The following is a 72089-nucleotide window of genomic DNA, read 5'->3' as shown; positions in this document are numbered from 1 at the left end:
CAACAATAAAAGATCTACCTACACCTAGGGGGTGTGTTATAGGAGGGATATTAACTAGATTACAGAGCATCTTAATCCTAATTAATCCTAATTAATCCTAGTTAATACCCCTATATAATCCACTATCTAATTAACTGCTAGCTTACTACCAAGTGCCTAATAAAAAGCAGGAGCTCTAGTAAGGAAGGTTTACTAATTATTTACCTTCTAGTAAGGGTAGCTAAAGCTCTATATATATAAGTCTAATCGTAGTAGATACAATCTAATAATCCATCTCCTAAATCATTCCTAACCTTAGTAATCTAAATTTCTATAAAAGGGTATATTATTATATATAACTCGTGTACTTGTTATATTATAACGCGCACTAGTGTTATTACTATTACTTATAATATATTGTCTTTAGCTATATCTTTATACTAATATACTTCTATAATATAGTTATTAAATAATAAGTTATTGTACTATAGTTATACTATATTAGTGTAATAGAAGTATAGAGAGGGTGTGCTAACGTGTTGTATTACGTACATGTGTAAGGGGTTAAGAATTAATTTGGAGTACACTAGATTATTATTATATAGATTTATATATATTACTATAATTATATTATTATTACTTGTTATAACTAACGCTAATAAGTTATATTAGCTTACGCTAATTTATACTATATCCTTTTATTCACCTACTCCTCCGTGTACTAGAGTACAATAGTTATATTAATAGAGTAAGATATAAATATCTAGGAATACACTCTTGCTAACCTATATTAGCTACACGTAGTTCACGTTTACTAAAACGCAGTTATTATACAACCTAGATTAGCATACAAGTTATGCTAGACTAGGAATTAACGTAGATTAACATAGCGACTATACCACTATTTAAGAGGATAATATTGCAAGTTACTAAATTTAGGGGTAATAACCTATCTGCTATACTATAGTATTCTAAAAGCAGGGTAATCTATCCTTTAGATACCCTATTAACTGTACGTTACACGTTAATATATTTTCCTAGGCTAGGCATAGAACTAATATATATTAGTTTAGGATAGAAAATAGGGCTATTATGTACGTTAGTTAACTACTGCAAGATATAGTAGTCCCTACTGTAGAAAGCCTAGTTATAGAAGAAGAGGCTCTTTATCTTTAATAGTATACTGTTAAAGTTAAGAATATCTTTATAGAAGCTTTTATTTAATTTAGTATTAATAAACTTATAATAGATATATTACGTGTAAGCGCAATATAATAGGACGTGTTAAACAAGTATATTATATAATTAAAGAATTACTACTTTCTATATAGATAAATCTAGCAGCGACTAGATAACCTATATAAGAAGAAATAGATTACCCTCCTATATAGTATCCTGTAGAGAACTACGCATCTATTATAATATAGCAAGTTTGTGTCTTAGATAGTATATCTTATAGTATAAAGCCCTTTAATAGCAGATAGTAATAAGCTAACTATACTATTAACAGGCCGTCTTACCTAGACTACACTAGTTAGACTAGCTTTCTTTTATATAGAATAGTAGCGATACAGTCTTATAGTAGCCTAGAAACCTTTCTTAGAATATCCTTAGTCTGCAAGGCTAACTAAGGCACAAGGAGGAGAAACTAATACTAAGCAAGGATTTAAGTAGAGCAGATTATCTACAAGTAGCCTAAGCTAGTGTGCCGTGGTGAGGGATGTATGGGAGAAAAACAAGGCTTAGCCTAAAAGGTTGGGCGGATTGAATGGTATAAAGGCATGAAGGATTAGAGGATAGGATAAGCACAACTCCTGCGGACTTCACTTTAACTCTATAATATTATCTTTTTACTTATGTTTCTGCATTAAACCTATATCCTCTACTATAGGATTACTACTATTAAACCTTGCCCCTCCTACTTCTCCTTATTTAAATAGGTTACTCTCCCTAACAGTTTAAATGGCGAAGCCTAAGGGGAACTCATCTTATCTTAGTAAAGGGGAGGGCCTAGCAGCATCTAACCAAGAGGACGTTTCTCTAAGTATAAGGAGGGCAGAGAAAAAAATCAAAAAATAGGTAGTGTTAATAATTAACATTGTTAAGGCCAAAATAGTAGGCCTATATTAGGACGTGGCTAACGCGCGTTAGTAGGAACAGAGTAACAACACTAAGAGGCTAACCAGAAAATATTAGAAACACCAGAATAACTAGAACAACCAGAACTAGAACGACTAGAACTAGAATTAGAACTAGAATAACTAGAACGACCAGAATAACTAGAACAACCAGAACTAGAACGACTAGAACTAGAATTAGAACTAGAATAACTAGAACGACCAGAATAACTAGAATAACTAGAACTAGAATAACTAGAACTAGAATAACTAGAACTAGAATAACTAGAACTAGAACGACTAGAACTATTAGAATAATTAGAACTACGAGAGGCATTAGCAATACTAGAAGTGCTAGAATACCTAGAATATTGCTACTAATAGAAAAGCTATAGCAAAGGCCACAGGATAGTGTGTGCTATTAGCAGGAAAATAGGGCTAGGCTAAAGTTACTAACACAATAAGAATCTACTAAAAATAAATATAAGTGCTAGCACTATTTAGGAAGGGTGTTAGGGATATAGCTACTAAGGAAGAGGAGATAGTCTATAAAAGTAAGAGACAGAAAAGGAGGGAAGTAACATAAGCAAGCAGATACTAACTTATCTAATAATTTTAATTAACATTACTAGTTTATACACCTCCTTTAACGTTTATAGAAGCCTACTACCTTAACTAAGCCTATCCTTTTTACTAGGAACAATACCTAGAGAAAGTAATATTACCCTAGGGTTAACTAAAATAGAAACCTCTAGACCCCTAAGAAGAGTCCTTGTCCCTATAAGGCCTAGGAAAACTAACTTTTAGTTCTAGGGAAGGGAGGTTACAGAGTTCCTAGATAACTATAACTACTAGGCAGAAAATAGGGGGCTAGATAAAGTAGATTAGCTAAAAATTCTGCTAGACTTCTATAATGCTATATGCAGAATATTTATAAAGAAGCTTAGACCCTACTAGAAGCAAGACTAGGAGGAGCTGCAGGAAGCTATAAAGGAGCACTAGAGGGACTAGGATATAGCCTAAAGGATAGGTACCTAAACCTTCCTAGATGCGTATATATAAGAAGCCTCTAGAAACTTCCTAGGTCTCTTAGACTACTATACTAATTTTGTAGTGTATAGTAATGCCTGCCTAGTATCTAAATAGCTACACAAAAGTAAAGTTAGATTCTTCTTCTTTAGAGGGTTACCCTAGGTAGATAAAGAGCTAGTCTTGCTTAGTATACTAGGAGGGCCTAATAGTAATAAGGTAGTAAGCTATAAGCTAGAGAAGATCTATACCTACGTTAAAAGAATCTATTAGCAAAGAGAAGGAATAAAACATATATTAGCTAGCTAAATAGAGGAAGATACTTAGTAGGCATATTAGATATTAGAATTAGCAAAAGCCACGCCTATAAAGGAGGAAATTATAGAGGCAGCAAAAGGCGTTAGAAAGGAGCAAGCTACCACCTAACTACTACTAAATATTAACCTAGAAATAGACTAGTTAATTAGGGCACTAGGAAAAATAAAGATAAGTTTAGCTAAGGCTAATAGGCTACAGGAACACTACGCGATAGGCCCGCTACTAAAAAGCCTAGTAAACTAGCTCTACTTTATTTTATATATAACTAACACTAGGATAGAGCAAGGAATACGTTAGAATACTATAGTAATTAGAGGGTTACTAATAAACTAGCTAAGAACCTAGGGCCCTATATAGATGTTAACTACTTAGCTAGGGCTATAGAGTTATAGGGGGTATAACAAGAAACTACCCACCTGCAATATATATAGATTAGAAACCTACCTAGTAAGGGACTGCCCCCCCTAGCTAGAACTTATAGCGCTAGGGTAGGTAAGCACTTCCTAGAATCTAGAAACAAGGACTAGGACATTTTACTACAGACTATTATATAAAAAACTAGGGCAGGTTACTAAGCTAGCACTATAGAACTATACTCTTTACTAGATAAAGAAAAAGTTGCGTAAATACTATAAAGTCTCTAAGGATATCCTTAGCTAGCTAGCGTTATAGGTTAAGCTAGAACTATTTAACAGAATAGATTTAAGAGGCTAGTAGTAGAGGTAGACTTAAGGACTAGACTACCTAGCGGTAAAAAGAGCAGGAGCTAACGCGATATCTTCCTAGAATTAAGGATTAGAACTAGTAGATACTTAAAAAGAATATAAGTAGTTCTTAAACTATTAAATGCTATAAACTAATAAGGAAGACCTAGTAGTAATAACGCTAGATTATGTAGACTTAAGATATATTGTCCTAGGATTAGTAGATAAGAATACACCTAGGATCCACGCCTCTATAAGGGAGAAAGAAAAGCGAAGGGACTAAGTCTTAGAAGAAGTAAGGACAGGATTAATCTAGAAGCGCGGGCGAGGAAGACTAGCATAAAACCTAGTAAACTAAGAAGAGGGAGTAAGTAAGGAGATAGAACTTAAAGAGACCCTAGAGATTCTATACCTAGCTTAGGCCTATACAGACCCCTTCGCGATAATCTAGCTACTAGATAATATAGGTAAAGGCTATGCAAACTTAGGGCCTAATTAGGACCTGCTAATAATAAGAAGAAAAGTGTAGTTTAAAGAAGTAAAGAATAAGGAGCTTAAGGGAATAATGCGCCTAAGCCTAAACTAAATAGTAGCTACTTTTCTTAGATAGGAAGTCTAGGGAATTATAGTAGCTAACCTACTAGGGCAAGATTATCTATAGGAATAAATTAAGATATTATTATAGGAACCCTAGACTTAAGTCCTGTAGGATAATAACCACTTTAGCAGGGTAAATATAGTAGAGCTAGGGGGCCTAGGAAGTACGCTAGTCCTAAATAGGTATCTAAAGGGTACGCTAATTTTACCCTTTAGATATATTAACTAATTAGAGAAGCTAGAGGTAAAGAACCCCGCGCTAGGTTAGAATAATATACGCGCGATACTAGAAGTACTTAATACTTAAGTAAGGCTCTAATTTAGATAAAACTTAGATAGGTATAGAAAAGATTTAGTTATATAAGAAGAAAAAGATAAGTCTTACGCTAACTAGGAATTAAATTAGATAACTCTCTACGTAGAACTACTAACCTACTAGACTAGTATAAGGGGGAACGCAGTAAACTACCTAATTAATATAGGGATATAAATAAATCTCTTAAGATTAAGTGCTACGCAGGCGTTATAGGTACCTATTAAGACACTAACCTAGACCCTAGGGTATACGCAGGGGGTAGTTATAGCTAATAGGAGGATAGACCTATTTATTAGAACTGCGTGGAATATGCTAGTATATATAGGGGAGGTAGAGACCCTAACTTATTTTAGGGTAATCACAAACCTAACCTGCTTAGCTATATTAGGAGGGCTATAGTGTACCTCTGCTAGGCTAGCTATTTAGTACAATATCTATAGGAGGGTTACCTACTAGGTGCTATCCTTAGATAGGGAAAGGAATGCAGTCTTTATAGCCTTAGATCTAAAGCTAGAAGATAGAGATAAAATAGAAGAGGAAGACAAGTTAGAAAACTAACAGCAGGACCCTTGCTTAGGAAAGAGATCCTGTAAAATTAATACCTAGGAGATAAATGCTGCATAGCAGAATATATAGTATATTTAAAATTTCTACAAGAGGTAGACTATATAGAGCTATAGGCGGGATTTAGTAAATATAGATAACTATTTACCTTAGAAGACAAAAAGATACTAGAAAAATAGGCAGCATAAACTATAGGATATAGTGTAGGGGCAAGCGAAGACCTATAGGCTATCTAAGAGCTAAACCTAATATTAGTAATATATAAGCTAAATTAAGGCGCACAACAAAAAGTAGCGTAAATAGTTGCTAAGGTAAGCACTAAGTACAAAAAAGTTAGCAAGAAAATCTAACTAGTAGACAACCTAAAAGAGAGGGATAAGGATATAGAGTTTAGAAGGGAGGACTAGAAAATAGTAGCTAAGGAAAACTAACTGCTAAAGCTTAGTATTTGCAAAAGAGTTAACCTTAGCCCTTTTAACTATCTTTTTAAGAAAAGATATGTATTATTTCTAAGAGGGTCTAGGCTAACCGCTAAGAGGATACAAGAACAGAAATTTAGTCTAGACTTATTAGCAGTAGAAAGGACTCTATTTCAAGAAATAATTCTTAATAGAGAAGTAGCTATTGCCTTTAACTTTAGAGAAAGTAGACGCATTACTTAAGACGTTAGCCCGCCTTACTAAATAAAGATAATCCCGCATAAGGCATAGCAAATACGCAGTTTCCTAGTAGCTAAGGTAGTAGAAGAAGAATTTGTTTAGATATTAGAAGAGCGTCTAGATTAAGGAACACTTAAGAGGTGTAATAGTCTATACTAGAACCTATATTTCTTAGTAGTAAAGAAAGATAGGAAGCACTAACTAGTCTAAAATACTGTCTATATAAATAAGGTTAGCTAGAGGGGCGTAAACCTACCTCTAACTATAGATAAATTCTCTAAGAAATTTGCTAGGTGCAAGATATTATCCCTAATAGATATGTTTTTAGGATATAACTAGATTACCCTATACCTAGATAGTAGAGATATAACTACTATACACACCCCTATTAGCCTGCTATAATCCTGCACTATAGTACAAGGAGCAACAAACTTAGTAGTAGCCTTTTAGAGAATTATAATAAAAATACTACGTAACTATTCCCCTTATACAATACTATTTATAGATAATATAATAGTAGGGGGGCCTAAGACTAACTATAGGGGCAAAGAGGCGCTTCCTAGGGTCTAGAGATTTGTGCTTAAGCATATGCAGCAGCTTAACTAAGTCCTAGTGGATATTAAGCAAGTGGGGGGTATAGTTTTAAGAAAGAAATATTATTAGGGTATAGCTTATCTTAGCGTTATAGGCTATAAGGTTAGCTTTAAAGGAAGATACCCTAACTATATAAAGGTAGAAAAGATTGTAAAATAGCTAGAATATAGAAATGTAAAGGAAGTCTAGATATTTATTAGGATCTGTGTCTACTACTAGATATAGGTTCCTAGCTTTGCTATCTAAGCAAAGCTATTATTTATACTCCTACAAGGCAACACTAGGTAGATATAGGAAGAACTATAGAGGGTAGTAATAAAAGAGCTTAAGCATTTTATTACTACAGCACTAGCCCTAATAACTATTAATTACAAGACTAGAGGGACTGTCTACCTTGTAGTAGACGCTAGTAGAGAAGGCGCAGGAGCTTCCCTGGAACAAATAGGGCCAGATAGAAGGCGACATCTATGCTAGTTTAAAAGTACTGTATAGTTAAAGTCTAAAGCAAAGTAGCACTCTACTAAGCTAGAGTATAGAGTAGTGCTATAGGCCCTAAAAAGGTTTAGAGTCTAGCTCTATAGAACACTATTTGTTATTAAGACAGACGCTTAAACCTTAATTACTTAGCTTAATTAGTCCTTAAGTAAAATACTAGGAGGAGTAATAAATAGGTAGCTTGCTGCTATTTTAGCATAGGACTTTGAAATTTAACATGTTCTAGGCAAGAGGAATATAGTTGTAGATGCTGTATTATAATATCTAAAAGAGGATAGATAGGAACCCCTAGAGGAAACTAGAGACAACGTTAAAGACTTTATTAAGTATATAATTACTAACGTTAAGTTATATAATCTAATAAAGGATAAAGTACTATATCCTAAATATAGCGCTAAATTAGAAGGAATAGCCTAGTTTCTAGTTAGGTTTAAAATCCTAGACATTCTATAGAAGGAGTTAAGGGCATAGAAGAAACAAGCATTAAACTTCTTTATAAGAGATAGGTTCCTCTTCTACAAGATATCTTAAAATATAGTAGTAAGACAAGTAGTTAATAATAAAGATGTTAGGATTACTGCTATATAGGAAATACATTGCCTTATTAGTTATTATAGGGTAAATACTATCTACTTAATAATAGCTTAGCAATATTAGCAGGAAAGGATATATAAGATAGTAAGGCTTACTCTATATATATATTATAAGTTTTAGAAAAGAAGTAGCAAGAAGAAGGTTAATATACTTACTAACACCTACTCCTATACGCTATAGGAGATAGTAGCTATTAACGTAGTCTACATACCTTATAATTCTAGGAAACAATTCCTAGTAATAGCCTAGGACTATTTAAGCAGGTGGCCTAAAGCATAAGTATTACTAAATAATAGATTAAAAACCATCGCTAAATTCATATACAAAGATATCCTATATAGATAGAGCATAGCGCAAAGGATTATAGTTAATAGGGGGCCTAACTTCTAAAAGGTTATTTATAATTTAGCTACTATCTATAGTATACGTAGGGTTTAGATCTCTGCCTATAACCCTTAGGCTAATAGAAAAATTAAAGGAGGGCATAAACCAATTGTTAACGCACTTGCAAAGCTCTAGGGGAGCTAGGTCTCTAATCTACTAATAGTACTCCTAGCTAACTAAATATCTATTTAAGAAAATACTAGATACTCCACATACTAGCTAGTTACTAGTTAGAACCTAGTGCTCCTAATTAAACTAGCTCTTCTAACATAGCAGACGCTTCCCTTTAGGCAGATAATAGATAGGGCTTAGCTACTAGTAGTAAGGGCTACCTAGGTTAACCTAAGAGATTAGTTTCTTAAAGATGCAGTGTTAAGAATTAAGAGGCTATGCTTATAGAAGAAAGAATATTAGGACAACCACAAGGAAATTTAAAGAGAGGAAATTAGCCCTAGCTTATTAGTACTACTGTGGGATTTAGTCCGCTAGACAGATATATCTAAAGATAGGAAACTTAGTAACAAATAGCTAGGTCTATACCTAGTGGCGCAGAGCTTTCTAGAGTTAGGGACGTATTAGCTAAAAGATTTAGATAGAACTAAGTTTGCATATACAACACTAGGCTAGAGGATAAGGATCTTCTACTAGAGAAGCTAGGATAAGGTAAACTAGGAAGACTAAGGACTTATAAAGTTGTAGGATAGGGCACTATAGGAAAATAGGCATATCTTCTAAGCGCCGCCTGCGTAGTTTAATAAGTTAGGTATAGAGGGAAGAGAAGAAAATAAGGAAGTTAAATTAGAGAATTAGGACTAGGAAATCCTGCAACTAGATATAGGTAGCCCTACTCTTAAGATTAGACCTAGGACGCTCTTAGACAAAGAACAAGCAGAAAAGTAATATTTTAACATCTTAGATTCTAGAAAAAGTAATTAAGAGGAGGATAATTAATAATTAAGAGTTAATAGTATTAATACCTTAGTGTTAAAACTTAGGAAAAGATGCGCCATAGGACGGGCGCAAGATTAGTAGGGGGAAGGTAGGAAGCGCGCTAGTCCCAAATAGGTATCTAAAGGGTGCGCTAATTTAACCCTTTAGATATACGACGCTCTAATTAGCCACACTAACTGCCTGTGAAGGGCTTAGGCTTATGCCTAAGCCTGGGTCTAATACAAGACGGACTAAGTCTAACACCACTACTAAGCGAACACACTAGACACCTATAAAAAGGCGTAGAGGGCTTACCTCTCCTTTAAGATACTAAATACTATTATTAACGCTTATTATATTCTCCCTTAAGGCTAGTCTATAATATGTTAGTATCTTCTTCTAAATATACTATAATAGTAATAAGAGATAGACGCGCTAGATGTTTAGAATAATTAGGTGCAACCTAATATAGTAGAAAGGCTAATATAATAGGTCTATAGATTAATAGAATAATAAGCTTAAGACTCTGCTATAATAGCTATGCTACGTTAATAGAACAAGGAAATACGTAATTAGATTCTATCCTAACCTTCCTCTAAGCCTGCTAGGTTTAATAATATACTGCCTCTGCCCCCTCCTACCTTATATTACAAACCCTTCCTAGTTAGCTTACTATATAATAGCACTAAGGTAAACTTCTCCTCCTAGTAAATAACTATAGAGTTTAAACTACGTGTAGACAAGGTCTTTATTAGGGATAAGGAGGCAAGGTTTATATATATTTAGTCCTAGTTATTACCTATAGTCTAGCGCGCTATAGCACTATACTTTAAGGATAGTGCACGCAAGCGTTAGGATATAAGCAGGTTTCTTAACTACCTAGCATTCTATTATAGTAACTATTATAGGCAGGAGCGCGTCTAAGTTACGTTAGAATACTTATATTAGGGCTAAAATTAGCCTTTTATAGAGTTCTTTGTAAATTTTATGCAGCTCCTTATATAGTTAGGAGGTTTATACTAGGATAATAAATAGAAGCTTTTATAACTTTAGCAATCTCTTAATAGCTATATACGCTTAGTTTCCCTTAATAGGGTAGTCTCTAGGATAAACTATAATATAGCTATAGAGGAATACAAGATAATTATAGTAGATATTAAAATAGCCTCTCTAGAACTAGGTTTTCTTTAGGCTAGTAAGTCTAAGGAACCCTAGTAGAGGTCTGCCTTAGATTAGGATAGCAATACAAATATAGTAGAAGTAGTAGCCTTATTAAGTGCACCTACTAAACTACTAATATTACGTCCTAACTAGATCCTACAGGACCTGTTTAATACACAGAAACTAGCAAAGGTCTACACCTAGTGTAGATAGGGCAGTTATTTTATACGTGTATGCCCTAATACCCTATTACTACAACTAGTAGGTGTTAAGATAGTTGCAGTATTAGCAAGCGGCACTAATTTAGGAAACTAGCCGCCCCTAACCTTAGGCTAAGTTAGGGGTATAAGGAGGACACTGTAATAGAGGAATTATTAATAGTAGAGGCTATTAAGTGTCCCCTAGATATTAAGGCTAGGTTAAATAATCCTCCTTTCTTTATTCCCCTCCTCCTAGGTAGAGTAGAGAACGTGCAAGCAATAGTTAATTTAGGGTGCTAGTGTTTTAGTGCGGTTAAGGAAAAGTTAGCAAGATAGATTAGTAGGAACTTTATTAATATTCCCCCGCGACCCTTGTAACATACCTAGGGAATTGCTAAGAGTACAAGAATTTTATAGTTAGTAGTATTAGACTATAATTTAGATAGTTAGTAGTCTTAGCTTTTGGCTTATATAGTACCTAGTCTTTCCTATTAACTAATACTAGGCAGACTATAGCTTTGCAGAGAGGGCGTTATTATAGATATTCTACAAGGTAAATTAATAATTAGGAAGGCGGGAAATATAGTAGTACAAGAAAGCAGGAGATGTCTATATCCTACCTATATCTCTATTATCTTAGGTTTAGTTATAGCAGGGTTACTAAATTAAGGACCCTAATAGGAAGACACACAGGTACAAATTTTTGTAATAAATATACTAGATATTTTATAGGTAATATATAACTTACGCCTAATAAAATATCTAGGAAGTATTAATAAGGGAAGTCCTATTAATATACACACTATCTATATTACTAATAGCATAGTTCCCTATAAGCCTAAGTATAAAACTAGAAAGACAAAGTTGCTACTAGAACTGCAAGAGTTTAAGGACCTGTTTAACAAAGAGTTAGTAAGCAGTTTGCTACCCTATTAGGGCAGTATAGATTACTATATTTAGTTAATAACTCTCCTAGATAGAACCTAGCCTAACCCCCTATAGGGTCCCCTGTACCCTATATCTTGTAATTAATTACTAGAACTAAGAACATAACTTACTAGATTAATAGATAAGGGCTAGATCTAAGTAAGCTCTTCTATAGCTAGAGCTCTAGTGTTGCTAGTAAAGAAGCTATTAGGCAGTTAGCGCCTTTGTGTAGATTACTAGATGCTTAATAGTATAACAATATTAGACTAATACCTACTACTACTTATTAAGGAAACTTTATATATACTATCTAGCGTAAATTAGTTTATAAAAGTAGATATTCGCGCTACCTTTTATAAAGTTAGAATAGTAGAAGGTTATAAGTCCTTAATAGCTTTCTATACCTAGTTTAGGTTATATAAATAGTTAGTATATCTATTTAGTCTTAGTAGGGCGCCATCTACTTTCTAAGAATATATTAATACTACGCTTATAGAGTTACTTAGATTATATATAATAGCCTACCTTAATAATATTTTAATTTATTTAGGAGGAAACTAGTTTAACTATATAGAAAAAGTAAAGTGTGTACTTACGCTATTAAAAAAAGCAGGACTACACCTAGACTTAGAGAAATGTGCTTTTAGTATTAAAGAGGTACGCTACCTAGGCTATATTATTAAGGCAGGCAAATTACTTAGACCTAACCCTAAAAAGCTTAGGGCAGTACAGGAATAGGAATCCCCTAGGAATATAAGAGAGGTAAGGAGTTTTCTAGGTTTTACTAACTTCTACTATAATTTTATCGCGAAGTTTTCTAAAGTGGCAGCGCCTTTAAACTAACTAACTAGGAAGGACACCCTATTCTAATAGGGAGAGGAAGAATAGAGTGTATTTAATGTACTAAAAAAGGTATTTATATCTAGACTAGTACTAGCGTAATAGGACCTAGCTAAAGAAATATTATTAGAAGTAGACTGTTTAGGATGCGCTCTTAGGGGTTACTTATTATAAAAAGTTAGGGGTGTCTAGCGCCTAGTTACTTACTACTCTATAGTACTAATACTAGAGAGATAAAACTACACTATATATAATAAGGAATTACTAGCTATTATTAAGTGTCTTAAAAGTTGGTTAGTAGAGCTATAGAGCGTTTACAAGCTGTTTATAATATTCACAGACTATAAAAACCTAGAGTACTTTACTAGCCTCTAAAGCTTAAGCAAGCAATAGTGCTACTAGGTAGAGGAACTTTTAAAATACTAGTATATCCTATAGTATAGACCTAGCTATCTTATAGGATAACCTAATACCTTAAGTAGGTAACCACAATATTTAAACTCCTCTAAAGCAACACTATAGTTAGTAATGCGCCCTAAATTAATCTAGGTTGCAGTGTTAGAAGTAGAGGAGGCGTCTAAGTTACTAAAGGGCGCTAGCCTCTTTGCTAACCTATATATATAGATACTATAGGACAAAGTAGTATTAGAAGATAAGATATACTAAGTGCGTCTTAATATAGTTTAGAAAGGCGCTAGGTCTTTCCTAGTTCTAGCTAATATAAAGTAACAGATTAGGGACTATACAATTAGCGCACACGGCACTTTGCTTTAGAGGGGCGTTATTTAGTTACTAATATAGGAACCCCTTATAACTACTATTATATAGCAAGCATATAAATTAGGTTTAGTAGGATATCTAGGAAAGAATATAATATTTTAAATACTACGCCGCGACTATTATTAGGATAGAATATTAGGAGATGTTGCGTAGTATATCTAGAACTGCTATTATTATAGTGCTTATATCTCCTAGAAGCGCTAATAGGGTCTGTTATAACCTATACTAGTTGCGTTACAATACTAGTCCTAAATATCTATAGACTTTATAGTTAACCTACCTGTAAAAGATAATAGTAAACCCTAGTTCCTATTAGTTATTACTAATAGATTATCTAAATATATTTAGCTTAAAGCAATAGTCTCTATAGTAGCTAACTATTGTGCAAGGATCTTCTAGGACAACTAGTAGCAGTTCTAGGGCTTCCTATCCTCTATTATTACTAACTAAGGCTCTAACTAGTTAGGATCTTTCTAGACAATATTATGCTAGATAATAAAGATAAACTAGTTACTGTCTACTACATACCACCCTTAGACAGACGGCAGGATAGAGCAGGTAAACTAAGAAGTGCAGGTGGTGCTGTGTATAATAGTATGCTTTAAGCAGACTAACTAGCCTAACTACCTGCTAGCCTGCTAACTTGCACTTAATAATAGGGACTCTAGTATAACTAGTGTTAGGCTAAATCTTCTTTTAAATAGGTATACTATAGATACTCTATAAAAGCAAATATTACTACTAGTAAAGCCTAAGAATCCTTATAGAGGGGCTGTAGCGTTCTTATCGCACCTATAGAGGGGTGTAGAGCTAGCGCAAGCTACTATTGCGTTCTAATAGTAATAATAATAGGAAGTAATAAACTAGTCCTAACGCCTAGCTAAAAAGTTCCTAAAAGGTAATATAGTTTAGTTTATAATATATAATATAAAGATAAACTAACTAAGTAAAAAGTTTAACTAGCTATAGGTAAAGTACAAAGTAATAGAAGTCCCTACTCTACTTATAGTAGTATTAGACTTATTAGGGAACTTGCATAAGACTATGCATGTGGATCTACTAGAGAGAGCTGCTAATAATCTGCTACTAAGCTAGAAGCTTTAGGACTTATAACTAGGCCCTATAGTTACTCTAGAAAATAAAGACGTAATACTAGATAAATAGGAAGTAGAAGAGATCCTTTATACAAAGAATACAAGAGGAAAAGGGAAGCGTTAAGTCCTAGTAAAATAGAAGGGGTATGTTAATCTAATATAGCACCTGCTAGAGGTAGTGCAGGATACTAAGGCTCTAGATAGGTTTAAGGAATAGTATAGGGATATTACGTATAATAACAGCCTAATGCGTATAAAAGCTAGGAAGCAAGTATAGAAGAAAACTAGAATAATAACTTAAACCTTTGTTATAATTAAGAAGTAGAAAGGTATTAGAGATATCTTTTATTTATCCTAATAATACTCTAAGTAAGTGCCCTGCTATTAAAGTTCTATAAGGTAGCTAATAATTAGGTAGTAGTGTCTGTACTATTACTATCTATAACTAACCCCCCTCTAGCTCCCCCTAAACTATTATTTATATTATTTTAACGCCTCTATATCTCTTAGTAATAGTAGTAACGCTTACGCGCGGCGCGGGTAGAGGAGGACTTAGTTAAGGAGTATAAGTAATAGCGGTGGCAGTAGTAGGAGGAGAGTAGTGCTTTAATAGTCTACTAACGCGTAGTACCCTAGGCCTAAAGAAAGCAAATAATTAGAATATACAAAGGGAACAAAGGAAAATTAATACTAATAATAAGAGTCTTAATACTGCGGGTAGTGCGCTTAGCAGCGCTCTTAAGCTTGTTAATACAAAGGTTAGTTTAGGCCTAGGTCTTGTTTATATGCTAGTTAATACGCTAGAAGGTAATACTAGTAGTAGTAGCAAGCTATATAATATTGTTATTGCTATAACTACTACGTAAAGGCGTGATAGCAGACTAAAGTAGAAACGCTAGAGCACTAGTAGTAGATAGAATAATAGCACTAAGCTAATACTAATTATAGGCGCGCAAGTAGGTAGTAGGGGCAAGCAGAGTAATAGTATTATTAGTTTAAGCCCTTAATATAAGATCCTTAAAATAATAGCAGAGCTAGTAGAACTATAGTATAAACTAGTAATAGGTGCCTTTAGTAGGTTTCCCTATAAAGGTGCTAAGGGTCCCCTTCTTTACAATATAGAGGCAATCCTCCTAGTAACTATAATAAAACTAAAGCTAGTTACAGAGGGCTTAGCAAACGTTAGGATTATTAGTAAGGATAGCTTCTAATTAAGTATAGGTCTTATAGCTGCGATAGCAGGACTTGTATAAGCGCCCTAGATATAGTTAGAACTTGCTATAAAGAAAATAAAAATTAAGGGGAACTTACTACTACCTTCCTAATAGTTATACTTGCTAAAGAGATAAAGCTAGTTAATACACTAATTATAGGGAAGTGGCTTTACAAAGCTACTATTGTATTCCTTATTATCTAAGTTACTAGAAATAATAAAGCTACTAAGCAACTAGGTTTAGGGAGATATGTGCTAAATAAAAAAAAGGTTAGTGTAGAAAACATAGGGAGAACATTAGAAGTACGCACCTTGTCCTAGTAGGCCTAGCGCGGGGTCTAACCACCTTGTGGTAGATCCCTACTACTAGCACCAGCAGCGGCAGACAATAACATGATGGGGGCTAGATAGGCAGGATTAATAGAAAGAGAGTAGAGAGAGGGCTAATTAGTAGGGAGAATCTGTTGTGTAATAAGTAAGTTTAGGAAATTTATAGTAGGGTAGGATAGCTATATTAGAACTTTTATAGTAGGGTGCTAAAATAAGCGTATAGACACTACGCGCGCGTACTACTTAATATACAGGCCTGTTACAAATTAGGAAGGAATATAAAGATATAATAATAAAGCTAAAAAATATAGTAATAAAGCCTAATATAGATTATAGAGGACAAAGACATAACCCTAGACCCCTAGAAAAACGATTTCACGATAGGTTATAGAGGAAGGTTAGGGGTATGTAAAGGGCTTAGGCTTATGCCTAAGCCTAGGTCTAACACAACATGGACTAAGTCTAACACTACTACTAAGCAAACACACTAGACACCTATAAAAAGGCGTGGAGGGCTTATCTCTCCTTTAAGATACTAAATACTATTATTAACGCTTATTGCATTCTCCCTTAAGGCTAGTCCATAACACCGCCTACCTACGCGTAGACAAGCAATTATAATAAGGACAATAAGAAAGTAAAGGTAGAAGGGCAATAAACAAGTAAAGGTAGAAGGATAATAAACAAGTAAAGGTAGAACAAAGTAAAGGTAGGAGAACAATAGGAAGGCGCGAGTATAATAGGAAGGCACGCGTGTTCCCGCATATAATCTACCTACGCTACTACTACTATAATAAACTACACTAAAAACTTTAGATATCTAACAAAACCACAAGTATCTAATAAAGCTACTGCTAGAAGATCCTAAACAAAATAACGAGCCCTAAACAGTTATTAGAAGTCTAGAAAGGAAAATAGCTAGTAGTTAAGCTAAGTTTACTAGGATCCCTAATATTAATAGGTTCCCCGCAGTCCCTAAGGACAAGCCTATAACCTAGAGGGTTATAGCTATAGCCTATAACACCTAGAAGTTTTGCACTAGACTATTAGCATACGTTATAATAGAGGAGTCTTTTAGCTATTAAAAGGTTAGACTTAGTTTAGCCTAAAGAGTTTAACGCGCGGACCTAGGCACTTTATAAAGGTATCCCTCTTCTATAGAAAGGAGGTACAACTATAGGTAGCTAGATTAATAAGATGCGTGTAAGCACTATTACGTAACAGAGGAATATTGCAGATAACTTTATAGGAGCACTAGGGGAGCACTTTAACAAAACTTTAGGATTAATAATAGTAGTAGGGAGCTTTATAGAGTCTAGCCTAGCACTTATATAGTTATATAGTAGTGTAGCTAATTTTAGGCTATAGTACCTATTTATAAAGGAAGCGCGTAATATATATAAGAAGCGACTTAATAAAATACGCTTAGTAATATAGTATATCTGCGCTAATTACGCTAAATTTAGTTAGAAATACCTAAGCTAGTTTACCCTATAAGTTAGTTAGACACACTAAGGATATATAGACGTAAGGTACCTCCTACATCACGTGGGTCTAGACTAGCTTGCTAGCTTCCTAAACTTAGAGGTATACTATAGAATATAGGGTTAAAACTAGTTAAAAGATAATTTTGTTAATATTACTAACTAGCATAGGGTCTAGGTTATAATTGCTAAGCTAATAAGAAAGGTAGATACTATCTTAAAGGCTAAGGAGGAACTAGAGGACTATTTCTTGCAACATGTTAGGGCAATTATTTATTACTGCGTAATAGGCCTGCATACCCTACCTAGACTAACGCTTAAAGGTATAAGCAACCCTTGCAACTTTAACATGCGCTATAGGGAAGAGGATAGTGCTTACGCTAAGATTTAGCGCCTAGTACTATAATAGTATAGGAAGTTAGAGAACTAGGCAGGGGTACTACTTAGCATAATCCCCCTAAGCAAATAGATATAGAAAGAGGGTATAAGGTTATTAATAAACTATAGGATACTAGTACTAAAAGAAATTAAAGATGTCCTAGCTAGCTCTCTACAAGGAAGTAGAGAAGTAGCTAAAAAGAAAGTAGAGGAGGAGAGGGTAACACAAGAGATTAAGAATCTAGGTTATAACTAGCTACCTAGGACTATATCCTACGCTAGACGCGCCTAGACTATACTACTAGATAGGAGTGTAGTCTAGAATAGAGGACTATTAAGGTTAGGAAGCATAGTAAGGGAGTTATAGAGTTACAAGAAGAGGATAGAGGATATACTAGATACTACCCTAGGAGAAATTAAATTAGCCACCTATATCTTAGAGGAAGAATCTCTAGTAGAATCGCCTATATAAAGGATAACAAGAGCCTAAGGAAGATACGCCGCCTAGCTCTTAAAAAGGATAGGAGAGAACATTTACTAGGAGTTTAGTATTGTTAGCTAACACATAGTAGCAGGCCTATAACTATAGGATACTAATATAGAGGTAATAAATAAATTACGCAACTCTTTACCTAGACTACTTAAGGAACTTAATAAGACTCTAGACACTAAGATAATAATACTAGAAGAAGAGGGTGTTACTAAAGATAAGTATACTATAGTTAAGAATAAAGCGCCCTATTAGTGCAAAAACTAACGCTCTGCACTATAATTAATTACCGCTAGGATTAGGAGTAGCGCACTTAACAACACTAAGCAAAGGAAGCTAGTTAAAGCATAGAACTATAAAGTTACTAATTGTAGCACTATCTAGGACGCTAAGGGGAGGATAGTGCAGGATTTAAATTAGGTATGCTTTAGCTACTTAAAGTTTATTACTAGCAAGATAGGGCTCTACACTTAGACTCTAAATATAGAGGTAAGCAATAGATAGCTAAACGTGCTGTACTATAAGCCTAGAGAATAGGGAAATTTGCAAGCTAACCTAGTTACTATAGTAGCTTTTACTAAGCTATTTAACCAAGATTACACCTCTAAGGATCTACAAGCTTATCGCTACTAGCTAAAGAAGACGGCACTAACAATTAACTAGGCTTAACTACAACAGGTAATAAGATTTAAGCAGAGTTACTAAGGCTTCTTATAGAAAGGAAGCATAACCCTAGACACCTTCACTGTTATAGACTAGCCTTAAGGGAGAATGCAATAAGCGTTAATAATAGTATTTAGTATCTTAAAGGAGAGATAAGCCCTCCACGCCTTTTTATAGGTGTCTAGTGTGTTCGCTTAGTAGTAGTGTTAGACTTGGTCTGTCTTGTGTTAGACCTAGGCTTAGGTATAAGCCTAAGTCCTTTACATACCCCTAACCTTCCCCCACAAACTATCGTGAAATTATCTTTCTAGGGGTCTAGGGTTATGTCTTTATCCTCTATAATCTATATTAGGCTTTGTTACTATATTTTTTAGTTTTGTTATTATATCTTTATATTCCTTCCTAATTTATAATAGGCCTATATATTAAGTAGTATGCGCGCGTAGCGTCTGTGCGCTTATTTTAGCACCCTACTATAAAAGTTCTAATATAGCTGTCCTACCCTACTATAAATTCCCTAAACTTACTTAGTTATATAGTAGACTTTCCTAACTAATTAGTCTTATCTCTACTCTTTTTCTATTAATCCAGCCTATATAGCCTCTATTATATCTCTATCTACTACTACTAGTGCTAGTAGTAGGGATCTACTATAAGGCGGTTAGACCCCGCGCTAGGCCTACTAAGATAAGGTGCGTACTTCTAATGTTCTCCCTATATCTCCTATACTAACTTTTGCTTAGCACACGTCTCCCTAAACACAGCTGCTTAGCGGCTTTATTATTTCTAGTAACTTAGATAATAAGGAGTATAATATTAGCTTTGTGAAGCCACTTCCCTATAATTAGTGTATTAACTAGCTTTGTCTTTTTAGCAAGTGTGACTATTAAGAGGGTAGTAGTAAGTTCCCCTTAATTTTTATTTTCTTTATAGCGAGTTCTAACTATGTCTAGGGCGCTTATACAAGTCCTATTATTGCAGCCACAAGACTTGCACTTAGTTAGAAGCTATCCTTGCTAATAACCCTAATATTTGCCAAGCCCTCTATAACTAGCTTTAGTTTTATTATAGTTACTAGGAGGATTACCTTTATATTGTAAAGAAGGGGACCCTTAGTACTTTTATAGGGAAACCTACTAAAGGCACCTATTACTAGTTTATATTATAGTTCTACTAGCTCTACTATTATTTTAAGGATCTTATATTAAGGGCTTAAACTAATAACGCTATTGCTCTGCTTGCCCCTACTACACACTTACGCGCCTATAATTAGTATTAGCTTAGTGCTATTATTCTATCTACTACTAGTACTCTAGTATTTCTACTTTAGTCTACTATTACGCCCTTATATAGTAGTTGTGGCAACAATAATATTATATAGCTCGCCACTGCTACTAGTATTACGTTCTAGCGTATTAACTAGCGTATAAACAAGACCTAGGCCTAAACTAACCTTTATATTAATAGGCTTAAGAGCGCTGCTAAGCGTACTACCTAAGGTATTAAGACTCTTATTATTAGTATTAAATTTCACTTGTTTCCTTTGTATCTATTCTAACGTTTATTTTCTTTAGGCCTAGGGTGCTACACGTTAGCAAGCTGTTAAAGCACTACCCTCCTTCTACTCCCGCCCCCTACTATTATTTGTACTTATTAACTAAGTTGTCCCCTACCTGCGCTGTGCGTAAGCGTTACTACTATTGCTAAGAGATGTAAAGGCGTTAGGATAATATAAATAATAGTTTAGGGGGGGCTAAGGAGGGGTTAGTTATAGATAGTAATAGTATAGATACTACTGCCTAATTATTAGCTATATTATAAAACTTTAGTAGTAGGGCACTTGCTTAGAGTGTTATTAGGATAAATAAAAGATATCTCTAATACCTTTCTACTTCTTAATTATAACAAAGGTCTAAGTTATTATTCTAGTCTCCTTTTACCCTTACTTCCTAGCTTTTATACATATTAGGCTGTTATTGTGCGTAGTATCCCTATACTATTTCTTAAACCTATCTAGAGCCTTAGTATCCTACACTACCTCTAGCGGGTGCTATATTAGATTAATATACCCCCTCTATTTTACTAGGACTTAACGCTTTCCTTTTCCTCTTGCATTCTTTATATAAAGGATCTCTTCTACTTCCTATTTATCTAGTATTATATCTTTATTTTCTAGAGTAACTATTAGACCTAGTTATAAGTCCTAAAGCTTCTAGCTTAGCAGCGGGTTATTAGTAGCTCTCTCTAGCAGATCTATATATATAGTCTTATATAAGCTCCCTAGTAAGTCTAATACTACTATAAGTAGAGTAGGAATTTATATTACTTTATACTTTACCTATAGCTAGTTAAACTTTTTACTTAGTTAGTTTATCTTTATATTGCGCATTGTAAACTAAACTATATTACCTTTTAGGAACTTTTTAGCTAGGCGTTAGGACTAGTTTATTACTTCCTGTTATTATTGCTATTAGAATATAATAGTAGCTTGCGCTAGCTCTACACCCCTCTATAGGTGTGATAAGAACGCTACAGCCTCTCTACAAGGATTCTTAGGCTTTACTAGTAGTAATATTATCTTTTATAGCGTGTCTATAGTATACTTATTTAAAAGTAGATTTAGGCTAACACTAGTTATGCTAGAGTCCCTATTATTAAGTGCAAGTTAGCAGGCTAGAAGGTAGTTAGGCTAGTTAGTCTACTTAAAGCATACTATTATGCGCAGCACTACCTGTACTTCTTAGTTTACCTGCTCTATCCCGCTGTCTATCTAGGGGTGGTATGCAGTAGACAGTAACTAGTTTATCTTTATTATCTAGCATAACGTTATCTAGAAGGATCCTAACTAGTCTAAGCCTTAGTTAGTAATAATAGAGGATAGGAAGCCCTAGAACTACTACTAGTTATCCTAGAAGATCCTTGTATAATAATTAGCTATTATAGAGACTGTTGCTTTAAGCTAAATATATTTAGACAATCTATTAGTAATAACTAATAGGTACTAGGGTTTGCTATTATCTTTTATAGGTAGGTTAACTATAAAATCTATAGATATTTAGGACTAGTATTGTAACGCGACTAGTATAGGTTATAACAGACCCTATTAGCGCTTCTAGGAGATATAAGTACTATAATAATAGTAGTTTTAAATATACTATATAACGTCTCCTAATATTCTATCCTAATAATAGTTATAGCGCAGTATTTAAAATATTGTGTTCTTTCCTAGGTATCCTACTAAACCTAATTTATGTGCTTACTATATAATAGTGGTTATAAGGGGTTCCTATATTAGTAACTAAATAACACCCCTCTAGAGTAAAGTGCTGTGTGCGCTAATTGTATAGTCCCTAATCTATTACTTTGTGTTAGCTAAAACTAGGAAAGACCTAGCGCCTTTCTAAACCGTATTAAGATATACTTAGTATATTTTATCTTCTAGTACTGCTTTGTCCTATAGTGTCTGTATATGTAGGTTAGCAAAGAGGCTAGCGCCCTTTAGTAACTTAGACGCCTCCTCTACTTCTAACACTGTAACCTAAATTAATTTAGGGCGCATTACTAACTATAGTGTTGCTTTAGAGGAGTTTAAATCTTATAGTTATCTACTTAAGGTATTAGGTTATCCTATAAGATAGCTAGGTCTATACTATAGGATGTACTAATATTTTAAAAGTTCCTCTACCTAGTAGCACTATTACTTGCTTAAGCTTTAAAGGCTAGTAAAGTACTCTAAGTTTTTATAGTCTGTAAATATTATAAATAGCTTATAAACACTCTATAACTCTACTAACTAACTTTTAAGACACTTAATAATAGCAAGCAATTCCTTGTCGTGTATAGTATAGTTTTGTCTCTCTAGCGTTAGTACTATAGAGTAGTAAGTAACTAGGCGCTAGACACCCCTAACTTTTTGTAATAAGTAACCCCTAAGAGCGCATCCTAAACAGTCCGCTTCTAATAATATTTCTTTAGCTAGGTCCTATTATATTAATACTAGTCCTAATATAAACGCCTTTTTTAGCGCATTAAATATACTTTATTCTTCCTCTCCCTATTAGAATAGGGTGTTCTTCCTAGTTAGTTAGTTTAAAGGTGCTGCTACTTTAGAAAACTTCGCGATAAAATTATAGTAGAAGTTAGTAAAACCTAGAAAACTCCTTACCTCTCTTATATTCCTAGGGGATTCCTATTCCTGTACTGCCCTAAGCTTTTTAGGGTTAGGTCTAAGTAATTTGCCTGCCTTAATAATATAGCCTAGGTAGCGTACCTCTTTAATACTAAAAGCACATTTCTCTAAGTCTAGGTGTAGTCCTGCTTTTTTTAATAGCGTAAGTACACACTTTACTTTTTCTATATAGTTAAACTAGTTTCCTCCTAAATAAATTAAAATATTATTAAGGTAGGCTATTATATATAATCTAAGTAACTCTATAAGCGTAGTATTAATATATTCTTAGAAAGTAGATGGCGCCCTACTAAGACTAAATAGATATACTAACTATTTATACAACCTAAACTAGGTGTGGAAAGCAGTTAAGGACTTATAACCTTCTACTATTCTAACTTTATAAAAGGCAGTATAAATATCTACTTTTGTAAACTAATTTGCGCTAGATAGTATACGCAAAGTTTCCTTAATAAGTAGTAGTAGGTATTAGTCTAAGGTTATTATACTATTAAGCATCTAGTAGTCTACACATAGATGCTAACTACCTAATAGCTTCTTTACTAGTAATACTAGAGCTCTAGCTATAGAAGAGCTTGCTTAGATCTAGCCCTTGTCTATTAATCTAGTAAGTTGTGTTCTTAGTTCTAGTAATTAATCACGTAATATAGGGTACAGGGGACCCTATAGGGGGTTAGGCTAGGTTCTATCTAGGAGAGTTGTTAACTAAATATAGTAATCTATACTACCTTAATAAGGTAGTAAACTGCTTGCTAACTCTTTGTTAAATAGGTCCTTAAACTCTTAAAGTTCTAGTAGTAACTTTATCTTTCTAGTTTTATACTTAGGTTTGTAGGAAACTGTGTTACTAGTAATATAGATAGTATGTATATTAATAGGATTTCTCTTATTAACACTTCCTAGATATTTTGTTAGGTGTAAGTTATATATTACCTGTAATATATCTAGTATATTTATTGTAAAAATTTATACCTATATATCTTCCTATTAGGGTTCTTAATTTAGCAACCCTACTATAACTAAACCTAAGATAATAGAGATACAGGTAGGATATAGGCGTCTCCTACTCTCTTATACTACTATATTTCCTGCCTTCCTAATTATTAATTTGCCTTGTAGAATATCTATAATAACGCCCTCTCTACAAAGCTATAGTCTACCTAGTATTAGTTAATAGGAAAGATAAGGTACTATATAAGCTAAAAGCTAAGACTGCTAATTATCTAAATTATAGTCTAATACTACTAACTATGCAATTCTTGTACCCTTAGCAATTCCCTAGGCATGTTGCAAGGGTCGCGGGGGAATATTAATAAAGGTCCTACTAATCTATCTTGCTAACTTTTCCTTAACTACACTAAAACACTAGCACCCTAAATTAACTATTGCTTGCACATTCTCTACTCTACCTAGGAGGAGGGGAATAAAGAAGGGAGGATTATTTAACCCTGCCTTAATATCTAGGGGATACTTAATAGCCTCTACTATTAATAATTCCTCTATTACAGTGTCCTCCTTATACCCCTAACTTAGCCTAAGGTTAGGGGCGGCTAGTTTCCTAAATTAGTGCCGCTTGCTAATACTGCAACTATCTTAACACCTACTAGTTGTAGTAATAGGGTATTAGGGCATACACGTATAAAATAACTGCCCTATCTACACTAGGTGTAGACCTTTGCTAGTTTCTGTGTATTAAACAGGTCCTGTAGGATCTAGTTAGGACGTGATATTAGTGGTTTAGTAGGTGCACTTAATAAGGCTGCCACTTCTACTATATTTGTGTCGCCATCCTAATCTAAGGCAGACCTCTACTAGGGTTCCTTAGACTTACTAGCCTAAAGAAAACCTAGTTCTAGAGAGGCTATTTTAATATCTACTATAATTATCTTATATTCCTCTATAGCTATATTATAGTTTGTCCTAGAGACTCCCCTATTAAGGGAAACTAAGCGTATATAGCTATTAAGAGATTACTAAAGTTATAAAAGCTTCTATTTATTATTCTAGTGTAAACCTCCTAACTATATAAGAAGCTATATAAAATTTATAAAGAACTCTATAAAAGGCTAATTTTAGCACTAATATAAGTGTTCTAACGCAACTTAGGCGCGCTCCTGCCTATAATAGTTACTATAATAAAACGCTAGGTAGTTAAGAAACCTGCTTATATCCTAACGCTTGCGTGCACTATTCTTAAAGTATAGTGCTATAGCGCGCTAGACTATAGGTGATAACTAGGACTAAATATATATAAACCTTGCCTTGTTATCCCTAATAAAGACCTTATCTACACGCAGTTTAAACTCTATAGTTATTTACTAGGAGGAGAAGTTTACCTTAGTGCTATTATATAGCAAGCTAACTAGGAAGGGTTTGTAATATAAGGTAGGAGAGGGTAGAGGTAGCATATTATTAAACCTAGCGGGCTTAGAGGAGGGTTAGGATAGAATCTAATTACGTATTTCCTTATTCTATTAACGTAGTATAGCTATTATAGCAGAGTCTTAAGCCTATTATTCTATTAATCTATAGACCTGTTATATTAGCCTTTCTACTATATTAGGTTTCACCTAGTTATTCTAAATATCTAGCGCGTCTATCTCTTATTACTATTATAGTATATTTAGAAGAAGATACTAACATATTATAGACTAGCCTTAAGGGAGAATATAATAAGCGTTAATAATAGTATTTAGTATCTTAAAGGAGAGGTAAGCCCTCTACGCCTTTATATAGGTGTCTAGTGTGTTCGCTTAGTAGTGGTGTTAGACTTGGTCCGTCTTGTATTAGACCTAGGCTTGGGCATAAGCCCAAGCCCTTCACACCTACTACCTTAACTAAGCCTATCCTTTTTACTAGGAATAATACCTAGAGAAAGTAATATTACCCTAGGGTTAACTGAAATAGAAACCTCTAGACCCCTAAGAAGAGTCCTTGTCCCTATAAGGCCTTAGAAAACTAACTTTTAGTTCTAGGGGAGGGAGGTTATAGAGTTCCTAGATAACTATAACTACTAGGCAGAAAATAGGGGGCTAGATAAAGTAGACTAGCTAAAAATTCTGCTAGACTTCTATAATACTATATATAGAATATTTGTAAAGAAGCTTAGACCCTACTAGAAGCAAGACTAGGAGGAGCTACAGGAAGCTATAAAGGAGCACTAGAGGGACTAGGATATAGCCTAAAGGATAGGTACCTAAACCTTCCTAGATATATATATATAAGAAGCCTCTAGAAACTTCCTAGGTCTCTTAGACTACTATACTAATCTTATAGTGTATAGTAATACCTGCCTAGTATCTAAATAGCTATATAAAAGCAAAGTTAGATTCTTCTTCTTTAGAGGGTTACCCTAGGTAGATAAAGAGCTAGTCTTGCTTAGTATACTAGGAGGGCCTAATAGTAATAAGGTAGTAAGCTATAAGCTAGAGAAGATCTATACCTACGTTAAAAGAATCTATTAGCAAAGAGAAGGAATAAAACATATATTAGCTAGCTAAATAGAGGAAGATACTTAGTAGGCATATTAGATATTAGAATTAGCAAAAGCCACGCCTATAAAGGAGGAAATTATAGAGGCAGCAAAAGGCGTTAGAAAGGAGCAAGCTACCACCTAACTACTACTAAATATTAACCTAGAAATAGACTAGTTAATTAGGGCACTAGGAAAAATAAAGATAAGTTTAGCTAAGGCTAATAGGCTACAGGAACACTACGCGATAGGCCCGCTACTAAAAAGCCTAGTAAACTAGCTCTACTTTATTTTATATATAACTAACGCTAGGATAGAGTAAGGAATATATTAGAATACTATAGTAATTAGAGGGTTACTAATAAACTAGCTAAGAACCTATAGCCCTATATAAATGTTAACTACTTAGCTAGGGCTATAGAGTTATAGGGGGTATAACAAGAAACTACCTACCTATAATATATATAGATTAGAAACATACCTAGCAAAGGACTACCCCCCCTAGCTAGAACTTATGGCGCTAGGGTAGGTACGCACTTCCTAGAATCTAGAAATAAGGACTAGGATATTTTACTACAGACTATTATATAAAAGACTAGGGTAGGTTACTAAGCTAGTACTATAGAACTATACTCTTTACTAGATAAAGAAAAAGTTACGTAAATACTATAAAGTTACTAAGGATATCCTTAGCTAGCTAGCGTTATAGGTTAAGCTAGAACTATTTAACAGAATAGATTTAAGAGGCTAGTAGTAGAGGCAGACTTAAGGACTAGACTACCTAGCAGCAAAAAGAGCAGGAGCTAACGCGATATCTTCCTAGAATTAAGGATTAGAACTAGTAGATACTTAAAAAGAATATAAGCAGTTCTTAAACTATTAAATGCTACAAACTAATAAGGAAGACCTAGTAGTAATAACGCTAGATTATGTAGACTTAAGATATATTGTCCTAGGATTAGTAGATAAGAATACACCTAGGATCCACGCCTCTATAAGGGAGAAAGAAAAGCGAAGGGACTAAGTCTTAGAAGAAGTAAGGACAGGATTAATCTAGAAGCGCGGGCGAGGAAGACTAGCACAAAACCTAGTAAACTAAGAAGAGGGAGCAAGTAAGGAGATAGAACTTAAAGAGACCCTAGAGATTCTATACCTAGCTTAGGCCTATACAGACCCCTTCGCGATAATCTAGCTACTAGATAATATAGGTAAAGGCTATGCAAACTTAGGGCCTAATTAGGACCTGCTAATAATAAGAAGAAAAGTGTAGTTTAAAGAAGTAAAGAATAAGGAGCTTAAGGGAATAATGCGCCTAAGCCTAAACTAAATAGTAGCTACTTTTCTTAGATAGGAAGTCTAGGGAATTATAGTAGCTAACCTACTAGGGCAAGATTATCTATAGGAATAAATTAAGATATTATTATAGGAACCCTAGACTTAAGTCCTGTAGGATAATAACCACTTTAGCAGGGTAAATATAGTAGAGCTAGGGGGCCTAGGAAGTACGCTAGTCCTAAATAGGTATCTAAAGGGTACGCTAATTTTACCCTTTAGATATATTAACTAATTAGAGAAGCTAGAGGTAAAGAACCCTACGCTAGGTTAGTATAATATACGCGTAATGCTAGAAGTACTTAATACCTAAGTAAGGCTCTAATTTAGATAAAACTTAGATAGGTATAGAAAAGATTTAGTTATATAAGAAGAGAAAGATAAGTCTTGTGCTAACTAGGAATTAAATTAGATAACTCTCTACGTAGAACTACTAACCTACTAGACTAGTATAAGGGGGAATATAGTAAACTACCTAATTAATATAGGGGTATAAATAAATCTCTTAAGATTAAGTGCTGTGTAGGCGTTATAGGTACCTATTAAGACACTAACCTAGACCCTAGGGTATACGTAGGGGGTAGTTATAGCTAATAGTAGGATAGACCTATTTATTAGAACTGCGTGGAATGTGCTAGTACGTATAGGGGAGGTAGAGACCCTAACTTATTTTAGGGTAATTATAAACCTAACCTGCTTAGCTATATTAGGAGGGCTATAGTGTACCTCTGCTAGGCTAGCTATTTAGTACAATATCTATAGGAGGGTTACCTACTAGGTGCTATCCTTAGATAGGGAAAGGAATGCAGTCTTTATAGCCTTAGATCTAAAGCTAGAAGATAGAGATAAAATAGAAGAGGAAGATAAGTTAGAAAACTAACAGCAGGACCCTTGCTTAGGAAAGAGATCCTATAAAATTAATACCTAGGAGATAAATGCTGCATAGTAGAATATATAGTATATTTAAAATTTCTGCAAGAGGTAGACTATATAGAGCTATAAGCAGGATTTAGTAAATATAGATAACTATTTACCTTAGAAGACAAAAAGATACTAGAAAAATAGGCAGCACAAACTATAGGATATAGTGTAGGGGCAAGTAAAGACCTATAGGCTATCTAAGAGCTAAACCTAATATTAGTAATATATAAGCTAAATTAAGGTGTATAATAAAAAGTAGCGTAAATAGTTACTAAGGTAAGCACTAAGTATAAAAAAGTTAGCAAGAAAATCTAACTAGTAGATAACCTAAAAGAGAAGGATAAGGATATAGAGTTTAGAAGGGAGGACTAGAAAATAGTAGCTAAGGAAAACTAACTGCTAAAGCTTAGTATTCGCGAAAGAGTTAACCTTAGCCCTTTTAACTATCTTTTTAAGAAAAGATATACATTATTTCTAAGAGGGTCTAGGCTAACTACTAAGAGGATATAAGAATAGAAACTTAGTCTAGACTTATTAGTAGTAGAAAGGACTCTATTTTAAGAAATAATTCTTAATAGAGAAGTAGCTATTACCTTTAACTTTAGAGAAAGTAGACATATTACTTAAGATATTAGCCTACCTTACTTTATAAAGATAATCCCGTATAAAGTATAGCAAATACGCAGTTTCCTAGTAGCTAAGGCAGTAGAAAAAGAGTTTGTTTAGATATTGGAAGAGCGTCTAGATTAAGGAACGCTTAAGAGGTGCAATAGTCTGTACTAGAACCTATATTTCTTAGTAGCAAAGAAAGATAGGAAGTACTAACTAGTCTAAAATACTATCTATATAAATAAGGTTAGCTAGAGGGACGTAAACCTACCTCTAACTATAGATAAATTCTCTAAGAAATTTGCTAGGTGTAAGATATTATCCTTAATAGATATATTTTTAGGATATAACTAGATTACCCTTTACCTAGATAGTAGAGATATAACTACTATACACACCCCTATTAGCCTACTATAATACTGCACTATAGTATAAGGAGTAATAAACTTAGTAGCAGCCTTTTAAAGAATTATAATAAAAATACTATATAATTATTCCCCTTATATAATACTATTTATAGACAATATAATAGTAGGGGGGGCTAAGACTAACTATAGGGGCAAAGAGGCGCTTCCTAGGGTCTAGAGATTTGTACTTAAGCATGTGCAGCAGCTTAACTAAGTCCTAGCAGATATTAAGCAAGTAGGGGGTACAGTTTTAGAAAAGAAATATTATTAGGGTATAGCTTATCTTAGCATTATAGGCTATAAGGTTAGCTTTAAAGGAAGATACCCTAACTATATAAAGGTAGAAAAGATTGTAAAATAGCTAGAATATAGAAATATAAAGGAAGTCTAGATATTTATTAGGATCTATATCTACTACTAGATATAGGTTCCTAGCTTTGCTATCTAAGTAAAGCTATTATTTATACTCCTATAAGGCAACACTAGGTAGATATAGGAAGAACTACAGAGGGTAGCAATAAAAGAGCTTAAGCATTTTATTACTACAGCACTAGCCCTAATAACTATTAATTACAAGACTAGAGGGACTATCTACCTTATAGTAGACGCTAGTAGGAAAGGCGTAGGAGCTTCCCTAGAATAAATAGGACTAGATAGAAGGCAATATCTATACTAGTTTAAAAGTACTATATAGTTAAAGTCTAAAGCAAAGTAGCACTACACTAAGCTAGAGTGTAGAGTAGTGCTATAGGCCCTAAAAAAGTTTAGAGTTTAGCTCTATAGAATACTATTTGTTATTAAGACAGACGCTTAAACCTTAATTGCTTAGCTTAATTAGTCCTTAAGTAAAATACTAGGAGTAGTGATAAATAGGTAGCTTGCTGCTATTTTAGCATAGGACTTTAAAATTTAACATGTTCTAGGCAAGAAGAATATAGTTGCAGATACTCTATTATAATATCTAAAAAAGGATAGATAGGAACCCCCTAATAAAACCAAAGACAACGTTAAAGACTTTATTAAGCATATAATTGCTAACATTAAGTTATATAATCTAATAAAGGATAAAGTACTATATCCTAAATATAGCGCTAAATTAGAAGGAATTGCCTAGTTTCTAGTTAGGTTAAAAATCCTAGATATTCTATAGAAGGAGTTAAGGGTATAGAAGAAACAAGTATTAAACTTCTTTATAAGAGATAGGTTCCTCTTCTACAAGATATCTTAAAATATAGTAGTAAGACAAGTAGTTAATAATAAAGACGTTAGGATTGCTGCTATATAGGAAATACATTGCCTTGTTAGTTATTATAGGGTAAATACTATCTATTTAATAATAGCTTACTAATATTAGCAGGAAAGGATATATAAGATAGTAAGGCTTACTCTATATATATATTATAAGTGTTAGAAAAGAAGTAGCAAGAAGAAGGTTAATATACTTACTAACACCTACTCCTATACGCTATAGGAGATAGTAGCTATTAACGTAGTCTACATACCTTATAATTCTAGGAAACAATTCCTAGTAATAGCCTAGGACTATTTAAGCAGGTGGCCTAAAGCATAAGTATTACTAAATAATAGATTAAAAACCATCGCCAAATTCATATACAAAGATATCCTATATAGATAGAGCATAGCGCAAAGGATTATAGTTAATAGGGGGCCTAACTTCTAAAAGGTTATTTATAATTTAGCTACTATCTATAGTATATGTAGGGTTTAGATCTCTACCTATAACCCTTAGGCTAATAGAAAAATTAAAGGAGGGTATAAACTAATTATTAACGCACTTATAAAGCTCTAGGGGAGCTAGGTCTCTAATCTACTAATAGTACTCCTAGCTAACTAAATATCTATTTAAGAAAATACTAGATACTCTGCATACTAGCTAGTTACTAGTTAGAACCTAGTGCTCCTAATTAAACTAGCTCTTCTAATATAGTAGACGCTTCCCTTTAGGTAGATAATAGATAGGGCTTAGCTACTAGTAGTAAGGGCTACCTAGGTTAACCTAAGAGATTAATTTCTTAAAGATATAGTGTTAAGAATTAAGAGGCTGCGCTTATAGAAGAAAGAATATTAGGATAACTATAAGGAAATTTAAAGAGAGGAAATTAGCCCTAGCTTATTAGTACTACTATAGGATTTAGTCTACTAGGCAGATATATCTAGAGATAGGAAACTTAGTAATAAATAGCTAGGTCTATACCTAGTAGCGTAGAGCTTTCTAGAGTTAGGGACGTATTAGCTAAAAGATTTAGATAGAACTAAGTTTGTATATATAACACTAGGCTAGAGAATAAAGATCTTCTACTAGAGAAGCTAGGATAAGGTAAACTAGGAAGACTAAGGACTTATAAAGTTGTAGGATAGGGCACTATAAGAAAATAGGCACATCTTCTAAGCGCTACCTACGTAGTTTAATAAGTTAGGTATAGAGGGAAGAGAAGAAAATAAAGAAGTTAAATTAGAGAATTAGGACTAGGAAATCCTATAACTAGATATAGGCGGTCCTACTCTTAAGATTAGACCTAGGACGCTCTTAGACAAAGAACAAGCAGAATACTAATATTTTAACATCTTAGATTCTAGAAAAAGTGATTAAGAGGAGGATAATTAATAATTAAGAGTTAATAGTATTAATACCTTAGTGTTAAAACTTAGGAAAAGATGCGCCATAGGACGGGCGCAAGATTAGTAGGGGGAAGGTAGGAAGCGCGCTAGTCCCAAATAGGTATCTAAAGGGTGCGCTAATTTAACCCTTTAGATATACGACGCTCTAATTAGCTACACTAACTGCCTACCTACGCGCGGACAAGCAATCACAATAAGGACAATAAGAAAGTAAAGGTAGAAGGATAATAAACAAGTAAAGGTAGAACAAAGTAAAGGTAGGAGAACAATAGGAAGGCGCAAGTATAATAGGAAGGCACGCGTATTCCTGTATATATTCTACCCACGCTACTACTACTATAATAAACTATACTAAAAACTTTAGATATCTAACAAAACCAAAAGTATCTAACAAAGCTACTACTAGAAGATCCTAAATAAAATAATAAGCCCTAAATAGTTATTAGAAGTCTAGAAAGGAAAACAGCTAGTAGTTAAGCTAGGCTTACTAGGATCCCTAATATTAATAGGTTCCCTATAGTCCCTAAGGTTAAGCCTATAACCTAGAGGGTTGCAGCTATAGCCTATAACACCTAGAAGTTTTGCACTAGACTATTAGTATATGTTATAATAAAGGAGTCTTTTAGCTATTAAAAAGTTAGACTTAGTTTAGCCTAAAGAGTTTAACGCGTGGACCTAGGCTCTTTATAAAGGTATCCCTCTTCTATAGAAAGGAGGTGTAACTATAGGTAGCTAGATTAATAAGATGCGTGTAAGCACTATTATATAATAGAGGAATATTATAGATAACTTTATAGGAGCACTAGGGGAGCACTTTAACAAAACTTTAGGATTAATAATAGTAGTAGGGAGCTTTATAGAGTCTAGCCTAGCACTTATATAGTTATATAGTAGTGTAGCTAATTTTAGGCTATAGTACCTATTTATAAAGGAAGCGCGCAATATATATAAGAAGCAACTTAATAAAATATACTTAGTAATATAGTATATCTACGCTAATTACGCTAAATTTAGTTAGAAATACCTAAGCTAGTTTACCCTGCAAGTTAGTTAGACACACTAAGGATACATAGACGTAAGGTACCTCCTATATCACATAGGTCTAGACTAGCTTGCTAGCTTCCTAAACTTAGAGGTATACTATAGAATATAGGGTTAAAACTAGTTAAAAGATAATTTTGTTAATATTACTAACTAGCATAGGGTCTAGGTTATAATTACTAAGCTAATAGGAAAGGTAGATACTATCTTAAAGGCTAAGGAGGAACTAGAGGACTATTTCTTGCAACATGTTAGGGCAATTATTTATTACTGCGTAATAGGCCTGCATACCCTACCTAGACTAACGCTTAAAGGCATAAGCAACCCTTGCAACTTTAACATGCGCTATAGGGAAGAGGATAGTGCTTACGCTAAGATTTAGCGCCTAGTGCTATAATAGTATAGGAAGTTAGAGAACTAGGTAGGGGTGCTACTTAGTATAATCCCCCTAAGTAAATAGATATAGAAAGAGGGTATAAGGTTATTAATAAACTATAGAATACTAGTACTAAAAGAAATTAAAGATATCCTAGCTAGCTCTCTATAAGGAAGTAGAGAAGTAGCTAAAAAAAAAGCAGAGGAGGAGAGGGTAACACAAGAGATTAAGAATCTAGGTTATAACTAGCTACCTAGGACTATATCCTACGCTAGACGCGCCTAGACTATACTACTAGATAGGAGTGTAGTCTAGAATAGAGGACTATTAAGGTTAGGAAGTATAGTAAGGGAGTTATAGAGTTATAAGAAGAGGATAGAGGATATACTAGATACTACCCTAGGAGAAATTAAATTAGCTACCTATATCTTAGAGGAAGAATCTCTAGCAGAATCGCCTATATAAAGGATAACAAGAGCCTAAGGAAGATACGCCGCCTAGCTCTTAAAAAGGATAGGAGAGAACATTTACTAGGAGTTTAGTATTATTAGCTAATACATAGTAGCAGGCCTATAACTATAGGATACTAATATAGAGGTAATAAATAAATTACGCAACTCTTTACCTAGACTACTTAAGGAACTTAATAAGACTCTAGACACTAAGATAATAATACTAGAAGAAGAGGGTGTTACTAAAGATAAGTATACTATAGTTAAGAATAAAGCGCCCTATTAGTGCAAAAACTAACGCTCTGCACTATAATTAATTACCGCTAGGATTAGGAGTAGCGCACTTAACAACACTAAGCAAAGGAAGCTAGTTAAAGCATAGAACTATAAAGTTACTAATTGTAGCACTATCTAGGACGCTAAGGGGAGGATAGTGCAGGATTTAAATTAGGTATGCTTTAGCTACTTAAAGTTTATTACTAGCAAGATAGGGCTCTACACTTAGACTCTAAATATAGAGGTAAGCAATAGATAGCTAAACGTGCTATACTATAAGCCTAGAGAATAGGGAAATTTGCAAGCTAACCTAGTTACTATAGTAGCTTTTACTAAGCTATTTAACCAAGATTACACCTCTAAGGATCTACAAGCTTATCGCTACTAGCTAAAGAAGACGGCACTAACAATTAACTAGGCTTAACTACAACAGGTAATAAGATTTAAGCAGAGTTACTAAGGCTTCTTATAGAAAGGAAGCATAACCCTAGACACCTTTACCTAGATCTATAAAGACCTAGAACTAGTAAGGATAGTAGACAAGTGCTTTAAGATATATAAATAGCACTTAAGGGAGATAAAGTAGGTAGCTAATTTAGGGTAGTGCAGGACTATATACTACTCTATTATTTAATAGCTAGTGTAAGGGGATATAGGATACTAGCTCTAATACGCTATAATCTAGGAAACTATAAACCTAATCTTATACCTATACTATACTAAGTACGCCTAGGCAGGAGACTAGACATTCTTTTGTCACGTGGACGTGAACCTTTCTAAGGCAGTGTAGTTAGGACAAGGGCTTAAGATAATCTAAGGCTTAGTTTCTTTTAATAATAAGGACTAAGATAACTATACTAAGCTTCTAATTAGATTTAAAGAAGTATAGAAGAATTAGGTAAATTAGATAAATAGAGGGTTAAGGAGGAACAAGAGGGCTTATATCTAGGCATAGGAAGATAGGGTGCACTAGCCTAAAGAGCTAAGGGAGAAGTGCCCTATAGTAAAATAGGAGAAGGAAATCTATTAAAAAGGATAGGCAAGGATCACAAGCCTAGTAATGCTATATAGATCTACTAGACCTACTATTTAAATATAGCGTACAGTTCTACTATAGTATGTAAAAGTGCAGGATAATATAATAATAATAGAGGTGCTAGAGATAGGGATATATATAGAGATCGCACTAGCCTACCTATAGATAAGTATAGCCCTAAAGACTATATTAGGGCAGCTAGTTAAATATAGTAGAGTCTAATAGTAATTTCCTAGAGACATCTAGGCTACCTATCTAACCTAGGTCTTAAAGGCAATTATGTGTTAGGTTTAATAGGATAACCTGTTAGTAAAGGCAGAGATCTAGAAGTACCTAATAGGAGATTTAAATAGAGAAAGGATAGGAGTATAGATTAGGAAGAGTTAGGTTAAGATAGTAAAGGAGTTAAAGAAGAATTAGGCTATCTACGTTAAGAATAAGAAGCTTATATTTAGTAAGGATAAGGAAGCTAGGGTACTAGACTAATCCTATTTTAGCACAAAGGGGGTGCGGCCTACTAAGGCAGGAGAGTAGTAGAGGTATAATAGATAGATTAAGTAATTAGAGACTCTAGATATAGTTAAAAAGTATCTAGGAGCTATTAAAGAGGAACGAAAGGCAGAGGGATCTAGGCGCCTAGGGCTAGGCTATCTAGGAAGCCTAGCAAGGGCGTAGAGGAGAACTATCTTGTTAAGTTTAGGTTTAAGATTAGAGACCCTAGATACTCCTACTCCCTTACCTAAAGCTTAACAAGCTAGGAACTAGGGTTGCAGACCTAGAGGAGGGGAGTAAGGGCTAAGCTTAATAGGGCTAAGCTTAAAGGAGGGGGAGGTTTGTGCCGTAGTATAGGATATATAGGAGAAAAACAAGGCTTAGCCTAAAAAGTTAGGCGGATTAAATAGTATAAAGGTATAAAGGATTAGAGGATAGAATAAGCACAACTCCTAGGGACTTTACTTTAACTCTATAATATTATCTTTTTACTTATGTTTCTATATTAAACCTATACCCTCTACTATAGGATCACTACTATTAAACCTTGCCTCTCCTACTTCTCCTTGTTTAAATAGGTTACTCTCCCTGTTAGTTTACTACTATTAAAGATATATATAAATAATAGACTAACATACTAGCCTCTAGATACACTACCTTACGCTAAGATGCTAGTATTAACTACTACTCTATCCTGTTAGACCTCCCTACTATACACTTTCCTTATAGCTTTCCTATTAACGTTATGCACGCAATGTCCTATAATATACCTAAAGCCTTATTCTAACTCTAGAAAGGGGACAAATTTAATAATAAGACTATACTACAGCTTGTTACTAACGCTAATTAGGCTTTAATTAACAAAGGTCTTTACAAGTCCTATTCCTTAGTACTAACCTAAGTTAGCACTACCCTACAAAGCACTACAATATATAAGATATAGACTTTATTTAAATAGTAGACTTTTATACTTACTTATAGAGCGCTAGCTATATAGGTCTATCTTTAGAAGGAATATACTAATAACTTCCTACGCTACTGTAAACTACTCTTCTATACAAGCTAGAGGGAGTTTACTATTAACTAGATTAACAAGTTAGAACTATTAGTAGAGAATTTTGTTTGCTAGTACAAGTCACTCTACTACTATAGTAAAGTAGACTAGTTACTATCTTACTCTATTTAGATCTATTACCTACTCTACCTTATATCTAATACTAGGGATTTTAGACCACCTATATACTATACCTAATAGTCTTTAGAGAGGCTTATTAGTTATATTAAGAAGATAGCAACTTCTCCTTCCTAGAAGTATATTAGTTTAGAGTAGAATATGCTAGTATATAAGCGTATTATCCAAGCGTAATAGCTTAGGCTTAGTATAGAGTATAATATTAATAAAAATATAATTATAACTTAGCTATAAGAGCACTATCTAAAATCTAAGTCTTATAGTAGCATAGATACGCACTAGGGACGTATCCTAGATAACACTTATGCTACAATCGTAACTATAGTACATGCTACATAGACAGGCGCCTAGGATATAGTTATATATAACTATTATATACTTCTAAATAGGTATACTATTAGGGTTTTAGGGAATTATAAAGATAGTAACCACCCCTAGAGCACCACGTTTATTATATATTACGCTGCTAGAAATAATTATAATAACTATATTTAGCTCTCCTTTAGGATAGTAATACACCTATTTTAAGATCTAGCTAATAACTCTAAATAGGCAGGAGTACTTTAATAGCAACAGACATAACCCGCTGCTGCTATAGGCTAACTAGCCTAACCTTAGAGGATAATAGAAGATAACAATAGTATTAAATAGATTTAAACAATAATAATTATTAACCTTATAGGAGTAGCTATAGTTTACTACAGACGCAGCGCTTAACTTTAACCTAGTAATAAGCTGTATATCGTTAATAAACGTGGATAGTCTAAGACTAACTACCTATAGTTAAGTAAGATAATAGGTCTATATCTAGCTTTATAGTACTAGGCTCTTTATACTAACACTATTACTACATAACATACTAGCATTTATTAGGTAAGTATATTATCTATATATTACGCTAGACTATTATTAGATATACTAACTTACACTAATTACTACGTAGTTATACTACTTGTATACCTATTTAATTTATATTATACTGCAGTTTTCTAAAAATAAGTAAGGTACGCAGTAGACGGCCTTACAATTACGCAGGTATAGGCTAATTATTACGCAGGTATAGGCTAATAATTAGGCGGTTTTAGGCCTGTTAATTGGGCGGGTATAGGCTGTTAATTAGGCGGGTTAGGCCTAGGGACAGGATAGGCGACGACGTACTAGTAGTTTATATAAGGATACTAAAAAAAATCTAATACTATTATTACTATACCTAACACTTATATTTTATCTTTTGTAAACCACTTTATATACTCTACTAATAGATCTATTATAAACTACTTTATTTACTCTACTAATAGGTCTATAGTAAACCACACTATATTCATACTACAAAAAAGTAAACCACCACTTTAAACCTATTTACAGGTATACACGAGGTTAGTTTACACCTATATAGTAAACCCCTAGCGTACCATTCTACAGTAAACAATTTTTTACCATAGTGTGTATTGCACCTCTATTATTAAAGATAGTGCTCTTTAATAGAGTGTAAGCTTTAAAGTCTATAGTTAAATAGATCCTGTTTGTTTTCTCTGCTATTAATATAGGGTTAATTAGTGCCGCCTAGATACTGCCTAGATAGGTAATCGCATCCTTATCTTTTGCCTCACTACTATACTCTTGATCGTTAGGATAGGACTTGCTTAGAGCCTTTCTAGTATCTTTAAATTTTTGATTCCTATTAATCCTTTTCTTAATCTCTAATTATTAAGTAGTGGTAAGCTTGTTACTTGTATTAGTCTAAGCTTTAATAACGTGTTTATATTTAGTAGGTTTCTATTAGTAGGATCTACTATATAGCCAGAATCCTAACTCCTTCTTAGATTATTTATTAGAAGGTAGAGCTCCTATTATTGCAAACACTCTAGGACCTTTAGAGGTTAATCTTATGTCGTTCTCTTAGAGCAGTATTAAGTAGATCTTAGCAACCTGCAGGAGGTTGTAAGTTAGCTCTCCTATTACTAACTTTTTAATAATCCTTTAGAATATAGTTTAGCCCTAATCTAGTAAGATCCTAGTAGATAGAGCTTTAAGATAGTCCTATACTACAAGCTATCCTTTAATATCAGGAACGTTATATACCTTAGCTTGCGCGTATAGGATTATCTACTCCTTCTACTAGTAATTAGCGTCTTAGCTACTTATCTTTGCCTTAGCAAGATAAGCTTTGTACTACAATCTTGCTAGTGTTGCAGCACTAGAATTAGTTAGCGCTAGGTCGTTGTAGAGTACTTAGATTAGTGCTTAAAGTATTACTCTTCCTTAATTAATAAGCCCTATATAGGCTAGGGTAAGGATCCCTTAATCTACTATATTATTAAACTATATAAAAAGATTCTAGATTACTAATAACTTTAATACATAATCTAATAAGCAAGCTTAATACTAGGCTATTTAAAGCTTGTACTACTTGCTTGTTATATTAGATACTACAATACCTGTTAGCATGCTAGGCTGAATAGGTCTATTCTTAAAGTGGTTTTTAGCATCTAGAGTATTAGGGTCTACCTCTACCTAGATCCCTTTAGTTAGGGCATGGTATCTAAATTAAATATACTAGGTAGGCTAGTTGGTTAATCTAGTGAGTAGGATATCCCCCTTTAGGATTTAGTCGCTTATAGTGGAACAGTAATAAGTAAGCTTCTACTTAAGAAATAGTGTAGAAAGATAGAGCTTGCTAGCTTAGTAATTAAGTCAAACAATACGCTTAAATAGATAGGACAATCTTTAATAAGGTAAAGCGCGAACTAGGGTTATAACTGTTGAAATTTAGATTACTAAGGTTAGGAATAATTTAGGAGATAGATTATTAGATTATATCTACTATAATTAGACTTATATATATAGAGCTTTAGCTACCCTTACTAGAAGGTAAATAATTAGTAAACCTTCCTTACTAGAGCTCCTGCTTTTATTAGGCACTTAGTAGTAATCTAGCAGTTGATTAGATAGTGGGTCATACAGGGGTATTAACCAGGATTGATCGGGATTGATCGAGATCAAGATGCTCCGTGATCCAGTCGTTATCCTTCTTGCAACACATACCTATATTAATAATTAGCAGGCGAGTAGCTATAGACTACCTTAGATATTATCTATAAAAAGTGGGCTAATATTAATTATTAAACTGCGCTTAGAAGCTACTAGAAATCTATTAAGGACGTGCAATATACTAAGGGAAAGTCTAGCAAAGAATCAACTACAAGCCGTGCGACTACTTAGGTGTAGGGCTCTAGTAGAATTCTTTATAAAATAATGCGCAAAATCTATTAAGATAGATAGCTTAACATTATAAATAACACTTTTAAGAATAAGGAGGCAAGAGATAGTTAGTAAAAGTTTATTAGTAGTCTAATAAAAGAAGAGCTATAGATAGTAATAGCTAACGAGTACTAGTAAGTTTATTACGGCCCTTTATTATATAAATATACTAATAGTACTAGGCAACAGGAACTTATACTAATTTAGGGTATTATTAAGGATACTGCTGTTAATTATAGCAACTAACATATAGTTAGGGGTAATAGTAAATATACAGAGGAAGCTAAGGAGGATTTTAAGATAGATAAGGGTAGTAGTACTAAGTACAATCTAGGTTTAGGGGACAACAATAATAATGCTAAGACTAATTTTAATAGATTTTCTAACTAGGATATACTTAGCTAGCCTACACTTTAATACAGTTTAACTAGCAGAATTTAGGGGGTCTATTATTATAATTAACACTATATAGACTTTATAAGGTTAATTATAGCTAATAATCACGCGTGTAGTCTTATACTACTAAAATTACTCTATTTCTCCTTATAAACACAAAAACCTACTTAGCATCCTATTTACTTAACATATAAACTTAATTACTAGAGATAGAGAGCGCTTATCCCTATATACTATTCTATTACTAATATTATAATTACTCTACTACCTTCTATTACTACCTAATACTATCTATAGCTTCTTTATAAAATCTCCTGTATCTTCTAGATACCCTCTATAATCTTAAGGTTATAGCAACCTATATTTTAAAAGGTAGATAGCGCAGGACCTTAACCCTACTTAAATATCTACTCCTAAATCCTAATGTAAGTAAGAGCGAAAAGAAGCTACTTTAAATCTAGAACACATAGTAGGACAATACTAAGTAGGCTATAGATGCTACCTCTATTTACCTATAATAGGGCAGCCCTGCCTATACAGGCTAGATGTAGAGTACTCTTAGGGAGGCTACACTACTATTGTAACAATAAGGCAGAATTGCCTGCCTATTGTTCTATGCCAAGTTAGGCCTAATAAAGGCCTAACTCACTAATGTATATAGAGAACAGCTCACCTATAGTTAGGATAGGTATATTCTTCTTATCCTTTTGTACAAGACCTATAGGTGTAGGAATCTTATCCTTTTCTATATAGACGCGCACTCCTATATGCCTTTACGTTGTATAGGATACCTTTTAGATACCTTACCTACCTAAGTTATTATATTATAAGAAGAATATCTTCCTAGCTAGTAATAGTATTTAAGCATATTGCATTTGTTGTTATTTTAAGCTACTAATTTAGTTCTAGTAGCTATCTAACCCTGTAACTCTATAGTTAGAATAGCTATTAGAACTTCTAATAACCAAAGCCTATAGGCTTAGACTTCTAGACCTATAGGTAGTGCTAGATTACCTTTAGAAAAATCGCGTTAGATTACGTTAAGGTAGAGACCTAGAGACTACTAAAAGCCTAGAGGAATTAGAGGCAAAGCTAATATCCTCCTACAACCAAACCCCCTAAAAAGAAAAGATTTATTATTCTTATTAACTATAAAATATTAGACAAAGGTAAAGGAAGGGTATCTAGTTTAGCTACTTTTAAAAGCCTATTTACTAATAGAAAGAAATTAGATAAGGAAGACTTGATTAACAACGCCCTCCTAGAAGGACCTACTTCCTATCTATCCCTTAAGGTACCTTATGCTCCTAGGAAATCTTAAAGCAACACCTCCCTTAAAGATAAATATATATTAACCCTATCTAAAAAGGAGAGGTTAGAGGAATAAGTAAAGTAACTTACTAATTAGTTATATAACACCTCCCTCTATAAGGAGATATAGGGTACTACCTAACCTAGCTAGTCTTTAGCTTCTATATTAAACCCTATAGTATATACTATAAAAGCTAAGAGATAATCTAAAAAGATACTAAATATCTCTATACTTAGTAATAGTGCTAATCCTACTTTTAGATAATATTAAGCATCTATTTAGGATAAGCTAGAGATTAACACTAATTACTACCCCTCTTCTAGAGCTTAGATGGCGTTAGTCTAGGGATACTACTTAGGATTAGCAAGAGAATACTTAGAGCTATATTACCTATCTAATTCCCTTAGTCTTTAGTTCTAAAAAGCTAAGGAAATAATTACCCTCCTTTAAACTTACTTTATTACTAGAAATAAGATAGCTAAGAGTTAGACTGTATTTAACTGCCTGTATATAACTAATATAGAGACGTTCCCTACTTTTAAGTTATAATTCTAGAGTCTTGCTATTAGAGGAGAAGTACCCTAATTAGAGTAGTATTACTACCTCTAGATAAAGATTACACCTTCTCTAAGGATGCTAAACCTTGCTTTCTAATAAAATTAGTATAATAATTTTAAGACTATAGTAGATTACCTTACTACTTTTAATATAGAACGCTGCCTATACCCTACCTTGTCTACTCCTACCTAGACTACTCTATTATCTAGAAAAGGACTAACCCCCTTCTAACACTCTAGAAACTAGTCCTATTTAGACGCTAGTTAGAAACCCTATAATAGACCTTTAATAGCTAAACCTTATATGCCCTACTTATAATAATAAGGCACTACCCCTTAAAATAATTAACCCCTATCTGCTACGCTAGCCACTCCTAGCGCTACTACAACAGGAACCCTAGTAACTTGCTATAATTGTAGAAAGCCTAGGCACTTCTCTAGTAACTGCCCTAAACCCCCTAGGATTTGGGCTATAGATGTGGAACAGGTTATTAAGAATTCTAAGGAAGAAGATACCGCTAAATTAACTAATTTAGATAGCTATTAGACAGGAAATAACAACGCCTAGGAGGATCCTTATATCTAGGCCTAACTTAATATAACCTATTAAACCTTTCCTTAACTAAATTATTTATTAGTTGCTATTTGCTTGCATGTATAACCCTATGCCTTAATAGATCTAGTATTTGCCTAAATACTTTAGTAGATACTAGGGCCTAAGGTTATTTATTCCTTAATTTAAAAATAACTTATAATATCTCTTCTACGCTTAGGGTACCTGTCTAAAAGCTACTATACAAGCTTACTATTAAAGGGTTCTAGGATTAGATTACCTCCCTAGTTACCTACTATATTTAGCTTTATATAATAGTTAGTAGCTAAAAGGTGTATAACTACCCCTTTATAATAGTAGACTTAGGTTCTTAGGATTGTATTATTAGATAACACTAGCTAAAATAGTTCTAAATCCTAGTTAATGTAGATAAATCTTAACTAATCTAGCTAGAGAAATATCCTCTAACCTATGACCCCGCACCTCTAATTCTAGTATAACTCTACTAGCAAGTCCTATCTCCTCTAGTTACCTATAATATCTTGCAAAGAGACGCCCTTTATAATTAAGAGGAGAATTAGAACTAAAATAGTCCTAGTTTAATTAATAGGATACGTAGTGTACTTAAAATTCTAGCTGCTTATAGGGCTGCTATTAAACCTACTACGCTACCTACCCTAGTTTAACTACTAACTATTACCCTACCCGCAAAATTCTAAATTACTACTATTTCTGCTAATGCTTTCTATTTTAATATAAAAAAATCTTCTAATAAATTCTTTACTACTAGCCTGTATAAGATTAAGTGTAGGATCTAAACCCTATCTAAATAGGACACTCTTAACTATAGCTTATTAGGGTAGAAGCTCCTATCTAACTATAACTCCTATTAGGACGTCTTTAATAAGGCTAAGGCTAACAAACTTCTAATCTACTAGCCTTACAACTATAAGATAGTCCTAGAGGAACCCCTTCTAAACTACTAGAGTCCCCTCTATTATTAAAATGCTATAGAACTCTAGGCTACTAAGGAATATGTACAAGAGCACCTATAGAAAGGTTTTATTAAGACTAGTTAGAGCCTATTTACCTCTCCTATCCTATACGTTAAGAAGCTAAATAGAGGCCTTAGGATCTGTGTAGATTACTGTAAGCTTAACAGCTTAACGCGAAAGGACGCGTATCTAATACCCCGCATAGATAATCTATTATCACGGCTAGCTAAAGCAAAAATCTTTACTAAGCTAGATATTCGTGCTGCCTTTAATAAGATCTAAATAGACCCTAACTTAGAGGAGTACACTACTTTCTGCACTAGGTATAGTGCCTATAAATATAAAGTCCTTGTAACAATCCTATCGTGAAGACACCTTATAGTGTTCTAGTTAATTGGGCGCATCCCTAGTTAGGTTTAGTGCCTTGGCGACTAAGGTGCGTAAAACCTGCGCTTCGCGTAGGGTTTTAGGAGGACAAGTATTATTCTTGTGTTAATACTATACTAATAGCCATCTCTACACTATTTTATCTAGTATAAAGCAAATACTATTACCTATAACTAGAACCTTATATAATAATACTTCTCGTTTAAATAGTCTAGAGATAGCTCTATCTACGCGCGTAAATAGCTAAGGGGTACTACTAGCAAAAATATAACAACCCCCTATTAAACCACAACTAAGGGAAGAACTAGCAAGTAGTTCCCCCTTTAGCAAAGAGCAACAAACCCCTACGTTAGACGCACCCTTAACGCTTAATAAGCGTATCTAAGCCGCCTAAAGGAAACGCGATAAACTCTAGAAACTACAACGCCTACGCGAACTAGAGGCTAAAATTCTATACCTTAAAAACCTAGAAAGGGACGCTACCCTAGACCTAATAAGGAGTATAGTAGAGGATATCCCTAAGACCCTTAATAATACGCATAAGTAGGGCGTATCTAGGACGCTAACGCCTCTACGTTTAAAGCGCATGCTAAAACCAAAGGATCTATTAGAATATAAGAGAAAAAACCTTAAGGAACATCGCGAATTCTTTTGCTCTTATAAGGGAGCTTTCCTACTATTACTATAGACTTTCTACTATAATAAGGATAAGGTTCTTTAGGCTATGTAGTACCTAGCAGGAGACCTACAAGAATTGTAGTACACGCACTTTAAGCGTACGTTTAAAGCAACTAATATAACACTAACCTAGTTGTATTTTAAGGCCTATATACTTAACTTACTCTCTAACCCTATTAACTATATACTTAAAGCAGCTATAACGCACGCTTAGGTAACGCAGCGTAGGGACTAAATAGTTTGCTCCTTTGTAACTTACCTTAAAGTCTTAGAGGACTAACTTACTCCCTACACTAAATAATAGAGAGTCTAGCATCTTTTCTTAAAGCTAAGACTAGAGATATAATAAGCAATTACTAAATACTACTAAGTACTAGTAATAAGGGAGGATTTAATAGCGTTAGGCTCTACACTTAAGCAAAACCTATGCTAACCCTCCCTAATGCGTAATTATAACACACGTCCTAAGGTTAACACTAGATATAGGGACTAGAAGCTAGGGGAGAAGCTACCTCCTTCTATAAATAAGCTACCTTAGGATAAGAATAGTGTTACCTATTTTAAATACTAAAAGGTAGGCTACTACGCTAATAAGTATAAGAGTAGTAACCTAAATTAGATCCCTATACATATTAATAAGACAGGAAAAGCTTAAGCCTTACTAATAACCTAGGGATAGTAAGGCGTATACTAATATATATCTTACTAGGCATAAAGCGTATATATAGCGCTACTAGGGAGATAACCCTAGAGAAATAACTATAGGTTATTTTAGACCCTTAGGTAGATATTAGCCTAATTAGTTAAAGGACTACTATTAAAATAAGCCTATAACCTATTAAGGGAGTAGAGCTTCCTTAGTTAGGCTAGATTAGGATACAGCGCTAGAGCACTTACGCAGCATATACGCTCTAGGTACGCTTAACTAATAATATAGGCGTTAAGCGCTGTGTATAGATAACTATATATAGTGTTAATAAGGAGGGCTCTCTACTACTACTTAGTAATCTATTCCTCTAGTAATGATATATTTACCTTAACTATAGCTCTTAAGCCTAGAGATAGGGATATAAAGTAGCTAATATTTAGCTTATTACTACTAAAGAGTTAGAAGAAGATACACAATAATTAGGTCTTAGCCTACTACTTCTTAGTGTTATATAGACTACTAGCATTAACTTAGATTATAATACTTATATCTATAAAGTATATATAGCGCAAGAGCTACGTATACTAGATACTTTAAAGGACTACTCTAATATCTTTAGTAAGGAGGCAGCTACTACCCCTCTAAATTTTAAGTCCTTAGACTACGCTATTCCTCTTTTAGAAGGAAAGGAGCCTCTATATAGCCTACTTTATAATCTCTCCTTATAAGAGCTAAAGTAACTTAGAGAGTACTTAGAATAAGCGCTACGTAATAGCTAGATTTACTATAGCACTAGCCCTATAGGGGCCCCTATCCTATTTATTCCTAAGAAAGATAGGACACTTTACCTTTGCGTAGATTACTGTAGTTTAAACGCAATTACTATAAAAGATTATTACCTACTCCTACTAATTAGAGAGACGCTAGACTGCCTATTAGGCGCACGCTACTACATAACCCTAGACCTCTAGAACGCCTACTATAGAATATAGATTAAAGTAGGAGATAAATAGAAAATAGCTTTCTGTACACGCTATGGCCATTTTAAATATCTAGTAATGCTATTTAGGCTAACTAATACCCCTACTAGCTTCTAGGCCTATATTAATAGAGCCTTAATTAAACACTTAGATTATATATACGTTGTGTACCTAGATAATATCCTTATCTATACTAGTAGTAACAAAGTTACGCTCTACTAGCGTGCTATGCGCGCCGTGCTTTAATTACTACGCAAGGCAGAGTTATTTGTTAACCTACTAAAGTGCACCTTTGTATCTAATAAGGTCTACTTTCTAGGCTTTATTATTAGCACGCGAGGTGTGTGCGCTAATCCTGCTTAGGTAGAGACTATTATCTAATAGCCGCAGCTAACTAATATTAAGGAACTACAATCTTTTCTAGGTTTTGCTAACTTTTACTAACGCTTTATTGCGGGCTATGCTATATAGACTACCCCCCTTACTAATTTACTTAAAAAGGATAATAGCTTTACTTAGACACCTGCTATAGATAAGTCTTTTAAGATGCTTAAAAAATACTTTTTAAGCGCGCCTATCTTGCGCTACTTTAACGCTAAGCGCCCTATTTAAGTAGAAACAGATACTTCTACCTTTGCTATTATAGGTATCCTTTTACAACTTGTTAAAGATAATAAATAGCACCTAGTTACCTTTATCTTAAGGAAATTATAAGCTACTAAGCTAAATTACAAAGTCTATAACTTAGAGCTACTAGCTATTATTTATAGCTTTAAGTAGTAGTAACACTACCTAAAAAGCACCTAGCACACTATATAAGTACTAAGTAACTATAATAACCTATACAGGATACGCGCTGCATAGAAGCTAAACCTATAATAAGCTTATTAGGTAATATATCTAGGAGCTTTTAACTTTAAGGTAGAGTATAGATTAAGGAAAACTAACCCTATAGATAGCCCCTTAAGAAGGGCAGATTATATATAGGAGAACCTATTACTAACCTAATTATTACCTACCCTATAGAGTAAACTACTTATAAGGGATAGACTTAGTAAAGCAAGTAGATCTATAGATAAGTAGAGCTTGTTAGGCGCGTGTAAGACGCACGTTGCTATAGTTTGTAGAACTAGAAAGGTCCCTACTACTAGCGCTATAGTGTGCACGCTATGCGTGCTATGCTTACTAGCTAGGGTGTTAGCTAGTAGCAAACCTATAATAGTAGAGTACTAATTACTTATTAAGACCTTGCGCTAGTTATAGTAGGGGGACGCCTTTGCACAGCAACAGGTTGCAAGCTTAATACCTAAGGATAGCACTTAAAACTGTAGAAAAGCGCACGTTTAGCGCTTAGACAAGAAGGAAGTCCTAAGATATAATAGTAGAATATATATTCTAGAGGAACTAGCTATTAGGTAAGAGATTTTGTTCTAGAACTATAACTTGCGTATAGTAGGCCACTTTAGCGCACGTAGGACGCTTAAGCTAATTAAGAGGATATACTACTAGCCTACTCTATATTAAGACGTTTAGGATTACGTAAGAATATATGCTATTTACTAGAGGAGTAAAGCTTTAAGATATAGCTAATATAGAAAGCTATTACTACTACTAGTCCCTAGAGAAATCTTTAAGGAAGTTACACTAGACTTTATTACTAGCCTACTACTAGTAAAGGACCTTATAGGTTGCGTATTTAATACAATCCTTATAATAGTATATTACTTCTTAAAAATAGCACTCTATATACCTGCTTTAAAAATATAGGATATAAAATAGTTTATAGATACTTACTTTACACATATTATTTTAAAGTTTAGGATCTAGAAAGGTATTATCTTAGATAGAGGAGCGATCTTTACCTATTTATTTTAGATAGAAATCTGCTACTAACTATAGGTAAAGCGTAGGCTAAGCACTACCTTCTATCTATAGATAGATGGGTAAATAGAACACTAGAACTAGACCCTAGAATAATACTTAAGAATATTTATATTAAGCTCTTAAGAAGACTAGGTAACGCTCCTACCTATAGCGTAGTTTACCTACAACAATTTAGTATATAAGTTAACAAAAGTTACCCTATTCTAGGTAGTGTATAGCAAGCATCCCTTACTTACTAAGCTACCTAAGGTTAGTAGGCTAGAGGGGGAGATGCTAGACGTGATTAAAAGAGTAAAGCGTATACATAGCGTAAGAGCAACAATAAAAGAATAGCTAGAGAAAGCACACGAATATTAGAGCTAATAATACAATAAGAAATATAAGGAAGAAACCTTCTACCTAGGAGATCTAGTACTACTTAGTACTAAGTATATTAACTTAGCTAAATAACCTAGTAGGAAGCTATCTAGCAAGTTTATTAGCCTATTTTAGATATAAGGTGTAGTTAGAACGTAGCTATACTACCTACTCCTTCTACCCTCCTATTATATTTATAACGTATTCCACGTTTCCCTACTAGAATATTAGAATCCTAGGATAGGAGAAGAGGATAACACCCTCCTACTAGACGTAACACCTAAAGGAGAAGAAGTTTAGGAGGTAGAGAAGATCCTAGGGAAGTAGAAAAGGAAAGGTTAACTATAATACCTACTCCGCTAGAAAGGCTACAATAAATCCTAGGATACCTAGACTCTACCCTTAGACTTTAAGAATATAGATAATATAATTTAATAATATAAACTTAGTAAAGCTCCTTACACAAGGAAAGTAAGAAAGGATTATAAGTAACGTATAGAAAATATAGTAAAGAAGCATATCTTCTTATATAGCCTCTAGCCTAAATATAGCCTTAGGCCTATAGGTATCTATAAATATAAAAACGCCTAGCATAATTCACAAGAACTACGCCTTACGCGCGACACACCTAGTCTCCCTACGCGCCCTTGCCCTTAATTGCACCCTCCTTGCCTTTAGTATTGTCCTTGCCTCTATTACTATTACTAGCTTTAATATTACTACCCTCCTCTTTATTATTATTGCTAGAGGAACTATTAGTATTATTACTACTATTTAGAGCCTAAATTAGTTAGCATGCGCCCTATATACACTTAATAAGCGCACTTATAAGTCTAGCCGCGTAGCCTGTAATCTACTTAAGCGCAGCTATAATATAACACTGCTTTATAAGGATTAGGCTAAGGAATTAGGGCAAAGTAGTAGGGACCTAGGTAGCTACACCTAAAGGTGTGCTAGTATAGGCAGCAACGCAGCAGCGGCTTAATAGCTCTAAGTTAAACTAGCGCTAGTAGCGCGTAAGCTTAACGCCTATAGTAATTATATTAGCGTCTATCCTTAGAGTAGTAGTATTTATAACTATAGTGTTATAGTTAGCGTAGAGGGCGTATAAATAATTTAATTAACTATTTATTACCTAGGGTACCTATAGAAATTAGCTATAGCGTACCTAAAGCAAACTCTTAGTACTAACCTTAGTATACCTACTATAGTTACTAGTAGTATAGTGCTTATAGCAATAATGCTTAGGTATATTATAATCCTTTTTCTGCTTAGCAATATTTTAAGCGCAGCGCAGGCAGGTTATAGCTAGGGCTACCTAATCTACGCGCTTAGCTAGCGCGTTAAACGTGTAGGGCTAGGCACTATAGAGGTGCAACTTCTTAATATATTTAGGGTTTAGATAGTAAACTATATTAATAGGCATAGGATATATAGTTAAGGTGCGTCATAGGTGCTTAGAGATTAAGGCAAGTAGCTATAAAGCATTTACTTATTTATAATATATAGAGCTTAGACCCTAGACTAAGTAGCAAGTAAATAGCTAACTCTCTATATAGAGGTATAATAACACACGCGCGCTATACGCCTATAATAAATATAACACGTAGAAGGAGCGCTTATAGAGCATATCTATAAGTTAAACTATAGACACTCTTTTCCTTTCCTATAGGGTAAGGTTTTTATTAAGGCTATAGGTTGCTGCTAGGGACTATAGCTAGAGGGGGAGGTTCTGTAACAATCCTATCGTGAAGACACCTTATAGTGTTCTAGTTAATTAGGCGCATCCCTAGTTAGGTTTAGTGCCTTAGTAACTAAGGTGCGTAAAACCTGCGCTTTGCGTAGGGTTTTAGGAGGACAAGTATTATTCTTATATTAATACTATACTAATAGCTATCTCTACACTATTTTGTCTAGTGTAAAGCAAATACTATTGCCTATAACTAGAACCTTACAGTCCTACTATTTAGGCTATATAACAGACCTACAACCTATTAGCGCTATATAAATAATATACTAATAGATTATTTAGATAACTTCTACATTACCTATCTAGATAATATCCTTATCTACTCTAAAGACCTTGCTACTTATAAGGACTATGTTTAAAAAGTCCTTAAGCGTCTTTGTTCTACTAGATTATAGGCTAATATTAAGAAAAGCGAATTCTATATAACCTATACCTATTACCTTAGATATATCCTTACTAACAAAGGCTTAGAGGTAGACCCTAATAAAGTTAAAGTACTCTAAAACTAGTCCGCTCCTAAGATAATAACTAGAGTAAAGTCCTTCCTAGGATTTACTAGATTCTACTAGCAATTTATAGAAAACTTCTCTAAGATAGCTAAGCCTTTAACTACTCTCTAGAGCCCTGCTACCCTATTTATATAGACTTTGGAATGCTAACAAGCCTTTAACTAGCTTAGGAATACCCTAGTAGCAATCCTAAGCCTAGCTTACTTCTATCCTAAGTATCCTCTAAAACTAGAGACAGACGCCTCTAATAGAGTTATTGTAGCTGTCCTCTTATAGGAGCATCCTAATAGGAAATAGTACCCTATATCCTTCTTTAGTTAGACCCTTACTAGTTCTAAACTTAACTAGGAAATCTATAATAAAGAATTGTTTATAATAATCTGCGCCTTTAAGAAATAGCGTGCTAACCTAATAAGTACTTAGCACCTTATTAGAGTATACACAGACTACAGAGCACTAGAGTACTTTATATCTACTAAAGTCCTTAGTGCTAGGCAAGCTAGATAGCTAGAGGTTATAAGTCCCTTTAACTTCTAAATCAAGTATACTCCTAGATCTTACAACGCCTAAGCTAATATCCTAAGTAGAAGGGAATAGGATATAATTAACCTTAAGACTACTTAAAGGGATAATTGCTTATAAGTAATAATTGCCCTAGATAGGTTACACCCCTAAATTAACTCTAACTTAGCGCAAGACTACCTAGCTAAGTGTTCCTTACTAATCCTTGCTTTAATTACAGCAGTTTAGAACCCTATAACTCTTAGATCCCTAGAACTTATTAAAACTCTTCTCTAAGAAAATAGGTCCTTATTCCTAATAGAAGGATTAGAGTTGCCTAAGCACTATTAGATAGAAAACAGACTCCTTCTCTACTAGGATTAACTTTGCGTGCCTACTAGATTAGTCCTATATACTAGACTAATTCGTAAGGCTTATAATTAAGTGTCTACTACCTACCTATTAGCCACTAAAACCTATTAGATTCTAGCCTAATATTACTACTAGAAAGGTATAAAGACTACCTGTAAACGCTACGTTTAGAACTATATCCTATGCAGGAGAGGGCACCTAAGATAGCACTAACTCCCTAGCATGCTCTACCCCCTTCCTATCCCTAGTCTACTAATACAACACCTGTGCATTAATTTTAAGGATTTTCCCTAGGATTAACGTAGTTACAATTAGATTATAGTTATTATTAATCGCCTATTAAAGCAAGCTATTACTATCCCTTGCCACAAAACTATAGACGCCTAAGGTATAGCTACCTTATTCGTGTAGTTGGTGTACTAATTTAGATATACTCTAGATACTATTATTTCTAATTAAGGCTCTTAGTTTATATCTAGTTTCTAGTCTAAGTTCTATTAGATTATAGGTACTAAAGTTAAGCTCTCTACTACCTACTACAAATAAACTAATAGACAAACTAAGATTATAAACAAGTATATTAATTAGAGACTAAGGCCTTTTATATCCTATTACTAGGATAACTAGAGCAAGCTACTACCTATAATAGACTATGCCTAAAGTACTCTTCTATATTTATCTATTAGCATAGCTCTATATTAGCTCCTCTTTAGCTCCCTACTAAAGCAAAGTTATTATTAGAAACTAGAAAAGACCCTATCTATTATACTAGAGAAACTAAACTATAAGGACGCCTTATCCCTTGCTACTTAGATACACAACGTATAGAAGATTACTAAAGAAAATATAGAAATAGCTTAGGACTAAATACGCTCTATTACTAATTGCTATTGCTATCTAGTTAACTAGATTATTAGTAACTATATTTATTTGTCTACTACTAATCTTGCTATTTTATAACCTAGCTAAAAATTATCTAAACGCTAGGAGGGTCCCTTTAAGGTATTAGAATAAGTAGGAAACGCGTATTACCTCTAATTGCTACCTAGTTCTAAGATCTATAACGTTTTCTCTCCTAATATACTATATAAAGATCCCTAAGACCTATTACCTAGATAAGAGGCTCTAAAACCCCCTAGTACCCCTATATAAGGTGTAGAGGAATAGGAGGTAGAAGAAATCCTAGCTAGCAAATTATATTAATCTAAGCTAAAACATAAGGTTAAGTAGGTTAGACATAATTCTAATCCTATTTAGTATCCTGCCTCTAACTTTATAGGTGCTCCCTATAAATTATAGGTATTCTACTAATAGTATCTAAATTAGCTAGGTCCCCTACGCAGCTTACTAAAATAGATTTAAGCCTAGGAAAAAGGTAAAGAGGATCTAACATTACTTCACGATAATTATACCTAATATTAAAACTAATTTATATCCTATTTAGCTACGCATTATCTATTAACTACTATCTATTACTATTATTCTTATTGCTATTTATTATTATATCCTATTTAGAACTATCCTAGAACCTTTAAGGTTCCTAGGACACTATCCCTAGGAAACCTCTTTATTCTATATCTATCTCTCTATTAGAACCTAGTTTAGACTCTGTATTAGCTAAGATAGCGCCTGGACTACCTTTCTTAGCTAGCTTCTAGATAACTAGTGCAGTATGTGTAGGAGCAGGTACAGGAGCAGGTGTAGGAGCTAGAACTAATTTAGACGCCTTCTTATTAAGCGCCTTTATCTTAGCCTATACTATAAAGGTTGCCTCCTAATTTAGTGCTGTTTCCTCCTTAAGTTTATTAATAGCCCTTATTAAGCCCCTAACTACTAAGACTATCTTATAAATACTATTCTAAAGCTAATATAAATTAGATGTAGTAGTATAATATATAGCTATAAGGATCTTAGTAGCTTCTATACCCTTAGTCTAAGTATTAGTAATAGTAACGCACTTAGCTAGGTTTTAGGTAGCTTCTTAAATAGTAGCCTTAAACTGGTTAACATCCTTCTAATAAGTAACTATAGCTTCCTTATCCTTATCCCCTTTAGCAGGGTTTACTACTAGGTTATAGTACCTATCTAGAGCACCCCTAAGGGTAGAGTACTCTTAGCTAATAAAAGAAGGAATCTGCTAGGATTAGTAAAGGCACCCTATTAGACTTAGATACTTACTAGATTGCAATACTTATTCTACGAGATATAGTACTAGCACTTCTTAGAATTCTTTAACTTAAAATTAAAATTATTAAACTTGCCTCTAGCTAGAGCCCTAACTGCCCTTATATAGAGAGCGTGATAAGCGATAGGGAGGACTCCTAGTAGTAATAGTACTAGTATAGCTAAAGGTTCTAATTTAGATTAGTAACTACTTAATTATATAGATTAAATACTGTGTAAATTTAGATTACTAAGGTTAGGAATAATTTAGGAGATAGATTATTAGATTATATCTACTACGATCGTACTTATATATATAGAGCTTTAGCTACCCTTACTAGAAGGTGAATAATTAGTAAACCTTCCTTACTAGAGCTCCTGCTTTTTATTAGGCACTTAGTGTAACAATAAGGCAGAATTGCCTGCCTATTGTTCCATGCCAAGTCAGGCCTAATAAAGGCCCAACTCACTAATGTATATAGAGAACAGCTCACCTATAGTTAGGATAGGAATATTCTTCTTGTCCTTTCGTACAAGACCTATAGGTGTAGGAATCTTATCCTTTTCTATACAGACGCGGACTCCTATATACCTTTAAGTTATATAGGATACCTTTTAGATACCCTACCTACCTAAGTTGTTATATTATAAGAAGAATATTATCCTAGCTAGTAACAGCATTTAAGAATATCGCACTTATTGTTATTTTAAGCTACTAATTTAGTTCTAGTAGCTATCTAACCCTGCAACTCTACAGTTAGAACAGCTATTAGAACTTCTAATAACCAAAGCCTATAGGCTTAGACTTCTAGACCTATAGGTAGTGCTAGATCACCTTTAGAAAAATCGCGTTAGATTGCGTTAAGGTAGAGACCTAGAGACTTCTAAAAGCCTAGAGGAATTAGAGGCAAAGCTAATATCCTCCTACAACTAACCCCCCCTAAAGAAAAGATTTGTTATTCTTATTAACTACAAAATATTAGATAAAGGTAAAGGAAGGGTATCTAGTTTAGCCACTTTTAAAAACCTATTTACTAATAGAAAGAAATTAGATAAGGAAGACTTAATTGACAACGCCCTCCTTAAAGGACCCGCTTCCTATCTATCTCTTAAGGTACCTTATGCTCCTAGGAAATCTTAAAGCAACACCTCCCTTAAAGATAAATATATATTAACCCTATCTAAAAAGGAGAGGTTAGAGGAACAAGTTAAGCAACTTACTAATTAGTTATACAACACCTCCCTCTATAAGGAGATATAGGGTACTACCTAACCTAGCTAGTCTTTAGCTTCTATATTAAACCCTATAGTGTATACTATAAAAGCTAAGAGATAATCTAAAAAGACGCTAAATATCTCTACACTTAGTAATAGTGCTAATCCCACTTTTAGATAATAGTAAGCATCTATTTAGGATAGGCTAGAGATTAACGCTAATTACTACCCCTCTTCTAGAGCTTAGATAGCGTTAGTCTAGGGACACTACTTAGGACTAGCAAGAGAATACTTAGAGCTACGTTACCTATTTAATTCCCTTAGTCTTTAGTTCTAAAAAGCTAAGGAAATAATTACCCTCCTTTAAACTTACTTTATTACTAGAAATAAGACAGCTAAGAGCTAGACTGTATTTAACCGCCTTTACATAACTAATATAGAGACGTTCCCTGCTTTTAAGTTATAATTCTAGAGTCTTGCTATTAGAGGAGAAGTACCCTAATTAGAGTAGTATTACTACCTCTAGATAAAGATTACACCTTCCCTAAGGATACTAAACCTTACTTTCTAATAGAATTGGCATAATAATTTTAAGACTATAGTAGATTATCTTACTACTTTTAATATAGAACGCTACCTATACCCTACCTTGTCTGCTCCTACCTAGACTACTCTATCCTCTAGAAAAGGACTAACCCCCTTCTAACACTCTAGAAACTAGTCCTATTTAGACGCTAATTAGAAGCTATATAATAGACCTTTAACAGCTAAACCTTATATACCCTACTTGTAATAATAAGGCACTACCCCTTAAAATAATTAACCCCTATCTACTACGCTAGCTACTCCTAGCGCTACTATAATAGGAACCCTAGTAACTTGCTATAATTATACAAAGCCTAGGCACTTCTCTAGTAACTACCCTAAACCCCCTAGGATTTAGGCTATAGATATAGAATAGGTTATTAAGAATTCTAAGGAAGAAGAAACTACTAAATTAACTAATTTAGATAGCTATTAGATAGGAAACAACAACACCTAGGAGGATCCTCCTTCCTAGGCCTAACTTAATATAACCTATTAAACCTTTCCTTAACTAAATTATTTGTTAGTTCCTATTTGCTTGCACGTATAACCCTATACCTTAATAGATCTAGTATTTATTTAAACGCTTTAGTAGATACTAGGGCCTAAGGTTATTTATTCCTTAATTTAAAAATTACTTATAATATCTCTTCTATACTTAGGGTACCTATTTAAAAGCTACTATACAAGCTTACTATTAAACAGTTCTAGGATTAGATTTCCTTACTAGTTGCCTACTATATTTAGCTTTATATAATAGTTAGTAGCTAAAAGGTTTATAACTGCCCCTTTGTAATAGTAGACTTAGGTTCTTAGGATTGTATTATTAGATAACACTAGCTAAAATAGTTCTAAATCCTAATTAATATAGATAAGTCTTAACTAATCTAGCTAGAGAAATATCCTCTAACCTACGACCCCGCACCTCCTATTCTAGTACAACTCTACTAGCAAGGGCTATCTACTCTAGTTACCTACAATATCTTATAAAGAGACGCCCTTTAGGATTAAGAGGAGAACTAGAACTAAAATAGTCCTGGTTTAATTAATAGGATATATAGTATACTTAAAATTCTAGCTACTTATAGGGCTGCTACTAAACCTATTACACTACCTACCCTAGTCTAATTGCTAACTATTACCCTACCTGTAAAATTTTTAATTACTACTATTTCTGCTAATACTTTCTATTTTAATATAAAAAAATCTTCTAATAAATTCTTTACTACTAGCCTGTATAAGATTAAGTGTAGGATCTAAACCCTATCTAAATAGGACACTCTTAACTATAGCTTATTAGGGTAGAAGCTCCTATCTAACTATAACTCCTATTAGGACGTCTTTAATAAGGCTAAGGCTAACAAACTTCTAATCTACTAGCCTTATAACCACAAGATAGTCCTAGAGGAACCCCTTCTAAACTACTAGAGTCCCCTCTATTATTAAAATACTAAGGAACTCTAGGCTACTAAGGAATATGTACAAGAGCACCTATAGAAAGGTTTTATTAAGACTAGTTAGAGCCTATTTGCCTCTCCTATCCTGTGTGTTAAGAAGCTAAATAGAGGCCTTAGGATCTGTATAGATTACTATAAGCTTAACAGCTTAACGCAAAAGGACGCGTATCTAATACCCTATATAGATAATCTATTGTCCTAGCTAGCTAAAGCAAAAATCTTTACTAAGCTAGACATTTGTGCTGCCTTTAATAAGATCTAAATAGACCCTAACTTAGAGGAGTACACTACTTTCCACACTAGGTATAGTACCTATAAATACAAAGTCCTACTATTTAGGCTATATAATAGACCTACAACCTATTAGCGCTATATAAATAATATACTAATAGATTATTTAGATAACTTCTACATCGCCTATCTAGATAATATCCTTATCTACTCTAATAACCTTGCTACTTATAAGGACTATATTTAAAAAGTCCTTAAGCGTCTTTATTCTACTAGATTACAGGCTAATATTAAGAAAAGCAAATTCTATACAACCTATACCTGTTACCTTAGATATATCCTTACTAATAGAGGCTTAGAGGTAGATCCTAATAAAGTTAAAGTACTCTAAAACTAGTCCGCTCCTAAGATAATAACTAGAGTAAAGTCCTTCCTAGGATTTACTAGATTCTACTAGCAATTTATAGAAAACTTCTCTAAGACAGCTAAGCCCTTAACTACTCTCTAGAGCCCTGCTACCCTATTTGTATAGACTTTGGAATGCTAACAAGCCTTTAACTAGCTTAGGAATGCCCTAGTAGCAATCCTAAGCCTAGCTTACTTCTATCCTAAGTATCCTCTAAAACTAGAGACAGACGCCTCTAATAGAGTTATTGTAGCTGTCCTCTTACAGGAGCATCCTAATAGGAAATAGTACCCTATATCTTTCTTTAGTTAGACCCTTACTAGTTCTAAACTTAACTAGGAAATCTATAATAAAGAATTGTTTACAATAATCTGCGCCTTTAAGAAATAGCGTGCTAACCTAATAAGTACTTAGCACCTTATTAGAGTATACACAGACTACAGAGCACTAGAGTACTTTATATCTACTAAAGTCCTTAGTGCTAGGCAAGCTAGATAGCTAGAGGTTATAAGTCCCTTTAACTTCTAAATCAAGTATACTCCTAGATCTTACAACGCCTAAGCTAATATCCTAAGTAGAAGGGAATAGGATATAATTAACCTTAAGACTACTTAAAGGGATAATTGCTTATAAGTAATAATTGCCCTAGATAGGTTACACCCCTAAATTAACTCTAACTTAGCGCAAGACTACCTAGCTAAGTGTTCCTTACTAATCCTTGCTTTAATTACAGCAGTTTAGAACCCTATAACTCTTAGATCCCTAGAACTTATTAAAACTCTTCTCTAAGAAAATAGGTCCTTATTCCTAATAGAAGGATTAGAGTTGCCTAAGCACTATTAGATAGAAAACAGACTCCTTCTCTACTAGGATTAACTTTGCGTGCCTACTAGATTAGTCCTATATACTAGACTAATTCGTAAGGCTTATAATTAAGTGTCTACTACCTACCTATTAGCCACTAAAACCTATTAGATTCTAGCCTAATATTACTACTAGAAAGGTATAAAGACTACCTGTAAACGCTACGTTTAGAACTATATCCTATGCAGGAGAGGGCACCTAAGATAGCACTAACTCCCTAGCATGCTCTACCCCCTTCCTATCCCTAGTCTACTAATGCAACACCTGTGCATTAATTTTAAGGATTTTCCCTAGGATTAACGTAGTTACAATTAGATTATAGTTATTATTAATCGCCTATTAAAGCAAGCTATTACTATCCCTTGCCACAAAACTATAGACGCCTAAGGTATAGCTACCTTATTCGTGTAGTTGGTGTACTAATTTAGATATACTCTAGATACTATTATTTCTAATTAAGGCTCTTAGTTTATATCTAGTTTCTAGTCTAAGTTCTATTAGATTATAGGTACTAAAGTTAAGCTCTCTACTACCTACTACAAATAAACTAATAGACAAACTAAGATTATAAACAAGTATATTAATTAGAGACTAAGGCCTTTTATATCCTATTACTAAGATAACTAGAGCAACCTACTACCTATAATAGACTGTGCCTAAAGTACTCTTCTATATTTATCTATTAGCATAGCTCTATATTAGCTCCTCTTTAGCTCCCTACTAAAGCAAAGTTATTATTAGAAACTAGAAAAGACCCTATCTATTATACTAGAGAAACTAAACTATAAGGACGCCTTATCCCTTACTACTTAGATATATAACGCCTAGAAGATTGCTAAAGAAAATATAGAAAAAGTTTAAGACTAAATACGCTCTACTACTAATCGCTATTATTATCTAGTTAACTAGAAGGTTAGTAACTATATTTATCTATCTACTACTAATCTTGCTATTTTATAACCTAGCTAAAAACTATCTAAATAATAGGAAGGTCCCTTTAAGGTATTAGAACAAGTAGGAAACGCGTATCGCCTCTAATTGCTACCTAGTTCTAAGATCTATAACGTTTTCTCTCCTAATATACTATATAAAGATCCCTAAGACCTATTACCTAGATAAGAGGCTCTAAAACCCCCTAGTACCCCTATATAAGGTGTAGAGGAATAGGAGGTAGAAGAAATCCTAGCTAGCAAATTATATTAATCTAAGCTAAACTATAAGGTTAAGTAGGTTAGACACAATCCTAATCCTATTTAGTATCCTGCCTCTAACCTTATAGGTGCTCCCTATAAATTACAGGCATTCTACTAATAGTATCTAAATTAGCTAGGTCCCCTACGCAGCTTACTAAAATAGATTTAAGCCTAGGAAAAGGGTAAGGAGGATCTAACATTACTTTATAATAATTATGCCTAATATTAGAACTAATTTATATCCTATTTAGCTACGTATTATCTATTAACTACTATCTATTACTATTATTCTTGTTGCTATTTATTCTTATATCCTATTTAGAACTATCCTAGAACCCTTAAGGTTCCTAGGATACTACCCTTAGGAAACCTCTTTAATCTATATCTATCTCTCTATTAGAACCTAGTTTAAACTCTGTATTAGCTAAGATAGTACCTAGACTAGGCTTCTTCGCCAGCTTCTAGATAACTAGTGCAGCAGGGTTTAGAGCAGGTGCAGGAGTAGGGGTAGGAGCTAGGACTAATTTAGACTCCTTCTTGTAGAACGCCTTTATCTTAGCCTACACTAGGAAGGTTGCCTCCTAATTTAGTACTAATTCCTCCTTAAGTTTGTTAATAGCCTTTATTAAGCCCCTAACTACTAAGACTATCTTATAGATACTGTTCTAAAGCTAATATAAATTAGATATAGTAGTATAATAGGTAGCTATAAGGATTTTAGTAGCTTCTATGCCCTTAGTCTAAGTATTAGTAATAGTAACGCACTTAGCAAGGTTTTAGGCAGTTTCTTAAATAGCGGCCTTAAACTACTTAACATCCTTCTAATAAGTAACTATAGCTTCCTTAACTTTATCCCCTTTAGCAGGGTTTGCTACTAGGCTATAGTACTTATCTAGAGCACCCCTAAGGGTAGAGTACTCTAGGCTAACAAAAGAAGGAATCTACTAGGATTAGTAAAGGAACCCTATTAGACTTAGATACTTACTAGATTGCAATACCTATTCTAGGAGATACAGTACTAGCACTTCTTAGAATTCTTTAACTTAAAATTAAAATTGTTAAACCTGCCCCTAGCTAGAGCCCTAACTGCCCTTATATAGAGAGCGCGATAAGCGACAGGGAGGACTCCTAGTAGTACTAGTACTAGCATAGCTAAAGGTTCTAATTTAGATTAGTAACTATTTAATTATATAGATTAAATACTTACTAGATTTTAGATAGATTAGGTTAAATAATTAAAAAATAGGGGATATAGAAATAAGAAAGTTAGTAGGTAGAGGGCTAGTTATATGCAGGCTAGGGATAGGGGTCTGTGCCCTAGGAAGAAGAAGTAAAGGTAAAGGTAGAGGTAAAGGTAGATTTATTTTGCAAGAGCTTTTCTTTAGTAAGGGATCTAAACCTAATCCTAAGGATAGGGACTATCCTTTCTCTATAGGAGGGGGTAGTGTAACAATAAGGCAGAATTGCCTGCCTATTATTCTATGCTAAGTTAGGCCTAATAAAGGCCTAACTTACTAATATATATAGAGAACAGCTCGCCTATAGTTAGGATAGGCATGTTCTTCTTATCCTTTTATACAAGACCTATAGGTATAGGAATCTTATCCTTGTCTATATAGACGCGCACTCCTATATGCCTTTAAGTTATATAGGATACCTTTTAGATGCCCTACCTACCTAAGTCGTTACACTAGGGAGGAGCGGGAGCTAGAGTTAGAACTAGAGGGGTAAAAGCTAAGGCAGGAGCGCCCTTCCTTAGCTTCTTAATCTTAACTATAGCAGTAGTAGCTATATACTTAGCTACCACACGCTCTATAATAGCCTTACGCTTAGTAGTAGCACGCTCTTCTTTAGTAGTAGCAGCTTTAGTAATAGTAGCTTTAGTAGCGTAGGAGGCAATAAGGGTAGCGCAGGCAGAGTAAGCGTAAGTAGTAGATTTTAACTTTAACTAAGACTAGGTTAGTAGGGATATAGGTATAGTTTAGATCTTTAGAGTTATATAATCTTATAATTTAAGCTATAGTAAAGATTATAGTTAGGTAGATAGAGTTATAGAGCTTAGTCTAGATAATATCTAAGCGCGTAAGCGCAGGCTAAATAAGGAAGGCACACTAGTTAGTATCTAAAGGGTAAGCTAATTTAACCCTTTAGATATAGAACGCTCTAATTAGCTACTCTACCTACTAACTATAAGCGCAACCACAATAATAAAAGATCTACCTATACCTAGGGGGTATATTGCAGGAGGGATATTAACTAGATTATAGAGTATCTTAATCTAATTAATCCTAATTAATACCCCTGTATAACTCACTATCTAATTAACTGCTAGCTTACTACTAAGTGCCTAATAAAAAGCAGGAGCTCTAGTAAGGAAGGTTTACTAATTATTTACCTTCTAGTAAGGGTAGCTAAAGCTCTATATATATAAGTCCAATCGTAGTAGATACAATCTAATAATCTATCTCCTAAATTATTCCTAACCTTAGTAATCTAGATTTCCACACTACTTTACTTACTTGCTTAAGTGCAAGGAGCTCCACCTTAGTAGTTAAGGTAGTAATAGTTGCTTGTTAAGCTGTATTCCAAATAATAGGTCCTCTAAAGAGCGTAATTAGGTATCTATATAATAATTGCTAAGTATTAATATTATTAGCAAACAATATAGTACTATATATTATAAGCTTATTAGAATTGCTATTCCTATAGTAAATAAATTAGTATTAACTACAGTATTACTAGATAATTACTTAAATAACCGCGTTAAAGTCCTATTAAGATAGGTTAGTAAGGTATTAGGAGAGCTAGGAGGCTAAATAGGTAATATTAGGGCGCACTATAATTAAGGTATAAAGCATTAATCTAACGCGCTCCTAATAGTCCTTAATCTGTTTTTTAGTAGCTTCTCTAGTGCTCTTTTTAATATCTTTACTTACTAGTAGTGTAGTAGGGAACTTTCCTATCTCTACTAGATTAAATTTCTTTGCAATCTTGTTAATGTATTTTTTATAAATAAGCGTTATTATCTATCTCTTTCTATCCTAGATTACTCTTACCCCTAGAAACCAGCTTATAGGTCCCTTTACTTCTATAGTATATCTTTGCTTTAGAGCTTAGATAACTCTATGAGCTTAGCTTGCGTAGTTTTAGTAATAGAGCAATAGGATATTGTCCACATAGAATATTAATAAGATACTGCGATCTCTGTTAAAGAACAGGCATAGCTCCTCTTTAGAAGCAATAAGCTTATTTTCTTAGAGTGTAGTTAAGAGCTTATTATACTATAATAATAGTAAGTCTTTTAATCTATATAGAGCTCGTTTAAGCTTAATACACTTCCTAGGTATTTAATATCCTTTAGGTAGCTCACAGATAACTGTAGGGTGTTAATCCCTTAAGGCGTTAAGGAAAGCTCTAACAACGTTATATTAATATATCTTAAGGTTAAACTTAGCTCTAATAGCTATTGCAGTCCTAAAGGTTCAAGCTACTAGGGTAGCTGCGTAGGTTAAATAAATTGAGTTAGTAAGCTATAGATCTCCTCTTACTACTATCCTTGCTTTGCACTTAATTAGGTAACTATCCTAATTAAGCTTGTATGTAAACACCTATTTAAGTAGGAGTAGACGCTCTCCTGTATTTAGCCTATTAATCTCCTCCTAGGTACTAGCTTTTAGTAGAGTATTAATTTCTTTATGTGCTGCGTCTCTAAATTGCTGTCCTATTTAGTAGTTATAGAGATCCTTCTATTATTTTAGCTCTTTTTATAGAGCGTCCTAGTGCGTATTCCTTTTAGGGTTTTTAGGGGATTTACTCCCTATTGCTGCTACAATTACAGCGTGGATTATAGCGTTTAGTTTAGGATATACTAAAAGATTATATAAGGGATTTCTAATTAGATCTATATCTAATAGATCTATTACTATGTATATCCCTGTACTTGTAGAGCCTCCTAGTAGTTTATTAGGGTCCTGTCCCTAAGCTTGCTTACTAACACGCGTTAGTAGCAGTCCTTTAACTCGCGGTTTTCTACTTCTTCTAGGAGCTCTAGGTGCCGCTTGTGAGGGATCTGCAGGAGATACAGAATCTAGTCCTAAAGCAGGTAGGTAGGAGCTCTACTTACCACCCCTATAAGAGCTAGATAGGGTGCCCTTACCTATCTCCGTGCTCTTATAGAGTGACCTACTAATAGCACTCTCCCCTCTAGGTCTTTCCTAGGAGCTACCTATCGTGGCGTTAAAGTAAGTTAGGTCACTACTATCTTAGGTAGTAAGAGCCTAATCTATAACCTATATAGATCCTTTGTTTCCTATACTAAAGTTTAGTTCTAGTGTTAGTTTAGGAGTTTAGAGCCCTATTAGCTTAGGGGACTTTGTATAGATCCTTTATGCTAAGCTAGCCGTGCTTAGTACCTACGCTGGAGGTGTCTGCTTAGGGGGTTGTGAATTACTAGGCCAGCTAGCCTAATTATCTACCTCCTCTAGCTCTACCCTACCCCCTAGCTCCTGCGCTAGGTTTAGTCCTCCTTGCTTACTAGACTCCTTATATTACTCTACCGCAATACAAAGCTAATTAAAGATATTAAGCTCTTTATATGCTTCTCCTATATTACAGATCTTATCTTTGCTAATAATATTAACTATCTTTTAAGCTTCTAACTATTAAAGCTACTCTAGATCTTTCTCTTTGTAGAAAAGATCCTTATTAAAGGTAACGTTCTGCGTTATAATAATTTAATTAAGCGAGGGGATCTATATCCTATATATATTAGATGCTCTGTATCCTACTAGATATCTAATATAACCCTAAGGGTTTACCTTAAAAACCCTCTTGTAACGCCTGGCTGCTTAATCTCTGTTAAGGGGGTAAGCTTAACAGCTATAGGCGTATATTCCGCTCTAATTAGGGCGGAGATTAGTAGTTGCCTCCCTTATCTGCTCTAGTTACTACTACCTAAAGTATCTAGTAAACTAACAATCTAGCACTTTGTTAGGTGATATTATATTGTGAGCGTGGGACGGGCTTATATTATAGAGCTAAGTCGCTACTTTAACAATTTTAGGCTAGAGCTTTGTTAGTAGGTTAGCTCTAATCCTTATTTTAATCAATTTCGTTATAATCTCCTACCCTACTCTTTCTGCTCCTCTATTAGGTTTATAGGTATATACAGGTAAGCTCTTAATTTTAATACTATTATTAGCTGCCTAGATCTAAAAGCGAGATTTGCCACGCTAAGGGAGCAATGCAACGTTGTTGTCTTGCATAATCTTAACTATGCTAAGCTTATATTAGTTAAGTATTCAGCTCTTAAAATTTTTAAACACCCGCATAATCTTATTAAGGTTTTTAGCTTGCAGTAGATAGGTATAAAGCTTTCCTAAGTAGTCGCACTTTAATACTAAGATCTATTACTTATAAGCCATACCTGTTAGCATATTAAATAGATCCTATAATACCTAGTAGTATAGACGTGGTAATCTTTCCCTTGGTTGTCTTAATATAACCTGTTAGGCATATGCAATAGCGCAGTGCTCGCATTTGCTCCTAGGAGTTCCTTTAATCATAACGTTTATAGCTAACTTAACTAGAGCTTTAAGCGCCTTAGGTTCTAAATAGCCTAATTGTTAGTGCTAAAGCTCCTCACTGTCGTGTCTTAGGTAAGTTATCTAGGATTATTAGGGTTGTTTAGGCACCATGCTTTAGATTATTTAATAAGGGGTAGAGGGCTTATATTCTAGGAAAGTTAAGTTAAACTTGCGCAGTAACTTAGCTAATACAACGCTCTTTTCTAATAATCTAAACCGCAAGGTAGCATCTAGCCTAAGGAACTAAACTCCTGCTTTAAGCAATCAAGCTTCTAATATAATATTTACATGAAAACCTTCTACTAATACCACGTTAGTAAGCACTAAATCTTCTGTTTTTGGACCTCTTGGTCCATTAAGAGCATTAGGGATTACTCTAGTCCCTCTGCCTAAGATTAGAAAAGCTTAAGTTCCTGCTTTAACCGTCTTATATTTAACTAATCTAAACAAGCTTTCTTCTAGGTAGCTTATATTATTAACTAGGTGCACTGCACCCCTATTGTTAAAGATAGTGCTCTTTAATAGAGCATAAGCTTTAAAGTCTATAGTTAAATAGATCCTGTTCGTTTTCTCCGCTATTAATATAGGGTTAATTAGTGCCGCCTAGATACTGCCTAGATAGGTGATCGCGTTTTCTTTTGCCTTACCACTATAATCTTGATTAATAGGATAGGACTTAATTAGAGCTTTTCTTAACTCTTTAAATTTTGGATTCCTATTAATCTTTTTCTTAATCTCTAATTATTAAGTAGTAGTAAGCTTGTTACCTGTATTAGTCTAAGCTTTAATAATATTTTTGTATTTAGGAGGTTTCTATAGGTAAGATCTACTATATAGGTATAAAGACTCCTTCTTAGGTTAATTAGAAGGTAGAGCTCCTATTATTGCAAACACTCTAGGACCCTTAGAGCTTAATCTTATATTGTTCTCTTAGAGCAGTAATAAATAGATCTTAGCAACCTATAGGAGGTTATAAGTTAGCTCTCCTATCACTAACTTTTTAATAATCCTTTAAAACATAGTTTAACCCTAATCTAGTAAGATCCTAGTAGATAGAGCTTTAAGATAATCCTGTACTACAAGCTATCCTTTAACATTAGGAACGTTGTATACCTTAGCTTGCGCATACAGGATTATCCACTCCTTCTGCTAGCGATTAGCGTCTTAGCTACTTATCTTTGCCTTAGCAAGATAAGCTTTATACTGCAATCTTGCTAGTGTTGCAGCGCTTAAGTTAGTTAGCGCTAGGTTATTACGGAGCACTTGGATTAGTGCTTAGAGGGTTACTCTTCCTTAATTAACAAGCTCTATATAGGCTAGGGTAAGGATCCCTTAATCTACTATATTATTAACCTATATAAAGAGGTTCTAGATTACTAATAACTTTAATACCTAATCTAATAAGCAAGCTTAGTACTATGCTATTTAGAGTTTATACTGCTTGCTTGTTATATTAGATAGCGCAATATCTGTTAGCATGTTAGGCTTAATAGGTTTATTCTTAAAGTGGTTTTTAGCATCTAGAGCCTTAGGGTCTACTTCTGCCTAGATCCCTTTAGTTAGGGCATAGTATCTAAATTAAATGTACCAGGTAGGCTAGTTAGTTAATCTAGTAAGTAGGATATCCCCCTTTAGGATTTAGTTGCTTATAGTAGAAGAGTAATAAGTAAGCTTTTGCTTAAGAAATAGTATAAAGAAAGAGTAAAGCTTTGCTAGCTTAGTGTCCAAGTTGAACAATACGCTTAAATAGATAGGACGATCTTTAATAAGGTAAAGCGCGTTCTAGGCTTATAACTATAGAAATTTAGATTACTAAGGTTAGGAATAATTTAGGAGATAGATTATTAGATTATATCTACTACGATTAGACTTATATATATAGAGCTTTAGCTACCCTTACTAGAAGGTAAATAATTAGTAAACCTTCCTTACCAGAGCTCCTGCTTTTTATTAGGCACTTGGCAGTAAGCTGGCAGTCGATCAGATAGTGGATTATACAGGGGTATTAACTAGGATTAATCGGGATTGATTGGGATCAAGATGCTCCGTGATCCAGTTGATATCCCTCCTGCAACAACTAGGTAATTCCTTCTAACTTAGCGCTATATTTAGGACGTAGTACTTTGTCCTTTATTAGATTATATAACTTAATATTAGCAATTATATACTTAATAAAGTCTTTAATATTATCTTTGGTTTTATCTAGGGGTTCCTATCTATCCTCTTTTAGATATTAGGATAGAGTATCTATAACTATATTCCTCTTGCCTAGAACATGTTAAATTTTAAAGTCCTATGCTAAAATAGCAGCAAGCTACCTATTTATTACCCCTCCTAGTATTTTGCTTAAGGACTAATTAAGCTAAGTAATTAAGGTTTAAGCGTCTGTCTTAACAACAAATAGTGTTCTATAGAGCTAAACTCTAAACTTTTTTAGGGCCTATAGCACTACTCTACACTCTAGCTTAGTAGAGTGCTACTTTGCTTTAGACTTTAACCACACGGTACTTTTAAACTAGCATAGATATTACCTTCTATCTAGCCCTATTTGTTCTAGGGAAGCTCCTACGCCTTCCCTACTAGCGTCTACTATAAGGTAGACAGTCCCTCTAGTCTTGTAATTAATAGTTATTAGGGATAGTGCTATAGTAATAAAATACTTAAGCTCTTTTATTGCTACCCTCTATAGTTCTTCCTATATCTACCTAGTGTTACCTCGCAGGAGTATAAATAATAGCTTTGCTTAGATAGCAAAGCTAGGAACCTATATCTAGTAGTAGACACAGATCCTAATAAATATCTAGACTTCCTTTATATTTCTATATTCTAGCTATTTTACAATCTTTTCTACCTTTATATAGTTAGGGTATCTTCCTTTAAAGCTAACCTTATAGCCTATAATGCTAAGATAAGCTATACCCTAATAATATTTCTTTTCTAAAACTGTACCCCCTACTTGCTTAATATCTGCTAGGACTTAGTTAAGCTGCTGCACATGCTTAAGTACAAATCTCTGGACCCTAGGAAGCGCCTCTTTGCCCCTATAGTTAGTCTTAGCCCCCCCTACTATTATATTGTCTATAAATAGTATTATATAAGGGGAATAATTATATAGTATTTTTATTATAATTCTTTAAAAGGCTGCTACTAAGTTTATTACTCCTTATACTATAGTGCAGGATTATAGTAGGCTAATAGGGGTGTGTATAGTAGTTATATCTCTACTATCTAGGTAAAGGGTAATCTAGTTATATCCTAAAAATATATCTATTAAGGATAATATCTTGCACCTAGCAAATTTCTTAGAGATTTTATCTATAGTTAGAGGTAGGTTTATGTCCCTCTAGCTAACCTTATTTATATAGATAGCATTTTAGACTAGTTAGTGCTTCCTATCTTTCTTTACTACTAAGAAATATAGGTTCTAGTATACACTATTGCACCTCTTAAGTGTTCCTTAATCTAGACGCTCTTCTAACACCTAAATAAATTCTTCTTCTACTACCTTAGCTACTAGGAAACTGCGTATTTGCTATACTTTATGCGGGATTATCTTTATTTAGTAAGGTAGGCTAACGTCTTAAGTAATACGTCTACTTTCTCTAAAGTTAAAGGCAATAGCTACTTCTCTATTAAGAATTATTTCTTAAAATAAAGTCCTTTCTACTACTAATAAGTCTAGACTAAATTTCTATTCTTGCATCCTCTTAGTAGTTAGCCTAGACCCTCTTAGAAATAATGTATATCTTTTCTTAAAAAGATAGTTAAAAGGGCTAAGGTTAACTCTTTCGCGAATACTAAGCTTTAGCAGTTAGTTTTCCTTAGCTACTATTTTCTAGTCCTCCCTTCTAAACTCTATATCCTTATCCTTCTCTTTTAGGTTATCTACTAGTTAGATTTTCTTGCTAACTTTTTTATACTTAGTGCTTACCTTAGTAACTATTTACGCTACTTTTTATTATACACCTTAATTTAGCTTATATATTACTAATATTAGGTTTAGCTCTTAGATAGCCTGCGGGTCTTTGCTTACCCCTACACTATATCCTATAGTTTGTGCTGCCTATTTTTCTAGTATCTTTTTGTCTTCTAAGGTAAATAGTTATCTATATTTACTAAATCCCGCCTATAGCTCTATATAGTCTACCTCTTGTAGAAATTTTAAATATACTATATATTCTGCTATGCAGCATTTATCTCCTAGGTATTAATTTTACAGGATCTCTTTCCTAAGCAAGGGTCCTGCTGTTAGTTTTCTAACTTATCTTCCTCTTCTATTTTATCTCTATCTTCTAGCTTTAGATCTAAGGCTATAAAGACTGCATTCCTTTCCCTATCTAAGGATAGCACCTAGTAGGTAACCCTCCTATAGATATTATACTAAATAGCTAGCCTAGCAGAGGTACACTATAGCCCTCCTAATATAGCTAAGTAGGTTAGGTTTGTAATTACCCTAAAATAAGTTAGGGTCTCTACCTCCCCTATACGTACTAGCACATTCCACGCAGTTCTAATAAATAGGTCTATCCTACTATTAGCTATAACTACCCCCTGCGTATACCCTAGGGTCTAGGTTAGTGTCTTAATAGGTACCTATAACGCCTACACAGCACTTAATCTTAAGAGATTTATTTATACCCCTATATTAATTAGGTAGTTTACTATATTCCCCCTTATACTAGTCTAGCAGGTTAGTAGTTCTATGTAGAGAGTTATCTAATTTAATTCCTAGTTAGCGCAAGACTTGTCTTTCTCTTCTTATATAACTAAATCTTTTCTATACCTATCTAAGTTTTATTTAAATTAGAGCCTTACTTAGGTATTAAGTACTTCTAGTATTGCGCGTATATTATACTAACCTAGCGTAGGGTTCTTTACCTCTAGCTTCTCTAATTAGTTAATATATCTAAAGGGTAAAATTAGCGCACCCTTTAGATACCTATTTAGGACTAGCGTACTTCCTAGGCCCCCTAGCTCTACTATATTTACCCTGCTAAAGTGGTTATTATCCTACAGGACTTAAGTCTAGGGTTCCTATAATAACGTCTTAATTTATTCCTATAGATAATCTTGCCCTAGTAGATTAGCTACTATAATTCCCTAGACTTCCTATCTAAGAAAAGTAGCTACTATTTAGTTTAGGCTTAGGCGTATTATTCCCTTAAGCTCTTTATTCTTTACTTCTTTAAACTATACTTTTCTTCTTATTATTAGCAGGTCCTAATTAGGCCCTAAATTTATATAGCCTTTACCTGCACTATCTAGTAGCTAGATTATTATAAAGGGGTCTGTATAGGCCTAAGCTAGGTATAGAATCTCTAGGGTCTCTTTAAGTTCTATCTCCTTACTTGCTCCCTCTTCTTAGTTTACTAGGTTTTGTGCTAGTCTTCCTTGCCCACGCTTCTAGATTAATCCTATCCTTACTTCTTCTAAGACTTAGTCCCTTTGCTTTTCTTTCTCCTTTATAGAGGCCTGGATCCTAGGTGTATTCTTGTCTACTAATCCTAGGATAATATGTCTTAAGTCTACATAATCTAGCGTTATTACTACTAGGTCTTCCTTATTAGTTTATAGCATTTAATAGTTTAAGAACTGCTTATATTCTTTTTAAGTATCTACTAGTTTTAATCCTTAATTCTAGGAAGATATCACGTTAGCTCCTGCTCTTTTTGCTACTAGGTAGTCTAGTCCTTAAGTCTGCCTCTACTGCTAGCCTCTTAAATCTATTCTGTTAAATAGTTCTAGCTTAACCTATAACGCTAGCTAGCTAAGGATATCCTTAGTAACTTTATAGTATTTACGCAACTTTTTCTTTATCTAGTAAAGAGTATAGTTCTATAGTACTACCTTAGTAACCTACCCTAGTCTTTTATATAATAGTCTGTAGTAAAATATCCTAGTCCTTATTTCTAGATTCTAGGAAGTGCTTACCTACCCTAGCGCTATAAGTTCTAGCTAGGGGGGGCAGTCCCTT

The sequence above is a fragment of the Plenodomus lingam genome (assembly GCF_022343315.1).
Source record: "Plenodomus lingam strain CAN1 chromosome Unknown contig_1, whole genome shotgun sequence".
Classification (NCBI taxonomy): Eukaryota; Fungi; Ascomycota; class Dothideomycetes; order Pleosporales; family Leptosphaeriaceae; genus Plenodomus; species Plenodomus lingam.
Note: the sequence above shows the minus strand (reverse complement) of the source record.